General features: G+C 37.8%; 2 protein-coding genes across 2 annotated transcripts in view; one reads left to right on the top strand and one right to left on the bottom strand.

Moving 5' to 3' along the window:
• Positions 1-4,307, top strand: part of UCP1 (uncoupling protein 1) — a 16,952-nt gene extending 12,645 nt beyond the window's left edge. The window contains exon 6 of the mRNA XM_027866961.1: positions 4,181-4,307. Within this exon, the coding sequence (XP_027722762.1) occupies positions 4,181-4,307 (127 nt within the window). The remainder of the gene's footprint in view (positions 1-4,180) is intronic.
• Positions 4,308-16,657: 12,350 nt separating this feature from the next.
• ELMOD2 (ELMO domain containing 2) lies at positions 16,658-44,052 on the bottom strand. Its single transcript, XM_027867003.1, has 9 exons — positions 43,966-44,052; positions 41,733-41,877; positions 40,070-40,098; positions 35,732-35,829; positions 33,083-33,212; positions 30,066-30,199; positions 26,088-26,156; positions 25,193-25,326; positions 16,658-20,619 (listed from the first exon to the last, which is right to left on the bottom strand). The coding sequence occupies exons 2-9, from the start codon at positions 41,872-41,874 to the stop codon at positions 20,474-20,476; spliced, it is 882 nt and encodes a 293-aa protein (XP_027722804.1). The 5' UTR covers positions 41,875-41,877; positions 43,966-44,052; the 3' UTR covers positions 16,658-20,473.
• Between the last annotated feature and the right edge of the window lie 28,037 nt (positions 44,053-72,089).

Here is a 72,089-nt window from a genome sequence, read left to right as displayed (position 1 = left end):
GAGAGGTTAGACATGGATGAATAGATCTGAGAATCATCTACATGGAGATAATTTAATCCTTGGAAATTTAGGAGATCACCAAGACAAAAAGAATAGAGGGAGAAGAGAAGAGAGCCCAGGACAGAGGATTAGGGGTCACTCATAGTTAGTGGACTTGACTTAGATAAAGCAATAGTTCATAAGGTAGGAAGAGAGCCAGATAGAACAGTATCACCAAAAACTAAAGAGAAGAGTTATTGATGGTGTCAAAGGCTGCAGAGAGATCAAGGAGAGAATTGAGAAGAGATCCTTAGATTTGGCAATTAAGAGATCACTGGTAACTTTGAAGAGAGAAGTTTCAGTTGAATTGTGAGTTTGGAAACCAGATAACAGAGACTGAGAGGACAGGAAATAATGGCACCGATTTTAGATAGCTTTTTCAAAGAGTTTAGCAGCAAAAGGGAGGAGGACAATAGTTAGCATGGATGCCCTGACTAGTAAGGGAGTTTTAAGAATGAAAGAGATATGTGGTTATAGGCAGCAGGGAAGCAGCTAGTAGATAGGAAGAAAGTGAATATTAGCAAGAACGGGGATGTGTACTTGTAAAGAAACAGGTCACCTCTTCATGTGACACAGGGGTGAAGTAGATGACAGTAGTGGGTGGGGGAAACATCTGAATCATATAAGTTAAGGAGGGGAGAAGAGGGATCTCCGTGAATGGGCTCAATTTTCTTCAATGAGGGGGCAGCTAGGTGGCACAGTGGATAGAGCACCGGCCCTGGATTCAGGAGGACCTGAGTTCAAATCCAGACTCAGACACATAATACTTATTAGCTGTGTGACCTTGGGCAAGTCACTTAACCCCATTGCCTAATTCCAAAAAAAAAATTGATTTGTCAATTTTCTTCAATGAAATACGAAGCAATGTTCTCAGCTGAGAGAGTGGATGGAGGGGTGCCATGGAGAGTTAGAAAAGGGATGAAAAAGTTTGGAAAAGCCATCGCAATGAGTGGGATAGTGAATTTATTAGGGCAAGGGTGGGGAACCTTCAGTCTTGAGGCCACATGTGGCCCTCTAGGTCCTCAAGTGCAGCCCTTTGACTGAATCCAAACTTCATAGAACAAATCCCCTTAATAAAAGGATTTGTTTGTAAAACTCGGACTCAGTCAAAAGGCCACACCCAAAGACCTAGAGAGATCTAAAAGCATTGTCTTGCTACAGTGAGGGCCAAGTTGAGATTATATAACATGAATTTATAATGGACCCAAATCAGCATCATTATGAGATCTTCTCCAGTTCTGTTCAGCAGCACATGATTAGAAGTGAAGGCAGTGGATGGTAATGAAAGTGGGAGTAATCCAAGCTTGGGCATTGGCAAAGCATGATAGGAGACAGCGTAAGAAGATAAAGAACTCTAGGGCAGAGGATAGTGTAGAATTTAATTGGCTCATCAAGAGTTCTAGGAAGGAAGGGATCATCTGGGGGGAAAAATGGAAGGATGGAAGAATTGGAGGTCATTATGAAGACAAAGAACAGGTTTCAGAGTCATAAGGAAGAGATGAAATGATAAAAGATTATAAGATAAGGGAATTTCATAGTTCATGAACATGAAACACTTGTGGTTGATGGCATGATCAAAGCTACAAGTAAAGTGAGGTCATGGGAATGAGAAAATTGAGAATCTTGAAAGTTAGGGTGTTGAGGGAATGTCAATAACATTCATTTTGACACATACAAAAATACAGCCTTAATTTGGCTGTAGGAAAGGGCAAGAGCCAATTACATTCTCTGCCTTGATGAGGAAATGAAGGACTCCTTATGGACTTCAGAAAAAATTTTTAGCAGAATCTGGAAAAGCCACCTGTTTTGTTCTTAACCTCTTCCTATCTCCTTGTTTATTCTTTAGTATCAGCACTTTCTGTAGTGTGACAGAACCTAATATATAGGCTCCCAAAGGGGTTCTGGTGTTGCTGCCTACCCTTCTGCCTAACTTTCCTATGACACCATCATCTTTCCAGCCATCTAGCTAAATGGCAGAGTGGTTAGAGTGCCAGGCCTGGAGTCAAGAAGATTCATCTTCCTGAGTTCAAATCTGGCCTCAGACATTTATCAGTCGTGTAACCCTGGGTAAATCATTTAACCCTGTTTGCCTCAGTTTCCTCATCTGTAAAATGAGCTGGAAAAGAAAACCACTCCAGTATCTTTGATAAGAAAACACTGAATAGTCACAAAGAGTCACACATGACTGGAAAACAAATCAACAAAAACAATTCCACAAACTTTGGAGTCACCTTTGACTCCTCACTATCCTTCATCCCATATATCCAATCAGTTGCCAAGTACTGTCAATTCTCTTTTCACGTTTCTCTCACCCATCCCCTTCTCTTTATGTATATATTTTGCATGTACGTAATTGTTGGCATGTTTCCTCTCCCATTATAATAGTGTGAGTTCCAGAGACTTTGTTTTTGTCTCCCCCACCTTTTTTTTATTACCTCAAACTTAGCACATTTCCTGGCACATAATGAGCACTTAATAAAGGCTTGTTAATCTATAAAAGGGCCACTCAGGCCCTTATTCATTACCCCATTGCCTGAACTTTTTTTTTTAACCTAATTGCTCTCTCTGCCTCATCTCTCTCCTCTCTAGTCCATCCCTCACACTATAGTCAAATTTATATTCATGAAGTATAAATTGGACCAGGTCACTACTATGTTCAATAAACTCCACTGGCTCCTTATTTTCTCTACAAAATTTTATGTTGGAAGCCCTTTACAACTTGGCCTCAAGCTACCTTAGTCTCCTTATTCTGCATTAGTTCGTCTCTCCCTCCACATACACACACTTGAATATTAATTAAATTGGTCTATTTAAATTGGCTACCTTGTTATTTCTCACACGTGATACTCTATGCCCCATCTCCACGCCTTTGCCAAACTGTCCCTCATTCATGGAATGCACTCACTCTGCACCTCCACCTCCTTAGAATCCCTAGTCATTTTAAAAAATCAATTCATGTGGGGGCAGTTAGGTGATGCAGTGGATAGATCGCTAGCCCTGGAGTCAGTAGGAACTGAGTTCAAATCCAGCCTCAGACCAAACACTTGACACTTACTAGCTCTGTGACCCTGGGCAAGTCACTTAACCCAAATTGCCTAAAAAAAAAATCAATTCAAGTGACAATTTCTAATTAGACCTTTCTTATACCCACTACTTGTTAGTGCATACTCTCCTAAATTACTTTGTATTTATCTTGTACGTATTTTCTATATATTTATGTCCATGTTGCCTGAGAGAATGGGAGCTCCTTGAGGACAGGAACTGTTTGTGCTTCTGTCTTTATATTCCCAATACTTAACATAGTGGTTGACATATAATAGGTGCTAAATAAATGCTTGCTATGTGGGAGAATGGCTGGTGTGAGAATTTCTACAAACGCAAACCACTGATGCTTCTAGACTTACTACCTAAGTCCTAGAGAGTTGTCATAAGCATTTAGAGCTTAAGTACCTTGACCAGGGTCACATAGGCAATGTCAGGCAGGATCTGAAGTTCCAGGCTCAAAGTCTATTGCTCCACATGCCATACACATATACATATGTATGTATGTATGTATGTATGTATGTATGTATTGCTGCTTGTCCATGCAAAGGCATTTATGTGAAATGAAGTATGGGACAATCTACTGCCATTGCTGAATGGCAGTGAGCCATTGGAATACCAGTATCCCAAGGAATAAAGTGAATGTCATACAGAAGGCAATGGGGTGGGTACAGGGTAGGTGGGAGCAAGCTGAAATATATAGTCAATGAAAAACTTCAGAAATAAGAGATAGCATCAAGGAAATGAATGCTAAGAAGAGAAGGTGTGCTGAATAGCTAATGTCCCACTGGCAACCAAGAGAATGTGAGGAAGATCCTGTGGACTTAAGGGAAGAGGTGAACAAGACAAGCAGAGTGGCCAGACGTAGATAAGTTGGGATCTGAATGGTTGAAGGCAGTTCTTGAGTTGGTGAGATCACAGACCGTCCTGGGTATTTAAGAATATCTGTACAAATGTCTAGTACATAGAGTGAACCAAGGTGCTGAAATGCAAAGCAGTGATCACTGAAGGCTGCCTGTATTATCTTAACTTGCAAATTTGTAAATTTAACTTGTAAAGTTGTGAATGAAATGGCATGTGTTGATATATATTCTTCTAGGTTTGTGCCTTCCTTCTTAAGACTGGGATCCTGGAATATTGTTATGTTTGTATCCTACGAACAGCTGAAAAGGGCAATGATGAGGTCCAGGTCAACTATCAACTGTACCACAGAATCATCTTTATAAAAGATCTTGCAGGAAGATACTAGTGGGACTATTTAATAACTATATGGACAAAAGAGCTACTCATTTCTTGCCATAATAATTATCAAAGTATATTTATTTGGAAGGTAGCTAGGTGGTTCAGTGGATAGAGCACTGGGCCCGAAGTCAGGAAGACCTGGGTTCAAATGTGACCTCAGACACTAATTATGTGGCCCTGGGCAAGTCATTTAACCTCTGTTTGTCTTAATCCACTGAAGAAGGAAATGTCAAACCACTCTAGTTATCTTTGCCAAGAAAACCCCATGGACAGTATGGTCCATGAAATCACTAAGAGTTGGACACAAGTAAACGACTAAACAATAACATTTATTTGGTACTTAGTGGGTCACTAAACTACGATGCAGAGTAAGAAGGGTTCCTTACAGATTATGTCAGGAGGTAGCCCCATTCAGGGGGTAGGGGCAGCTAGGTGGTGCCATAGTGCACAGAGTCCTGGGCCTAAAGTTAGGAAGACTCATCTTCCTGAGTTCAAATCTAGCCTCAGACACTTACTAGCTGTGTGACACTGGGAAAGTCACTTAACCCTGTTTGCCCCAGTTTCTTCATCTGTAAAATGAGCTACAGAAAGCATCAGCAAACCACTCCAGTATCTGTGCCAAGAAAACCCCAAATGGGATCACAAAGAGTCAGACACAATTGAAATGACCAAACCACAAAGCCCCATCTCACCCTGGAGACTAGATCAGAGATCAAGAGTTAGAAGGGATTTTAGTGGCTATCTACTCCAACACCTTCATTTTTTTAGTTTTAAATACCCTCCCAATTATATGTAAAAACAATTCTTAATATTTATTGGGGTTTTTTTTAAGTTTTTAACTCCAAATTCTATCACTCCCTCCCTCCTCCCTACCTGGGATGGTAAATAATCTGATGTAAATTATACATGCGCAATCATGTTGAACATTTACATATTAGTCATTTTGTACAAGAACACAGAAAGAAGGAAAGGAAGGAAGGAAGGAAGGAAGGAAGGAAGGAAGGAAGGAAGGAAGGGAAAAATAGTATGCTTTGATCTGTATTCAAATGACATCAGTTCTTTCTCTGGAGGCAGATGGCATTTTTCATCACGAGTGTTTTGGGATTATCTTCGGTTATTGTATTGCTGAGATAAGCTAAATCATCCACAGTTCTTCATACAATATTGCTGTTACTGTGTACAATCCTGGTTCTGCTCACTTCAGTCAGCATCAGTTCATATAAAGTCTTTCCAGGTTTTTCTAAGGTCCGCAAGCTCATCATTTCTTATAGCGCAATAGTATTCCATTACAATCATATACCACAACTTATTCAGTCATTCCCCAATTGATGAGCATCCCCTTAATTACAAAAAGAGCTGCTAGAAATATTTTTGCATAAATAAGGTATTTTCCCTTAAAAAAAAAATCTCTTTAGGATATGTACCTAGTAGCCAATATCTTCATTTTAAAGAGAGGAAAACTGAAACATAGGGAGGCTAAGTGATTTATCAAGGCCACACAGATAGCTGTCAGAAATTTAAACCCAAGTCAGAGGACTTGAAATCCAGTGCTCTTTCCACTGTATCACAAAGTCTTTGTCCCCAATAGATGAAGAAACTGAAGTCCAGAGGAGTTCAATGACTCACCCAAAACTACCCAACTAGTTAGTGGCAAAGCCAACGATTAGGATTCTTTCTCATTTCAGGGTTGCATTAAAAAAAAAACAAAAGAACTTTTGAGTATCTATTTATTAGCTACATATTAAAAAAAAACCTTTTTAGCATGATGCTTATATTTTAGTCTTAGAATCAAGAAAGCAAAGACCATGATTCACCCTGATAAATACAACTGCTCAGGTGACAATACTTTTGTCATGTACTGACAGCGCTATTGTATATCAACTTATCTGTACTCTTATGGAATTTTATGTTTGAATATGCACTTTACAAGGCAAATTTTAATTAACAATACAAACTGTTGAAAAATATAAACTGAGAAAAATACTATTTGTAAATATAGACAGTTCTAGCTTTATGAAAATGCACATTACACAAATTCGACTTCATGTGAAGAATAATGAAAAAAAAGAATAGCTGAGGATAATATTACTTGCTATCATCAGACATATGAGGGACAAAAAAAAAGAGCCACTGTCCAACCATCTCTTGATAGCTACATAAAAAACGTTGCACAGCCAATCCCCAGTAATAAAGGCTAGGTGCAGTGGGTGGGGAAAGGACAACAGACTGCATGCCTATGTTAACTTTACTGTGCAGTATTGTGCATACTTTACCTTTCATTTCATAATTCTGTTTATTATCATGGTACAGTATTTAATACGTCTGCATTTCAGTATTTTGCAATTTGTATAGAGCTATTATTTTGTGTATGCCTTTGTCATATAGGCTAAGTGAAATGCATGGGTAGGGGCAAGTTTGCATTACATAAAAATTGCTTTATGCAGAGGTCTATGGAACAGTTCACTTACATAAAGGGAGAACTGTCTGTAATTAACAGCAACAGACAGAAATAAAAATATTTGGTAATTGTCAATTTTCTTAATTTATTAACCTCATCTGTCAAGTCGAAGCAAACAGCGTTGCTTGATGCCTTTTTTATGTGTCAAGAATGTATAACAATGCTAATGGTATCTCAGTGCTGTTCTTGATGTATTCAGATGACATCAATTCTTTCTTAATCTTAACCTGAGGATAGAGACAGTTCACTTACACAACATAATATTTTTTCAATACTAGCTAAAGTTCCTTGTGACTCGACAGGGAGTTACTTTGGGCAAGTTTTCCTCACTAAAAACTAGAATTTTTCTTGTACTTAGGGTAATTTTTTTTTCATTTTTAAAAATAGTCATTTGCGAAGGTTTTCAGAGCAATTTCTCTCACAGAGAGATCTCTCACAGGATCTCTCTAGCTTATTTTATTTGACCCTCACAACCACTGTCTGAACTACGTATTATAGCTATTAACCCAAATTAACAAATCAGGAAGCCCAGACTCAAAAAACATTGACTTGCCCATGGCTACACAACTACTGTCAGGATTTGAACCTGGTCTTATCCTGAATCTAAGTACAGAATTCTTCAGACTGTAAGCATTTTAGCGGGGGATTTTTAAGCCACTGTTTTCACGCCATATTAGACTTGGAAAGGACCTTACAGACATTATAGTTCAAGGATTCTTAACCTTTTTTATGGGTAATGGATACCTCTGGCACTCTGGAGAAACCTACAGACTCCTCATTTTTAGATACATTAAAATAAATTACACAAGATTACAAAAGAAACCAATTATATTGAAATTCACTTGCTAAATTTTTTTAACCAAGTTCATTGACTCCAAGTGAAGAATTCCTTATTTCATCCAGCTGTCTTATTTTTTAATATATATTTTCTATTAAGAACCCTTTCCTCTAGTTTTTTTCCAGTAACTTTCTATTTTAACTTAATTATTCTTGCTAAGTAGATCAACTATTTCTACCTGCTGAACGACTTGGCTTTTCACAGCAAAGCAAGAATCTAAGACAACTCCAAAAGATTCATAATGGAAATTACTATCCACACTCAGAGAAAGAAATATAGAGTCTGAATGCAGATGGAAGCATACAGTTTGCTCTCCTTTTCCTTTGTTATTTTGTTTTATTGCTTCATTCTCATGGTTTCTCACATTAGTTCTAATTACATTATGACTAATGGGAAAATATGCTTAACATGAATGTATATATAGAGCCTATATCAGATTGTACACCATCGTGGGGTGGTGGGGAAGAAGTGGAAGGGGGAGAAAATTTAAAACTCAAAATCTTATGGAAGTGAATGTTGAAAACTAAATAAATAAATTAAATATAAAAAATAAATGACTGTTATTACCTGAAATAAATAAATAAATAAATAGAAATTAGAATTGGGCAAGTGGAAGCTAATGACTCCATGAGACATCAAGAATCAATCAAACAAAATTGAAAGAATGAAAAAATAGAAGAAAATGTGAAATACCTCATTGGAAAAACAACTGACCTAGAAAATAGATCCAGGAGAGATCATTTAAGAATTATTAGACTACCTGAAAGCCATGATCAAAAAAAGAACTTAGACATCACATTTCAAGAAATTATCATGGAAAATTGCCATGATCTACTAGAATCAGAGAGCAAAATAGAAATTGAAAGAATCCATCAATCACCACCTGAAGGAGTTTCCAAAACGAAAACTCCCAGGAATATTATAGCCAAATTCCAGACCTCCCAAGTCAAGGAGAAAATACTGCAAGTAGCCAGAAAGAAAAACATTCAAATATTGTAGAGCTACAGTCAGGATTACACATGACTTAGCAGCTTTTATATTAAAGGATTGGAGGACTTGGAACATATTCTGGAAGGCAAAGGAGCTTGGATTACCCAGTGAAACTCAGCATAATCCTTCAAGGGAAAAATAGATATTCGATGAAGGCAGAGATGGTATTGTTAACAAACTTGTAGATGACAAAGATGAGTCAGCTACCAGATCAGATAACGGTCAGGCTCTAAGAACATTTTCATAGTTCAGAACTATGAATGAAACCAACAAGATGACATTTAACAGAGATAAATGTAGTCATACACTTGGGTTAAAAAAAATAAATGTCACAATTTCAGCATGGAGAAGACATGGCCAGACAGCAATGTTACATTGTATTGAATCATTATATTTAGAATGTAAAAGGCTGTGGTCCTCCTATTGTACTCTGCCTTGATCAGAATACAACTGGAATACTGTGTTCATTCCTGAGTGCTACATGTTACAAAGAATATTGACAAGAAGTCTAGAGTATCCAGAGAGGGGAGGCTAGGTGGTACAGTAGTAGAGAGACTGCTGGGCCTAGAGTCAGGAAGACTCATCTTCCTGAGCTCAAATCTGGCTTCATACACTTACTAGCTGTGTGACCCTGGGCAAGTCACTTAAATCTGTTTGCCTCAGTTTCCTCAACTGTAAAATGAGCTGAAGAAGGAAATGGCAAAATCACTCCAGTATCTCTGCCAAGAAAACTCCAAATGGGGTCACGAAGAGTCTGACATGACTAGGGAAAAAACTGAATAAAAAGCACATCCAGCTATATATAAGGCACCATGCTAGGTGCTGGAGAGATACAGATTGAATTACATCTAACAAATATATTTATTAAGCACCTACTATGTGTAAAGCACTATGTTAAGCACTGAAAATTTAAAGACAAGTGAATGAAACAGTCCTGCCCTCTAGGAGCTTACATTTTATTGGGGATAAATGAAGGCAAAAATATCTGACATTTATATGTGTACACACACACACACACACACACACACACACACACATATCCTTAAGATTTACAATTGTTTTCTATATACTATCATTTGATTTTTGTTAGAAGCTTGTGATGTAGGGGCTATTGTTATATTCTTTATCTATATTTGTCAAAACTGAAAATCAGAGTTTAAATAACTTGCCTATGGGTACATATCTAATAAGTTTTGAAACAGGATTTGAATCTAGTTCTGTCCTAACTCCAGATCCAGTGCTTTTTCTTGTTATATTACATAATACCTTCAAATGTGAGCTTAAATGGAACTTAAAATATTGAAATAAAAGTAATAGTTTACAGTCTACAGTTTAAAAAGTGCTAGATTCCCAGCAAAGTAGAAGAGATAAACTAGAGGCCCCCCCAAAAAAACCTATGATACAAAATAGAACATGTATTATGGGTGCATAAGAGAGGTATAAAGAGCACTAAACGTAAAGTTTGGGGACCTAGGTTTGAATTTCCTATCTGCTACTTGTGTGACCCTGGGCAAATTACTTAATATTTCTGGCCCTAGTTTCCTCATCTGTAAAATTGGAGGGGTGTTGGGCTAGATGATGTTTAAGGTCCCTTCCAGCTCTAAATTCATGATTCTATGAACCCAAATGTTATGAAAGATATGAAGAAAGAAAAGAAAGAAGCTTCTGATGTAGGGGGCTTGGGAAAGGCTTTGTGGAGAGGGTGGCATTTGTATTGGTCTAGAAGGATAGGGAAGTTTCAACAGGTATAGATGGAAGAGGTAGAGAGGGCTTTCCAGGCTGAGAAAATAGGAAATAGCATGAATAAAGACATGGGGGGGGGGGGGGGAGAATCACAGGATATGTAATACAGGAAGGCTGGAGCTAAGGGGGAGTGGGTGTGAGATAAGATAGGAAAAAACAAGTTGATTCCAAAATGTGGAGGGATTTGAATACCAGTCCAGAGAGTTGAGACTTTATTTTCTAGGCCACTGGTTCCCATTTAGTGATTCTCAAACCCCTTGGGGGTTCATGAAAATGGTTCAAGGGTTTGTACTAAAATTCTTCTTTCTTCTTTTTGGAGGCAATAGGGGTTAAGTGACTTGCCCCAGGTCAAATAGCTAATAAATATCTGAGGCTGGATTTTAACTCAAGTCCTCCGGGCTCCAAGGTTGGTGCTCTATCCTGCCCCTACTAAAATTCTTTAATCACATCTCAAACAATAAATAATTGTAAAGAATATTATGGGTAACATAGTAAATTATCTTGGAGGTTCACAACATTTTTTTTTGTTTGTTTCTGAATGGAGATTTCAGCACAACAAAATGTTGGGAACTATTCTTCTAGGCAATCAGGAGTCATAGAAGGTTTCTGAGGAGAGCTACTTAGAAGCAGGTAGGTGGCATCTGAGTTCAAATCCTACCCCAAATAATCACTAGTTATATGACTTAGGTCAGTAAACCTCTTCGTTCCTCAGTTTCTTCATCTGTAAAATGGAGATAATAATAGCATCTACCTCCCAGGGTTGTGGAAGTGACATGATCACAGCTGTGCATTAGGAAGATTGTTGTTGTTTGTTCTTCATTTTCAAAGAGAATCATGACATCAGGAAGATGATGCCATGACTTGCAAGTGAATTGGATTCAAGTGAGGGAGGGCTCCTCTGGAGCTATCTGGGTCCAGTGGCAAGATATAGATCATGACAACTGGAGATGGCCCCCATTAGGAAGGTTCCTTGGTCAGTGGAGTGAAGGATGAACTGGGGAGGGGAGATTTGACTAAAGCAAAGAGTCTAGCTAAGAGGGAATGAGGGCTTGGGCTGATGTGGCAGGAGGGAGATGAGAAGGAATAGATGGATGGCAGAAGTCAAAGAAACCAAACCGAGTATCACAGTTTCTTTTATTCATCTGTACATTCTTCTTTTGTATTCCCAGCTCTTAGCACCATGCCTGTTGGGTTCACACAGTGAGTGCTTAATAAATGCATGTTCATTGATCCTTACACAGGGGCTATGTTACTCTGCCCTTTCTTCTCTTCCTCATCTGCACTGCCCTATACAAAGGACTTTACCCAGGGCACATTTAAATACACTTTACAACTAGAAGAGAGACAGTGTGGTATAGTGAAAAGCTGGCCTGGGAGCCAGGAAGACCTGGGTCCAAGTCTTGCTTCTGATTTATATGGGTTGTGTGATGCCACCAAGACACTTAGTCTTGTAGTTCACTGAGGTAGCTCTATAAGACTCAGTTGCAGAAAAATTTACTGATATGCACTGGTAGAGGGAGTTCCCTCACTGGGAGTCTTCCATACCAGTAGAATGGGGAAGGGAGGGAAGAGAGAAAGGTTATAAAACAGTTTACAAACTTTATCTACTTGATCCTCACAAAGAATCTGTTAAGGAAGTCATTTTGTGGATAAAAAACTGAGGCCAAAAGTGGTTAAGTGATTTGTCCAAGGTAAGACTTGAGCTCAGACCTGTCATCAAGGCTGGTGGTGCTCTTTTCACTCCATCATTACTATCAATTAACTATCAATTGTCTTACTTTTTGATTTCCTTACCTCACTTGTAGAAGAGTAATCTAAATAGAGTAAGAACGGATATTTATATAATGCTTTTAAGGTTTACAAAGCACTTCACTTACACCTGAAGCAGCTAGTTGGAGCAATGGATAGAGAACTGGTGTGTGAATCAGGAAGACATATTTTGATGAGTTCAAATCCAGCCTCAGACACTCACTAGCTGCATGACCCTGGGCAAATCACTTAACTGTGTTTGCCTCAGTTTTCTCATTTGTAAAATGAGCTGGAGAAAGAAATGGCAAACCAGTCCAATGTCTTTGCCAAGAAAGCCCTAAATGGGGTCATGAAAAGTTGTATGTGACTGAAACAACTGAACAACAAGTTACTTACATCATTTCATTTCATCCTCACACTCCCCCTGTAAGGGTAGATGCCACAGGTATTCTTGTCATCCTCATTCTACAGATGAGGTGCAAAGAATTTAAATGGTTTTAGGATAACCCAGTTAGTAAATGTTAGTGGTAGGATTCAAACATAAGCATCTCCTGACAGCAAGGTATACATTTGTCAATATACCACCACACTGACTTGTTTTCAAGTAATGTCATGATGGTAAAAACCAATCAATATTTGAAGAAAGAACCGTAATTTCATTAGTAGAAGGAGCATGTGATAATAGAAGGAGGGTTATTTGGAGTCAGTGGAGCAAAGTTCCCTTTTTGGAACTTCTTCTGTTTGTTACCTATTAGACCTTGAGCAAGTCACTTCCCTTTTACGTCCAAGTATTTGCATCCATAAAATGAGGGGGTTAATCTAGATGAAAGGTTATTAACCTAGGATTGGTGAGATTGTTTTTCAAAAATATTTTGATAATTCCATTTCAATATATTTGATTTCCTTTATAACCCTCTGTGTATTTTATTTCATGGGTGTGAAAATATTATTATGAGGAGGAGTTCGTAGGCTTCACCAGACTAGCCAGGTCCAGGATACAAGAGTTTGAGGACCCATGATTAGGGTGGTCTCTAAGGTCCATTTTAGTCTTCTCTTCAACAGCGATTATAACCTCTTTAGTGTGACAGTTTTCTGAGTCTTCATGGTCCAAGTCATTACTGAGTTGCTATTTTTCTGGAGATAATCTTCTCTGAACTTAACTGGGCTATTTCTCTTCTAAGATATAGCTCCCTTAGGCCATCAGTGGATCTGCATTCCAGGCCTATTCAGGTTGGTTAAATACTCCACAGCCCATACTCTACAGGCGTAGCTTTTGAGAACCAAGGGTCACCTCCTAGCCACATTGAAGCTTCAGACAAGGACTTAGCAGAAAAAAGGTGGTAAGTGGTTTCTGGAAAACATCCTTGAATTCTCTCCTGGAAAAGCTCAGACACTGCTTAGATTCAGGATAAAGAGTCTTCCTTTGTTTCATAACTCCCATTACTTCTGCAGGGACAAACGGGACATTTATCTGCAAAAGAAGCCATTTTCATTGGTGCCCTCTGGTTGCCTCACAAATAACCTGCAGTTTTTTTTCCCTGTCTGCAGACAAAACTCCGTGGAGTTTTACCCCATCTACCTGGTCACCTTCTGGATGGCTGGATGGTTCTTCAACCAAGGTAAATTAAAACTATGGTGATATTTCTGCCTAAATGATGGCTGTGGTATTTTATAACCTTTTGGAATCATCATACAGTTATTCATTTTCACCTCCTGGAAATCATTAAAATGACTTCCAACAAAACGAGGAACAATTTTTTCCCTGCTTCCATGTGCCATGAGATACTGAGAATTTGCTCTAGTTTGTCCGAACTGCAAGGACAGATTTCACTGGTGACAGATTGTTCTCTTGCACATTAAGGTTAGATAATGAACATCTGGAATTGTATCTAGAAAACTGAGGTCTCTAAAATAGAGTATAGGCTGCAGGTACCTTGTGTGTGACTTCTTTTCATAAATGTTCTTAATTTAATTGAACTCAATTAACATTTATTAAGCACCTATTGATATGTTTCAGATTCTCTTCTATTTTTCTAGATTTATTATTTCTTGATGTCTTATAATGTCATTCCATTCCTCTTGCCCAATTCTAGTTTTCAAGAAAATATTTTCTTCTGCAAGATTTTGTATCTCTTTTTCCAATTGGTTAATTTTTTTTCCCCATAATTTTCTTGGATTGATTTTATTTTTTTTCCCTAATTAAAAAAAGAGCACCCACTGTGTACCAGACAATGCGCTAGGCAGAATGAGACAGTCCCTGCCTTCAAGAGTTTACATTTTTCTTGGAAGACATGTACACAGATTAGATTAACTAAAGCGTTTATTAAGCACTCACTATGTACCAGGCAGAACAGCTGGGTGGCACAGTGGATAGAGTACTACACTGGGAATCAGGAAGACTTATCTTTATGAGTTCAAATTCAGCCTCAGACACTTATTAGCTGTGTGATGCTGAGCAAGTCACAATCTTGTTTGCCTCAGTTTTCTCATCTGGAAAATGAGCTGGAGAAGGAAATGGCAAAACACACAAAATAACACAAAGTAGTTTTAACTGGGAGAGAATGTTAACAATCGATGCAGGGTTAGAAAAGGCTTAGCATAGGAGGTAGCACCTACAGCGTGACTGGAAATAAGCTAGGGATGGCAAGTGACAAAAGACATAGAGTAATTGATTACATGTCCATATCAGCTTTACAGTGGTGGCCTTGCTAGGGGCATCTCAGAGAACCAAAGCTTCTACCAGGAAGCTCTGTCTGCCACTGTGATGGCAAGGCAAACCCAGAGTCATTAGTGAGCAGCAAGGGTGGGCCAGATGTACTGCTTTACCTGGGAACACCTCACTTACCTCTAGGCAGACTTACTGCCTGGTCTAGTTAATGGTGACACAGGCTGACCATCAGTTGGGGCAAATCCTTCATCCTAAAGGACTTCATTCACCTTTATTTTGGATAGTTTTGGATGCTGCATTCAGGACTGACCTACGGTTAATCTTTTTCTGTCCTTGTTCACTCATTTCAATCGTGTCCAACTCTTTGTGACCCCATTTGGGTTTTTTGGGGCATAGATCCTGGAGTGTTTTGCCATTTCCTTCTCCAGCTCATTTTATAGATGAGGAACTAAGGCAAACAGGGTTAAGTTATTTGACCAGGGTCCCATAGTTAGGAAGTGTCAGAGGCTGGATTTGAACTCGTCTTCCTCACTCCAGGCCCAGTGCTCCATCCATTGGGCCACCTAGCATGTGCCTCATGTGCACATCAGTTGGGAAAGTATTTAAACACTTTGCAAATCTCAGTGCACTCCATAAGTGTCATTTATTATCATCACTTGCTTATGATTTTCCTCACAACTAATGAGTTTTACATGCAATTCATTTCATAGAAATACTTTCCTTTAACCTTCACTCACCCTGTCGTCTCTGGAGACTCAAATGAAAAGGGCTATTTCATCTGACAAAATAGCATTTCTGAATAACAACAGAATAAATAGGAATAAATATTTGTTGACAAAGCAAATTGGGCCGTTTCTTCTTTGAGCTCATTTTTTTTTAAAGGTAATTGGGGTTAAGTGACTTGCCCAGGGTCACACAGCTAGTTAAGTGTCAAGTGCTTGGTCTGAGGCCAGATTTGAACTCAGGTCCTCCTGACTTCAGGACTGGTGCTCTATCCACTGCGCCACCTAGCTGCCCCCCTTTACTTATCTCTTAATAGCCTCTCCCTTATCCTAGGCCCTCTCCCTTTGATACCCTCATGAAGCCTAGTCTTATCCAGACCCCATTCAACCTCTTCTTTCCCTGTCTTCCAGTCCTGTTATCCTAATGTAGCCTAGCCCTCCACTGTCCAGTCCCCATTCAACCTCCCAAACACTCGTCGAGATTCTCCCTAAACTCCTCCCCCAGTCACTCTAGTTTCAAGATCCTCCTCCCAGCCCCTCCTCCAGTCACCCCAAATTATTTGGTTGTCTGTTAAGATCCATCCTGGCTCCCATTTAAGCCCTGCAATTTCCTCATGCCTGCTTGTCCTTATGAGCGTCACTAATGTTCAGATTCCTTCAGAGTCTGGCCTGTATGGTTTATCTATAATAAATCTTGTCTTTGCCTGAAAGAAGACTTGGGTCGAATTCAATCAGGCAGGATCCGCATGTCGTGATTTTGGGATCTAAGCATCCCTAGCATCTACACCTCAACAAAAAGACTTACCCAGGACAACAAAGATTGTCACGTCTGAGGCAGGATTCTAACCCAGATCTTTCCATTCCCAAGTCCTATCTGCTGCCTGCTTACTGACACTATGTAACAGCATTATGAGAAAAACATTTTATCAACTATCAAGTGCTTAATAAATGTGAACTATTATTCTTTTTGAATGAAAGGCAGGTTTTCATGCTAAAAAAAAATTGTTCCTTCCTTTCCTAATGGCTTCTGAAGCAAACTTCAAAGCTAATGAATAAAAATATTCAGACCATTATGGTTTTTGTGACTTGAATAAAGAATTTACTTTTTGTATTCCAGTTGAACCAACTGCACTGAAAGACAACAAAACACATCTGGTAAATAAATAAATTCATTTAACACTTTATATTAGGTGCAAATAATTGAATGGAAGGATGCCAGAAGGGGAAAAAGGTACAGAAAAGGAGGCATGAACATATCCATGCAAAGAACATCAAAGGTGCCTAGCTCTACCTTGACACTTGAGTGTGTTCACATTCAAAGGAGGAAGGGGAATGGGAGAAGTAATGCAACCAACAGAATGGCTATCAGCAAGAGCTATTCAATTATTAACCAAGTACTCTTAAACAGTGTGGTCTTTATTTGCTCCATTAACATATTCCAAACAAAAAAAAACGACACAGCACAATTTACACTATTGCTTTTACATGATGTTAAGAGGGGTAACTGTCCCATCTTCCATCCAAAACTCCCACTTCTAATTTTCTACAGGTTGCTATAGTGTGGACTGTTTCTAGGGAAAGCAGGGACATTATTATTCTTGGGAGTTCACTGTTTGGAAGGAAAAAAAAAACAGATTCATCCTAGCATTATGTAGCAACATTGCAGCTACATAATTAAGAATCCCAACCTAGACAACATTCTTTTTTTTTCTCAGTAGAAATTCAAGTTGTAATTTGTCTCATGTTTCAAGAATACCATTAATGAAATCTTCCTAATAAAAAATTTGCATGAAGAGGTTTGTAGTGTTGATGAAACTTTAACCTCCATAAACTTACTTGGAGACAAGTAAAAAATGAGAATGGCACAAACATAACTCTAGAATTACAACACTTGGATTAGACCTGGAACAATATTTAAATTAGTGCCTACTCAGTATTCCTCAAAGGTAATCTTCTATTCTTCAATTCTCTATGATTTAAAAAAGAAACTTCCTATATCACATTCTGAGAGTTGTACCCTATTACCATGATGTTACTATTCATGCAAATGCCCTTTCTTTCAAACATATCTCATAGTTATGCCTATTTAATATTGCTTAGAGCTTTTTGGAAGGTAAAAATAATAACTCTTATGAGCAGTTAGAATAAAATATTTTTAAAGAGTTCATATATTTTAATTAGAAATAAGTTAAAATTCAAAGTGTTTTAAATTGAAAAAAAAATCAGAGCAGGAATATTTCCAAGAAATTATTCAATTTTCCATATCATTTTAATAAAATGATAGCAATGAATAATTTTTTTTATCAAGCAAAGTCACATACTGATATGCAAAGAGACTAGTACTGAGATTAACAACGTAACTCCAGATTTTGCCCATTTGTTGAAAGATTGTCTTTCAGAATACATACACACTACAACCCCAAAAGCTACATCTGCAGAATATTCTTGCCACTGGCAAATACCCTTCACCCTGGCACAAATTTTTTAAAGCAATGATTCATTTGTTTGATATTCTAAACCAGTACACATAATTAATTACCCTGCTACTACAATCATATATCTAGACTACTTTGGCATTACAGTCATTCTTATAGAAACAGATAAACTATCCCAAATATTGGTACAAAAACAACAGCATAAAATTGTACTTTACATATATTGAAAATCAAGAGAAGGCAGGAAGAAAGGTTTCATCATAAATTAGAAAATCTATATAAGTATACTCCATTTTTATCTGATGTATGCCATCATCATGCATGTACAATTAGAATGTTCAGTTTGCATTTTAATTTATAGTTTTTGAAGCCTGACTTGGAGTGGCTTCTGGTCTAGTGAATTTTACAACACTTGATTTAGACCAATAATACTCGATTAAATGGCAACCTGACTATTTTATGATGGAAAAAAAAAATCCATGCTGTGCTGTACGTAATACAGCATTGAGGTGAACTGAAGAAATCAGTTACAAAGAGAAAAATTCTGTTTACACAAAATGTACCCTTCCCTACTTCAACAAACCTTTTCTTTTCAGTAAGCATACTGGCAGAGCATGAAGCCAGTTAAAAGCTCTGTCCAAATAAACGATTAAAATGGGAATATGCAAATTTTCATGAGAACTGAAGAAATGACAGTTGTTTTCCCACAAAGTATATAGTTCACATGTCCTTTGAGTTATACTTAAATTATTCCTCGCGTCTATGCTCCTTGTTAGAACCCTGTTGTGTTTGTATTTTGGATTTCTAGCTTAGCAGTTTTTGTTATCACTCCTATTCTTTGAAAATGGAGAACTTCCTTTCCAACAAGATATTTTATTTCTCCTTACAGAAAATCAACGCTAAGTATTCAGAATAGTGTGAATTCTGCATCCCTAGTGCATCAGAATAAAATTTTATCAAATTAAAAAAATAATTCTATTTATCTAAGTAAGAAAATAGTTACTTTGTTGAATGCACAGTGAAATGTGTGTGATATTTATGTTGTATCTGCTACTTTCCAATCCAGTTACTTCCTATTAATTCTCTCTATGACAAGCATAAAGAGAGATTTGTAAACAGATATGAAAGAACAAATATTTGAAAGTTTCGTTCCTTGATATGTCAGAGAAAGAAAAGGATATTTAAACACTTCTCGTGTACCATATGACAAAAAAAAAGTGCTAATACTGTACTTCAACATAAACCAAGCTCATAATAGGCTGGCTTTCATACTATTATAAAGGAGCACTAAGTAAGATAAACTTCCTATCTTTCAAGCCTTTTTGGCTTAGATGCCTTAAGCGCTAAAGTCTGAAATATTTGGAAAGGACTGACAGAAAAATTCTCCCTGTCAAGTAAAGGGCATCTCCACCATGAAGAGCTTGCCACGGCAGCTGCTATTTCATGAAATCAACAAGAAGCAAGGTGGAACCACCTGCACAATCTTCTTTGCAGTCCTCACACTGCAGTAAGCTACCACACAGACTTATTACTTAAGAGATTATTTGTAACGTCTAGGTCTCATATACTTTGCCAAAAAGAGCCTAAAAATGAAACTAAACCATAGAGCAAGAGTTTTCACATTAACCTACATGAATTGACTAATGCTTTAAAAAGGGCTCCAAAGATATGAAGCTGTTATCCCTCACTTAAGTCTCAAGAACAGTTTGGGGTTATTTCACATATAATGACAAAGATTTTCTTGGCAATAAGTTACTTCATATACATATGTAGATAAAAAGGAGGGTTTATGAAAAAAATAATCTACAAAGACCACATACTCACGATTTAGGGATTAATCAGATTCTGAAGATCAGAAAATCCTTTTGAGCTCCAAGCAAAGTAACATACTTTTCACGTGTGTGTGGAGGGAAAAATCTTACAAATACCAATTACTTTTATTCTGAAGGATATTTTATGAACTGTCAGTAAGCCAAGCAAGAAATGATTTTTAATCCTCCTTTTTGCTTCCAATAATGACACCTTCTGAAGTATAATGGGAAACTAATGGCAAAGAACAACCTATTACACTACTTTGGTTGTTTATCACCAAAAAAATAAAATGAGGAAAAGGAATAGGAATACAAATTTCTAAAAAATATCCTAAAACGACTTTCTTGTTGCTACCTACCTGACAGTCTTCAGCATAAGAGAAAAGGTCGTGATTTTACAATGTAATCAGCCTGCTGTAGTACAAATACCTGATTTATGTTTCTTGGCCAAAAGGGCTCAGTCCCAAGTCCCCAGCTATAGATCACATGACCCTATAGAGGAGATCTTTGGAAGGGCAACTTACCTTTGGAGTGTAGTGTATAAATAACTGTAAACACACACTGATTGTCCACTAGCTTACTTAAAGAGGATTTCTGGAATTTTTGTAAGAAATTATGTATAAAAAGTTACATCATTTAAGTTTCAAGTGAAATTGGTCAGAGAAATTCCATTACAACATAGAAAATCAATTTTGTGTGCAAAACATGGTAGGAATCAGAAGATACGCAGGACTGTTCATATTTTTAAAGTAAGTACTACTCTGTAATCCAACAGAAGTCTCTTAATTTTTTCGTGAAATTTTTCTCTATACTGGTTGAAATACATAATGCTTTCTGGTTCTTCTTCAAACCAAAATTTGTCAAACTCACTGAAGAGATAGCCTGTGGTAAAGAAAGCAGAACATCACAAAATCAAACAACCAATAAGCATGTATTTTATGCCTTTAAACTCTAGGCTCTGTGTTAGTAACTGGCAATACAAATACAAAAGTCAGACAGTTCCTGCCTTCGAGAAGCTAACATTCTACTGTCCTTGGAAGCATACTTTTATTTTACTTTATTTACTTGATGGTATTTTTTTCCAATTACATGTAAAGACAATTTTCAACATTCATTTTTGTAAGATTTTGAATTCTAAATTTTTCTCCTTCCCTTCCTCCCTCTGCCCACCCAAGACAGCAAGCATTCTGATACAGGTTATACATATAAAATCATGTTAAACATATTTCCACATTAGTCATGTTGTGAAAGAAGAATCAGAACAAATGGGAAAAACTATGAGAAAGAAAAAAAAAACAAAAACAAAAAGTGAAAATAGTATCTGCATTCAGACTCCATAGTTCTTTCTCTGGATATGGATAGCATTTTCTGTCATGAGTTTTTTGGAATTGTCTTGGATCACTGTATTGCTGAGAAGAGCTAAGTCTATCATAGCCAATCATCACACAATGGTGGGAATTATACTTTTAAAAACTTAGCAGTGACAACTCACAACTCATCTTAATTTTTAATTTTCAATTACTTACTATATTTTCTGCAACATATAACCAAGCCATAAATTCAACATTAGGTTAAAAGTATCTCAGGACATTATGAAAGGCAATTTCTATAAGAGCTTTAATGCACATTTTTTCCTGGTTTTGAAGGGAAAAGGAAAAAACCTGAGAAAGATTAGGGCACTACTTTGAGAAGTCAACATCAGAATGAAACATAAATCTATTTACGTCAAGAAAAAAAGAAGTTTTCTCAATAAGAATTGTGTGGAACTTATATTAAAATTAGCTAATTCATAATAAATTCATAAAAACTGTATTCATAAAAAATTCATAAAAGCTGTATTCATAAAAAAAACAACAATAACAGCTAACATTTACATAGTTCCTACTATGTGCCAGGTATGTGCTAAGTGTTTTATAGTTATCTCATTTGATCCTCACAACAACCTGGGAGGGAGGTGCTAATATTATCCTCCTTTTACAGTTGAGGAAACTGAGGCAAAGAGAGGTTAAGTAACTTGTCCAGAGTTACACAGCTAGTATCTGAGGTGGAATCTGAACTCTGGCCTGACTGTAAGTCCAGCACTCTACCTACTGTACCTTTGTGGTATGTCATGATGACAGATTTACTTCCCATGACAATATATTTCCTTGCATATTGGCTCATAAAGACCAAAAACTATCCTTAGGTTACCACGAAAAAAGAATCTAATTCTATTGAAAATAATTCTTGCTACAACAGCTTAATAGTCTCCTTCTTGGTGTTCTGTCACCTAAATTAAGTCAATAAAACTAACCATTACCTTAAAGTACAAGTAATTGGCATATAATGAGATAAGGATGGAATGAAGGCTTAATTGTGTTATAACTGCTAGCACTAAATACCTTCTAAGAGTAGAATGTAAGCTCCTTGAGGCCCAGGTGGTCTCACTTGTTTTTGTAAATCCAGTTACTATTACCTTCCTCTTCTTTGTCCTAGCCAAACCAGGAAATTCTTCCTTCTCTAAAAGCATTAACTTCTTAACATCATTCAAAAAGAAAGCATTTATCTGAATTTAGTAACTTCACACTAAACATTTTTCAATCACATCAATTAATTCACGTGTTTTGTACTATATTTCATATTTAAAATACTTAACACAAAAATTTTAATGCTTAACTTGAAATGCAAGAAGAGAGCAAATTTTCAGCACATTTAATCTAACAGTCTAATAAAAAAGAGGATTGTGTAGGAAATGATGAATCTTCACTACATGTACTTTCTTTTTAAAGTATATTTTAAATTTAATGTGATAGTTTCAACACTGTCCTGCTTAATTTTTTCCGTGTTAGCTTTTCTTTTTTTTTTTTTCTTTAAAGTATCACTATCATCACTCCCACATTACTCCACCTTAACTCTCTTATGTCCTACCCTCCCACCTCCCCCACCCCCAGGAAAAAAAATATAAACCCTCCTTGCTGTAGGACTTTGCAAGGAGGGATGAAAGGAAATAACTTGAAATGGTATTTTAAAAAAGCCAATAACTTCATAAAATCATGACTTCAGTTAAAGTACTACTACCCGAGTTTTCTCTAAAACTAAGAATAAGCCCACTTCAAAGTGAGTCTTTCCAAAATTTTATTTTATAAGATTATATCCTTTCATTAATCCACTGCAGTATGCATATAAACAATTTTAAATTATATATGAAAAAAATGCATATGAAAAAAATCCTACTCTATCCAAAGATAGGTGAAGATTCAAGAAAGAGAGGTGCAGAATTATTGAGGGTGAAATCTGCTGGTGAAGGCTGGAGAGGATGAGACAAAGGGCACACATAGGAGTTGTTAGTCATCCCAAAACCTATCAGTGGGCTTTGCACTACAGGAGCTGTCTCTCCCATTCCTTCCACCTATTAGCCATCAGTGAGACCTGGATTCCCCAGTGACAATACTTCATCTCTACCTTTCCTCTCTAGACCCAGCTGCATCTTCTCTCACCCACTGACATTGGTCCTGGAGGGCAGTCAGAGTGTTCTTTGCTCTCCACTGTCACTTCTGGACTCTCCATGATGGTCTTCACTCACCTTTCCTCTTCCAAAGGCTACTCAATCAAACTTCCGTTCAGTATGAGTTATGATGTATAGAAGTACACTGAACTCCCAAATTCTGTTCCCTCTTTTCTCAAGGAGCTCAGCACCTGGCTCACTCTCCTCCCCAATCATATACTTTTTACCAAGGAACTTTAATATCCATTTAGATGTTCTGGCAAACTCTCTAACCTCCCAATTCCTTGGCCTCCTTAAATCTCATGACCTATTCCTTTACTCCTATTCAGCCACAGAGAGGAATGGAGACATATTAGATTTAGCCATTACCCATAAACGTTCTTCTGCCCTATGAAGAAACTCTGATCTTTCCTATTCCCTTCTCTCCATGCTCACCCCTCCTAAACCCGCTGATGGCCACCAAAACTCTGTCTTCCCTTCATCCCTGAGGACTCCTGTCTGCTTTCATTTTCCTTCCTCTCCAATGCCAACTCACAAGGTTAGCAATTTTGACTCCATGCTGTCCTCTTCTCTTAAATCCTGGTCACACTGTCCTGCCAATGAGCTTGTCTTGCAGAACCTCAGCCCAGATTCCTTCCACTATCTGGCCCCTCTGCTCACACTGATGAGCTGCTGAGGTCTCACAACTGTGCTGACCACGTATATGATAAATTCATAGAAGATATTCCAAACCCTTCCCAAGCCTCTCATACCAACCATTCCCCCAAACTCTCAGCTGAGAGCACTCACTCTCACATTATTAAAAAAATTATGGCCATTCAACACAAGCTCCATTTTCCCATTCTCTTCATTTTAAAACTCCTTGCCATCACCTTCAGCTGTCTTCCCCTTTCCCCTAGTTTCTGACAAAGTATCCTTTAATTCAGTAAATCCAATCTCTCTACATGTTCCTCTCTCCTCCTCCAGCAGCCTGCATCCTCCAATATTCATCATCTTTCTAACAACTCCAACCTTTCCCTACATGTTGGGTCCTTACTTACTGTTTTCCAGCATACTCCAGTCTCCTCCATCCTTAAAAAACTTCACTACACTCAAACATATCTTCAAGCTATTATTCTATATCTCTCATCCATGTTCCAGCCAAACTCCTTGAAATAAAAGTGTCTATGCATACCATTTTTCACTTTATTTTTGTGGGTTTTTTTTCCTTTGGGTCTGTGTCTTCTTTCATAATATGACTAATATGAAAATGTTTTGCATGATTGCATATGTATAACCTATGTCAAACTGCTTATTGTGTGTGGGGGGCTGGGTAAGAGAAGGAAGCAGAAAATTTGGAACTCAAAATTTTTTTAAAACAATGTTAAAAATTGTCTTTACATGTAATTGGGGGGGAAATAAAATATTTTTTTAAAAAAGGAAGAAAAAATTATCTACCCTAACCATCTACACTCCCTCTTCACCCTTAACTCCATGCAATCTGGATTCCAACCTCAACATTCAACTGAAACTGTTCTCACCACAGTTAACAATGATTTCTTAATTGCCAAATTTGCTAGTCTTTTTCAGTCCTAATCCTTTTTATTCTATGTGCTACATTTGACACTTCAAATCACCCTCTCCTCCTGAATACACTTGCCTTTCTGAGCTTTCCTGACCCATCTTTCCCTAGTCTGCCTCCTACCTGTCTGACCACTCTTTCTCCGTGTCCTTCGTTGGCTTATCAGCCACATCATACTTTCTAACTGTAAGAGTTCCCCAAGGTTTCATTGAAGGCCTTCTTCCCTTCTTTCTCTACACTGTCTCTTGTTTCTTGATAACATCATTAGCTCCCATTGGTTTAACCATCATCTTTATGCAAATGACTACCAGATCTATATCCAGCCCCAGTTTCCCTCTTAGCTTCAGGCCTGAATCACAACCCAAATCTATAATAAGTATCACATAATTTTAACTTATTTCAATACTTACAATAAAATTGATGAAAGTGTTCCATTGTTGGACTACTAGGAACAGAGTTATAGAAATGAACCTTCAAAGCATCACTCTTCAATAAACTATAAGCCATTTCTGTTAGATTGATCCCAACTATTGCATAGGAATATCTGTAATATCATAAATACTGCCGATTACATGCATGACTAGTCAAAGATTTTAATGAAATAAAAACTACTTAAGAGATTATTAAAAATTCCATTCCTAATACAGTACTGATCTTGTACAAAGCCTACTTTCCCCATCATTCCTCCTTTACTCATTTAACTACTCAATGAAGCTCAAAAATGGATTATCTCTTATTGGCATGGAGTTCATTTTTTTCTGGAAATCTTCAAGCACAATTCTTTAATGCTAAATTAATTATGAGAGATTTAGGAACACTACTGTTGGTAAAGGGAGGATTTTCACCTCTGCAGCACCATGATATGTGTATACATACCAATAAGTGAAAAATTTACTAATACTAGAATTGTATCAGAATAAGATTCCATGCATTCTGAGTCTTTAAATATAAAGTTACAATGGAGTAACTTTTTTTTCTGAATGTAACCTGAGTCAAAAATAAAATTCTGACTTTGTAAAACAAAACTGAATTTCAAAATACAATACTAGTTATTAAAGCCTCTACCAAGGTAGCACTATAAGTTAGTATATAAATTCCAAACATAATGAGATATGGATAATATTATCTGGTAGCATTTACTGCCCAAAAAACTACCATGTAATCTCCTTTACTGATTTCTTACTGAAATATTCATTAAAACAAACACATTTTGAACAATACCAGAATGTATCCTTTCTATTTCTAAATGAATTAATTACTAAAACTCAAAATTAATTATGGTTTCTTTAATATATCTGGGCTTACCCCAAAGTTGGATGATTTGAATGACTTAGAATCCGATGAGCTTCATTGGTATAATTTTCACTAAAATACCTAAAAATGTTTAAGAAAAAAACCAATGAAATTAAAAATACCACATTTAGCATACAGTTTCAAAAGCACCTAAAAGTACTACTGTCAAAATAATCTTTATATATTACCACAAACACATCAAACCCTTCTTTGAAATATCTCCAATGACTTGCCTTTCTTTCTGAAATCTAAATTCAAAATTACAGGGCTGAAGTCATATTGAAGAATCTCCACCAGAATATCTCCTATTGGAAGAACTGTAGCTAAATTACCTAAAAGAACAGCATCTAGTCAAGTCACCTTATTCTTGAAGCTTTCAGAGTCTCTGCTGGAATAGCTGACTTAGCTTTTCTATGTGAGGAAACCTGTCCATAATCTCTTCCCTACATCTAACCTTATTTTTCTCTGCTTTAGCAAGCCTATTTTCCTTTAATGGTGTGCTCAGGAAGTCAGAAGACAAATGAATACCACAATGTCTGCAATAGGCTATCTTACTCTTAATTTCTTACCATGTTCTCAGCCAAAGGTAGAACTACACAAGAATTAGCTTAACAGTAAACAGAAACCATAAGCTGTCCCCCTGCCTAGAATGTGCTTCTTCCTTCAGTCTCTGAGAATTTTTACCTTCCTTTCTTAAAGGCTTAGCTACAGGCCTTCCTCCTACATGAAGCCTTCCTCACAGCCCCTAGTTGTTAGTATTATCCCTCTCTTGAAATTACTTTACATTTACTTTTCTATGTATGTGTTGTATCCTTCCAGGATCATGCAAGGTCAGGGAGAAGAGGGACAATTTTTTTTGTGTGTTTGTGTCCCCTGGTGGGATCCAGCCTAATTCCTTGCACATAATAGACACTTGACATGTATTGAATTGCATTATAAATGGTCCACAGAGCTTGATGTTAATGAGGTCATACTCCTCTGAACTCTTCAGTCCAGTCATATTTCTTTTGCAAAGTTAGTAGAGAACCGAATTTGGAGTTCTTGACTTTTCAGAGTAGGTATTTAATAAATTAAAGTTAAATTTTCATCAGCTAATCCTGGAAGCATGGGAATGAGAATTTTTTCATATCATTTTGTTCTCTAAATTTGAGGGGATGTACCCCTCAAAACTTACATAGGGCATAAAAATTTCTAGATAAGCTCTCTCTTCTAATTCCAACCATGTTCATCTTCTCATTGGTTCCATCTTCTTATCAGCGTGGTTTGCAAACAAAGTGCTAACTCAGGAGACAAACAACCTGGGTTCATATGCTGACAATAATGCCTCTAAGACTCCATTTCCTCATCTATAAAGTACCCACAATACCACTTGTACTATGTAACTCAAAGGGTTATTGTGAGGAAAGTGCTATAAAAATATATCAGTATTCTACTGCTATCCTTTGGTTCTCTAATTTTTCCATATCATATCCCAAACATAAAATTAAAGTTTTATTAGACTGAAATATCTATAGTAGATGGGCTTTTTGCATATTATGCTTCTAATGTAATTCAACATCAGTCTGAAATGTCCAATAACCAAACTATGATATTTACTTAAAAAGGTACAATGACTCTCAAACAGTTCCCCCATCCCTTTTCTGCATTATTTATTTACTCATTCCTTATCTCTGCTGTAGCTAATGAGTGATAATTTGCATATCTCTCTATTTATATCAAGTCATAAAATTGGTAAAAAAAAATGTGATTAGAAAAAAAACAAGCACACCATCTTTTACTTTTAACTTACTGAAATTCACACTGTTTATTTCTTGCCATCTTTCTCTAAACTCCTTGGCCTCAATTTCAATGCCTTCCACTTCTGATGCTTTTCCTTATGTTTTCTGGATTCATTTATTCTTCAGAATTTATTATTCTCACCTTATTCTCCTTTATTAATTCTATCACTTGTCCAAAGCTTGTTATCTATACACTACCTGATTTCCTTTAAATTATCCTCCTGTCTATGCATATATATAATGCTTTATGTACACTATCTTATTTCATCCTCACAAGCAACATGGGAGGTTTTACTGAACAGAAAACAAACTCCAAGAAGTTAAGTGATGGGCCCAGGGCCACACACAGCAAATAAAGGTCTGAGGCAGGATTCAAACCCAGTCCTTCTTGACCACAAGTCCGCTCTATTCACTACATTATGCTGCCTTTTACGGCCCAAGGATGACTATGGACAAAGTTCAGCAATGAACAAATTGCTCACTATCTTAAATGGGTCACATCTAACTACTATACAAGACTGCAAATGCTAATTCTGTGTTTTTTACAGTACAGCTACTAAATTTAGGAAGACTTAATAACAAAGACATTCAAATAAATCTTTACTGAAAAGATAAAACAGAAATACTAGCAAAAAGCAAATTAGAAACTCAGTAGCAAAATTAACCTGTTAGGTTTCATCAGGCATTACAACACAACCACAACACAGAACAAATAGCTCCTCATCCTGAAATAGTATTATTTTTTAAATGACTACGGAGTGGCTCTTTTAGATTTTTCCCCAACTCAAAATCATTTAAATTATCTGTCAGAATTTCCAACAAGAGTCTAGAATAAAATTTTATAGATCTTGCATACCTAAATCTAAAGAAAACTGTATTCCATCACAGTTTCAGAGCAAAATTATCTAGAGGCAAGGTTGCTTACAAAGTTGGAGGGGAGGGGAGGGGGGAAGAGTCACCAGCACAAATATATATCTGAGAAAGGTTATATACCTACTTGAATATATGACTGTTGATAACTTTTTAATGGGGAGTTACCAGCATAAATATCTATCTATGAAAGGACAGATACCTGCTTGAATATTTATATGACTGTTAATAACTTTTTAATCAGATGAAAATAAATTACTCAAATTCCATGTTAATTTTCCTACACTGCATAATAGAAAGATGACAGGACTCTTTATGATACAGTAAGGTTTTTTTAGTGTTATTTTTCAATAGTCATTTTCCAATGGGTTTAATCTAATCTAAAGCAAAACTCATTTAGTTCCTCATAAAAGAGGCTACTAACAGCTTATACCAACGATGCTGCTGGCACTGCTTTTTGCTACAAGGTAATTTGGGGAACAGCTTTTCCCTTCTAGGCCTACGATACCTGCAACTCAAAATCTGCTCTATTCAATTGGATTTCCTTATTTAATTGGATAAAATGAGATTCTCAAAGTTTATGGCCACATATCTAGCAACTGTCTAACAGAGCCTCTAGGGGTCTAATACTCCATCACAGTCCAAGAACCCATAGAATCAGTACCAGCAACTGTGACCCACAAGCAGAAAGAAACCAGAGTAAGAGGAGACACAGTTCCAAGCAGGGGAGGGGTCTAGAATTTAATCAGGTGAGGCAGAGCTAGGGGAACCAAAGAACTGGAGCTGGAAGAAACCTCAGACATCACTCAATTCAACCTTCCCATTTTATAGATGAAGGAAACTGAGGACCAGAAAGGTTAAATCCATACAGCCAGCTGGTCAACAGAGGGGAGACTGGAACCACAGATCTCTCCATTACCAGTTCTCTGATAAAAGGTGTTCTTTTCACCAAATCACATAACACCTAACAGCAATGAGGACACCAACTTCCATTGCCTTAAAGTGGCTTCATTTTTCAAATGGTAATCATGAAGCCCAAAGGCAATGTATGTAAGCCAGGAACTAGGACACAGACTTAACACAAAAATATATCCATTTCCTAGGAAGATTCTAGAAGAGAGTTATGAAAAAGTAGGGAAGGGAATAGGATTGGCCAATAAATATACACAAAATACATTTCAACTGTTCTCAGGTCTTGCCTAGCACACAAACAAATGCTGTTGGCTGTGCAGACACTTATCAAGTACAGAGATAACTTGGAACATAAACTTAAAATTTAATAAGATTGTTGAGATACACAATTTCATTTCTAAAATAAAGAAAAGTATATATTTTCACTTACACAAGATTGACTAATCCCAGCAAGCCCATGCCTCTGAAGTCTGTTTTGGGATCATCACCTTGGAAACCAATGTCAGACCACTGCTTGGTGATTCTAGCCTTCAGTTTTTCATGAGGCATCAGCAGACTCCAAAGCTGAACAAATATGCTTCCATATTATAAATAATATAAAAGTCTTTAATTTACCAACCCCTAGCCCTCAATTAAAACCTAATTTAATAATTTCAAGTTAAATATTCTCTGCCAAAAGGTCACAAGTAAATATTTTCTCAGTAGCATTTAAGATGGATTTAAACTTTCAAGTTACCCTTCTGAGAAGTAGTAGAGTACTGACTTTAAATCTGGTTAATTACATTTTTCCTCTTACTGATTATTCCAAGTGAAATAAGCCAAATAAGTGTATAGAAGATCTTGAAAAAATAATAAATAACACAGAGAAATCTAATACACTGAGGTATCAACTGTAGCACATACACTAGAGTAGAGGTTCTTAAGCTGGCATCTAAGAAATTTTTTAATATTCTGATAACTATATTTAAATATAATTAGTTAATTTGTAATCTTGTTGTATTTTATGCATTTAAAAACATGATTCTGATAATAGGTCCTTAGGCTTCAGCAGACTTCCCAAGGACCCATGTCACAAAGAAGATTAAGAGCCCCTGCCCTAAAGGAATTAGTCCAAGCAGTCCATGTCAAAGCTCAGTTATTAGCCACTTTTTCCTTGCACAATATTTGATGCCTTACAAGAAATCTGATTAAGCATACAGGCAGGTTGTAGGGAGGATTAAAGTCATTCTAATACTTAATCAAGAGGAGGAAAGAGGTTGGGATCAGTAATAGTATCATGAAAAAAGCATCAGCACAATGGGAGCTATTAAATTAAACTTAAAAAGAGAACTGAATACCAACAGCAGACGGACATCATACAGAACAGTCAGGCTTTTTCTACTGTATTTTAGCGAGCCTCATACAAAGATCAGACAGGCAAAAATAAGCAAGAAAGGTAACAAAGTCCAATTAAAACACAAAAGTTATTATTGAATTTTCATTTTACTAACAAAATCAAGAAATCTTAATTTTTTTTTAAAAAGCCACTCCTGATGTGTACAATACTTTACCACTTCAGTGAAAATTGAAATTTTGACTCTGATTTAAAACATTGGTAAAAAAAAAAAATCTCTGGATCTGTGGAGCACATCTGGCCCTGAACTTCTTTTTATCTGGTACACAAGTTTCTAAGACTGCCCACTGGCCACCCTGTCCCTTCTCTTTCCTGTGAAGTAATACAACTACACTCCCACCATAAGTAGAGATTTTGTAGTAAGCTCCCAGCGGATAACTCTGGTTGGCAGGAGTGGAAAAGTCATTGGCTAGTCTGAATCCTATCCTGGGGTGGGGAGAGAAAGGGAGAAAGTTGCTAAACTCTCTATAATCTGGGTACTGGCTTAATTAGCAGCGAATGAGCTTCAGCCATCCCTGCTCCTCCATCCCTAGAAGCACTATCTCAGAGCCAAAGGCACATTAGTGTGGGTTAGAATGAACTGTATTTCTTTACTTAAAAGAATGAAAACCAATTCACCTGGGTCAGCCAGTGAGTAGAATTGTTCTGAGGCAGGATGGAAAGAGCAGAAAATGAGGGATAGATGGGCAGATGGAGGGTCCTGTCCTCCCCTCCCCTGCCACTATGCTATTCCCACATAAAAGTCAATCCTATTCTTAAGTCTATGTACTAAATAAATGAAGCATTCCACTTCAACTGTCAACTTTATACAGAGTGAAAGATTTTAGATTTCTTTCTTTCTTAATTTAACTGTGAGCAACTTTTTACTTATACATGGTTCTTCATGATTCTCTGTGGATGAATGACCCTAAACAGGAAAAAAACAAACAGGAGTCAAGTCCCTTCACAACACGGAAGAAGAGGTAGCAGTCACCCTAATGATGAAGTGTAAAGAACACTAGATGTGGAGTTAAGAGATCTGAGTTCTAGTTCCAAGTGCCCAGATATAAAACTTCTGGCAAGTCAAAGTCTCTCCAAACTCAACTTCCTCACCTGCAAAATGAATTGCTTAGATCAATGGTGTGTACTCCTGAGTAAAGACATTCCTGAGTACAGGAACCAGATTAAAATGTAACTGGGAAATATTTAACAAAATAAATAAAAATACAAGAGAATACAGCTAATGTTAATATGTGGGGTTTTTCTTGGGGTTTTTTTTGGTTTGTTTGTTTTTTGGTCTGGGCAACAGGGTTGTGTGACTTGCCCAGGGTCACACAACTAGTAAGTGTAATGTGTCTGAGGCCAAATTTAAACTCCGATCCTCCTGAATCCAGGGCCGGTACTCTATCCACTGCATCACCTACCTGCCCTAATATGTGATTTTCTAAGTCAATATGTAGTCCACAAAGATCCTTTTGTAGCATTAGTTTGAGTTTGATACCACTGAACTACATTATCTCTGAGCACCTCATTTCCATGAGGCCTGTGATTTTAACATTGCAAGACAGTCCCTCATCAGAAACCACAAATGGAAGTTTTTCAGTGATGTGAAATAAGAAAATATTGCTACCCAACTGTCCTAATCTTTAAATATATTTTACCAGATTTGTGATATTATTTGGTACTGAATAACACCACACAAAATGCTAGAAGGGCTGCTATATCAACAGTACTCTGAAAGAAAACATTCATACTTGGGAGTGGAATGAAAAGAATGTCTAGTTTACCTGTATATTTTGTACATAAATGAGAAAAGATCTGAAGTTAGCAAAAAATTCCACTTGAATCTTTCTAAACATTTAAAAATATTTCCACATAATTCATCTTTTACAAGCAACAGGCACTAAAATATAGGTTAAAAATTCAAATGTCACTGAACTAAAGAAAAATTTATCTTTAATAGGAGAACTGTACAAAACTCCAGAATTTGAAGGTACATTTTTAAGCATTTTGATTCTTTAATGGAGTCTCTTTTCTAGACTTCAATAATTCCAAATAAGATAATAAAATTTCACCTTCATTAGTAGCTCCTCGTGGTGCTGGTTATTAGAATCATAAGGACTTTTTCTCACATTTTCAACATCCAGATAGAGCTGCTTATAGCCAGATATCTGCAATAAACATGCTTTCATGCGGATTTTAAACCTGAAATGTATAAACAGGAAAAAAAAAGTTAGGTAAGATGTCCTTGCCATGCACGAGAGAGAGAAAGTAGTCACTATTCAAAGATTACCAGCCAAACTCATTATAAATTGGATACTGGCTGGATTACTTGCTAGTGTTCCATGACTTTCAATTCAAGTAAGTATTTCATTGCCTGTTTTGTATTTAGCACTAAATAGTAAGCAGAATAAAGGAAAAGGGGAAATAAAAGCAAAGAAGTAAAGGAGAGCAAGAAAAGAGAGGGTTGACAACAGGGCTAACTGTGAGAAAATAACACCTCCTCAAATGTGGGCTAAGTATTTTCACACGCTTAATGTAAGTCAATATTGTTTCCTTTAACATGCAAATGTGTTATGCATGAAACACTAGATGGAACTATTTTAAGGCAAATGATAGATAAGTTGGGGAAAGCAAATAATAGGGGGAGAGTTGTAAAAAGCTAACATGTAATACATGCAAGAAGACAGGAAAAGCAAAATTAAAAAGAATAAACTTAAAGAGATTATGAGAACAGCAGATCAATTAAAAAGACAGAGGTGAGATGATCACTGACAGACCGAGTATGCTAGAGCAGGGCTTCTTAAAATTTTTCCACTTCTGACCCCTTCAGTGCTTCTTAAACTGTGGGTCACAATTCACAGTGAGTTGTATGGGTCCTGAGGCACAGTTTAAGAAGCACTGTAGAGTCCAAAAAAGCCTCTAGAAAGCTAAAGCTGAAAGGCTCTAGACAAAAGAGAAATGGCAAGACTTTCTAAGACATGCCAAGGGAACATCAGTCAACCTGGGAGAGGAAACAGTCCTAAATCAACATAGTTTCAAACAAATGAACTCAGAATCAAAACAAAAACTCAGTTCTTCAGAGAACAAAAAGGGACTAGCCAAAAGAACTTAACTCCCAGAAAGAGCCTGAAGACTAAGGGAAAGTGATAATAAGGAGCATTTGGAAAGAACTATTTAGTGCTTTTTAAACCCATGCAAAACACAGTATCACGAATTGTATTTGTGATATTGCTCACACTTTATAGTTTGAAGCCAAGATTTTCTCACTCTAAATTGAATTTTATTATACACTTGAACCACCTGTGCATGCAAACTAGCAATGGATGGGATATCAACGGAAAAAGCCAAAGAGGATGGGGGTAGGAGGCAAGATTCAAAAGCAGTCTTTGACAAAAGAAACTTAATCACTTCTTACCCAACCTGAGCTAAATTTTGAAGAATACTTGGGAATTCTATAATGTGGAAGTGAAAGGGGAGGGAATTTGAGGAATGAGGGACAGCCTGTGCAAAGGAACAGAGATGGGAGGAGAAAAGCTGAAAAACACAGCAAGCAGAGCAGTTTGGCTAAGGCTGTAGTTATTTAAGTCAAAACACTGAGGCTGCTTTAAACTTTCTTACTCCTGCTAAGCAGAAAATTCTTTTATAGAAAAAGGAAAGCTGATTATATGCTTATCTTGTTATAATACTTGATATGACATGAAATTCAGTATAAGGTAAATCCACCTTGAACTCCATCAAAAGAAATACTACCAGAAATATCATTGGAACCTCATTATAAGTGTTTTACCTTCAACATGATCCCACAACAAAAGCTCTCTGGTGCCTAAGAAAAAGTCAAAACTTATTCCTTAGACTGATATTTAAGGCATTCAACATTTTTAGTTTTATCTGCCACTCTATGAGACTATGGGCCATCCAAATTGGTCTTCCATGTTCCCCAAATATGCCTTTAAACTTCCCACCCTCTCCTTTCAAAGGATTTAGAGATGGAATGGATTTTAGGGATGACACAGAGTTTACATTTCCTTTTACTGTGGTTATGTACTTGATTCATCTACCACTACACTAGAAGAAACTCGAAAGCAGAAAGAATATTATTTGACTTTCCTGGTTATGCTGTCACATGGGTCAAAAAGCCTGTGGTTACCTATTTTGCCATTAAATGGAAGGCCTATACAGCCAGCAAAGTAATACTTTGAGTAAAGGAGACTGTTTTCCAAGATTTGCCCAAAAAATGTCAGGGTTCATAATCAGAGGTACTGGAACTTTTTTTAAAATGCATTTTGAGGGGCAGCTAGGTGGTGCAGTGGATAGAGCACTGGCCCTGAAGTCAGGAGGACCTGAGTTCAAATCCAGCCTCAGACCAAACACTTGACATGTACTAGCTGTGTGACCTTGGGCAAGTCACTTAATCCTGACTGCCTCACCGAAAAAAAAAAATGCATTTTGAGGGGCAGCTAGGTGGCACAGTGGATAGAGCACTGGCCCTGGATTCAGCAGGAACTGAATTCAAATCCAGACTCAGATACATAATGTTTACTAGCTTGTGTGACCCTGGGCAAGTCACTTAACCTTATTGCCTAGCTCTCCCCTCCCAAAAAAAAATTTTGATCTCTAGTTCTAGCTCTACAATTTTATAACATCTATAATTGACAGGAAACTAACTACCCAGGCACAATTAAATAGAAACACAAAAGATATTAACCAAGCAGCTTCCATACCGTCTGTCCTTTTTTGGTTTAATATTCTTTTCTTTCATTATATCTTCTACACATTCTTCAACTTCATTGTGATTGACAGATGTGGCATTTTGTAAAACCTATTAATATTTTAAAGAGAAGATAAGAAGGCAAAACTCAGTTAACAAATATAAGCTAAAATATAAGAACAAGAGGGTTTGAGACATTAAGTTAATTCAGTTCAATTCAACACTCATTAAACATTAAAGAGCTATTATGTTCAAGACACTGTGCCAGGCTCTGGGAATACAAAGACAAAAAACAAAATAATTCCTGACCTCATGCTTATATAGGAAGCACACAAATGTGTAAATGTAAGATAACTTACAGAGAGAATGGAAATAGGGAACTGGGTGGCTGTTACAACAGTCCAGGTGAAAAGTGATAAAGGCCTGATAATTGTAGCCATGTGAGTGGAGAAAAGGGGACAAATATGGATAGCTACAGTGATAGATAACATATACAAAATAATAATATACAATAACAATAGAAAACATAATATTTTATCTATTTATCTATAGACATCTGAGACAGGGAGACCTCAGAGGCATGAGGTACTTAAGAGATGACAATTCTGGATGACTAGAGAATTAAAATGGCCTTAAAGAAAAAGCAAAGTCAGAGGAAGAACAGGTTTAGGGAGAAAGTTGATAGTTTTTAAACTTGAAATTGTCACCAATTCCATTTTAAATTCAATTCTGAAGCTAGTATCATTTAAGACAATTACTCAGTAACTGATAGGTGTAATAGCTGTAGAGATAAAACCTGAGTCAGAAAACTTTAATCCCTGTGAATCACACTGCAACATTAAAGTCTCTATGCCTGTTTTCTCCACAAACCCTCTACAGGTTTGTCCAAGCTGCCGCCAAATACTAGAATATTTTGCCTTCTCCATTCCAAATCTCACAGTCCTTATATTTCTTCAAAAAGTGTGAGTTGTCCTAAGCCTTGCCTGATTTCCCAGTTATTACTCAGTTATTATTTCCAGTTATTATCTCCCTCCACAAAATTATCCACCATTTACTAGCATAAGTTGCTTAAAGAGAAAGCGATGTACAGTATTTGAAAGAAAAATAATAGCCTTAAAAAAAAGTTTGTTCTTTAGGGGCAGCTAGGTGGTACAGTGGATAGAGCACCGGCCCTGAAGTCAGGAGGACCTGAGTTCAAATCCAGCCTCATACCAAACACTTGACACTAACTAGTTGTATGACCCTGGGCAAGTCACTTAACCCCAATAGCCTTAAAAAAAAAAAAGAAAGAAAAAAAGAAAAATAAGAGTCTGACTAGTAGACAATATGTAAAAAATAATTTCTTTCACAAAATATGAAGACTGAAAGAATCCATGATCAAAAGCCATAAAATCATAAAGGCTAGACACATAAAAAAGGACTGAGGATTTATCCATAAAATCCTAGAATTGCAGAACTAAGGGACAGTCACTGAAGCTTCCATTAGTACCCAAGAACAAATAAATATACTGTTTTACCCAACAGGTTGCAAATTTATAATATATATTACTCCCCACCTGGGAGGTAGATGAAGATAAAAGTAAAACAGGTTTAAGAAAGGCTTAAACTAAATAAGAGATTAATAAATCACTCACTAAAGACAATTATGGATCATAGCTGACATTTATAGAGCACATTAAGGTTTACAAAGTGTCTCATATACATTGTCTACCATTGGAAATGAAGATAGCTGTTATCGGGACATAGAGTCTGGCCCCATTATTGTTCTCATATACCTGTTTTCAAGTGCACATGGTCCTAGGTCAAATTTTCATATCAAAGTTCTTTAGGGATACAATCCGTACACAAAAAATCTGTAACCACCCTCAATTCACCAAATATTGCCATTTACATATAACTTTCCTAATTATATATGAGTAATTTCAAATGAATTGAAAACTGTTCTTAAATATTTTAAATGTTATTTCACTGTCCACTTATAGAGCAAACCCATTTTTCATAGAACAAAGATGTGTAGCAGAAGCCATTAGCATTTTCACAAATTTTCAATTATAAAATTTGAATAAATTTCACTGTCCATGGTATATAAGAATGAAATATAGTATATGTCACAAATTTTTAAAATTTATAAACAAAAGATTTTCCATGCACTGGCAAGTTTAGCATAGGCTTAGCACAGTGCCTGGTACCTATTAAGGGCTTAACAACTGTTAGATCTATTAATTTCCTCATATAATCCAGGCCTTCACAATTCTTTTCAAGTCAACACAGACAGAAGTTGGCAGGCTAAGGTGGTACGAGCACTTGAGCACTGGGTTTGAATGCTGCGACACCCACTGGTTGAAGGACCATGGGCTAGGATCTTAACCTGCCTGGGCCTCAGTTTCCTCAGTGATAAAATGGGTACAATCTCACCTCTAGCACCTTCCTACCAGGGCTGTTGTGAAGAAACTCTTTTACAACACTTAAGGCATTAAAGAAATACAAGCAATTGTTATTCCCCTAACTCAAAGTCAAGATATTATTAAAACTGTATGTGCTCTTAAGTACTTTTCTTTAACCTCCTGCAACAACTCTGGCCCACAATCTGCTTTCTTTGAACTCCTGGTGTACATAGCAAGTAACACTATCTAGCATTTAACTGTCTTCCTAGATCAAAAGCTTCTGGAGGGTAAGAACCACAGATGTGGTTATTGATCTGGAAGGATAATGCTTTGTTTGTTTTCTTAAGTCACATACTGTTTAACACAAGTTAAGCACGATTTTTATCTAGGAGGGGGCAGGTTTTGGTCTAGACCTGATAGGATGATGTCATCCTATCAATGTGGGAAGTTCCTGGTGTAGAAACTCCATGTACTTATGCCTCTCAGGAACTCTTCTGTATCTTACAGCCTTAGAGAGTTGCCTGGGACACTCAGATATCAAGTGAAGTGCCCATGGTCCGAGAGGCTGTCTCAGAGGTAGAACGTGAACCCAGATCTTCCTGGCTTCAAGGTCAGACCCTTAATCTTCATTTCATGTTAATGTTAATAAACCCTTGAGACCTCAAATATTTTGCTGTAGTCAAACTGAGTTATAAAGAGTCCATCAATACATATGGCATTCAGTTTATAGAATGCCAAAATCAAACAGGTGATTCCAGAACTTTTTGTTTTGGTGAATTATCAAATAAAAAATAAAATCAGTGCTTTTCAACTTAGTAAAAGAAATGTTTCATGTGCATGCCATTCCTTTCCTGCTCCAACTACCAGCTCCCAGATAATCTGAGGTGATTTTGTTTGCTGAGTGTATCTAGAGACTTTAGGTGAGCTTCTTGGCAAAGTGGTGGGGTACTAGCACTGCAAATGGCCCAAGGGAAGTCAACAGGTGCTCATTCCCGGCCCAGGAAACAACAGCTCCCAAAGTGTGGTCCTCTGGGACCACAGGCCATTCAGCTTACTGGATTCAAGTCATTCAACTGAGTTAGCTTCCTCTATAACATGGCAATGTTTGCATTTGTTTTGACGTAGATACCTTTCTTCTACTCTATCTCTCTGACAGCTCACCAAAAGTAATGCTTTTCTTCATTAATTCTGCTAAGGTTTTCGGTAGCAATAAGAGTAGTAAAGCTAGTATACAACTTTTTATTCCACCAAAGCAATCTGTATTTTTTTTAAAAAATTTGAGAATTAGAGTCCTACAGGAAATTAATGTAGAGAGCAGGTATGCCATCCTTCGAATTAAAAGACCAGGACCCTCTGTAACTAGCTGAGTATGTCTTCTCCTATTTCAGACCAAGCTAGCCATCCACCCTGATGTGCACAATCTTGAGGAGATGCACTATCAAAGAATGAAATCTGGATTTGGAGTCAGCACATGTGGGTCTGAGTTCCAGTGTCGTCCCTGACTAGATGTGTAAACTCGAGCCAGTTTCTTCATCTCATCTCTGTAGGATTCAGTGTTCTCATTCATCAAAAAAAAAAAAAAATGGATGGAGGGTCCTAAATGATCTCTATGATTCCTTTCAGCTCTAGTGTTCTGTGAGGCAATGAGAATCTGTGGGAAGTCTTCCTCTCAGACTTCTGTACTTTCAAAAACTAGTTTTTACCACTGTCAAGACAAAAAAAAAACTTTAGAATAGCACAATTAATTCTATTTTTAATGTCTTACTTATTCATGAAGACATTTTAAAAAGATATATAACAAATGAAAAAAGAAAAGACTTTGACTTGACAGTAATTGTGTTGATGTATATAGCCTAATGACAATGAATATCAAATTCTAAAATAAAGGAATGTCGTTAGAATTTTAAAGGCAATATATATCCAAGCTGATGCACAATGTCAGAAGTCTAATTTTGATATGATCCTACCTGATTCTTTGAGAGGGCCAAAGCATTTTCTGAAATGAAAAAAAAAAAATTACATGACCTAAATGCTCATCTAATTAGCAAATTTATATAGCAAAATTAGTCAAAATGTCAAATCCAGTACCAAAGTATGTTCACAGTTATATAATAAATTCAATATGGATAAAAAAAAAACAAATTTTTTGATAGAATAACTTCTAAAAGTACCATTATGAGCACTAAGTAATATAACTGAAAACAAGGGGAAAAAAGTCTCTCTGATGTGAGGCTTCACTGGATAAGAACATAGCAAGATTATCATGCTGTAGCTTCAAAACAAATCCAGGACTGGCCCAGGACAGAGGTCTGGGTGACTACTGATTCTAAAAACTCAGGGAAAAAAAGTGGTTTGTTTCAAGTTATTTCTATAGCAGACCACAGATGATGCCAGGGTCCTGATTAAAACAAGTCTGTACCAACAAATGGGTCTATGGATCATATACACTCTTTGAAATTATCAGTAACTGTCCACATCACCAACGGCCTCCAGATCAAAGCAAATCCATCTAGGCCTACTCTAGCCTAGACTAAAGCCCAGAAACCAGGCCAATCTTAGAAATGTACATGATATATTCCTTTGGGTAGATGCTGGATTTGGGGGAATAAGTGAATCAAAATACATAAAATAACAGGTTGCATAAGTAAAGCATCTTCATATTACCTGACCAAGCCTTCTGACTAAACAATTACAACATCAATAGATTTGAAAAAACCTGTGTCATTTTTAAAATTCTTAGCATACCGCCCCCCAAGAAGGACAAGCAAAGTTAAATGAAAAGAACACTGTCACCAATAATATTTACTTGATTAATTCCATTTCTGGAGTCTTTTCTTTCCCTATATTCTAAGAAGAAAATAAAGAGAAATGTTTTCTTCTATAGATTTCTCCTAACAGACACTCTCTTTCTCCCCTTTAGCAGTGCTATTACAGGCATCTTAAGAAGAAGACATTTAGCTCTTTGCCCAAATAAAAATGAGTAGCCAGCTGATTACTACTAGCTCAAGAGAAAAGCCGTCAGTATAGTTCTCTACCTCTGAGTCCTACTCTGTCCTTATCTTTTCTGGGTCCCCTGGTGGTGGCAGTGAGCTGAGTTCAGAATCTAAACAAGTTCACCAAAGTGGGATAAGAAGTGTAATAAACTGGGGCTGCAGCTGGCCATTCTTACCTTGGACTAAAGATATTTTCTTACCTTTCACACCTGAAACTTAAGGGAAAGAAAACTAAACATAAAAACAACCTTTCAATCACATGCAAATTATCTCCCAGTTTCTGTCACACATCTGAAATCTTATTTAAAGCAGTCTTCAAGCACTGTGGAACTGATTAAGGATGAAAAGTTGTTTAAGCAGATCTAAATTATAATTAACTATACTACTGATTACAGTGTAACAATCTCAAAGACTAAAGGCTGCTTAATGTAGAAGTAGCATTGGATCTAGGCATTCTTCCAGCCAGAGAAGGGGAGCAAGAGAAAATTATGAAAATAAATAGAATTTTGTTTTTTGCTGAAGCGTGCCTTTAACCGAGGAAACAAATGAGAAATTCAAGACTCTTAAACAACTGCCAAGTGAATCTACTACGAATATTAAACAGATTTGCTATAGGTTTTTACTTTTAAAATGTTACCTATCTTGTGTGTTCTTTCTCCACCAACAAAACCTTCACAGATTCGCTGCAGTTCACATTTTCTGGTGACCATTCGAAAAATCCACTTCATCCAAAATCGAAAAAAATGCCGATACAGGTACTGCCACATGGAAATTAACATTTTCTGGTGAAAGGAAAATTATAACACATACAATAAGTAATCTGAAATAAAGTTTTATGAATATAAAAATTATAGTTTAACTGGGTAACCAAATTCCAAATTCTATTCAAAATTATTTGCTTCTGCAAATATAGGTTTACTTGGTGACTGGTTTTAGTTAACCATTCAGGAAAATAAACTAAAAGATTCAATATAAAAAAGTAGATCTCATTAGTGAAATAAATTACAAATAAACATTTTTCTCAAAATGAACTTTTAAAAAATCAGACCAGCTTTTATGAGCTGTATTCTTCACTAGTGAGTTATAATTTCCACAATTCAATCCTGGGTACTAAACTCTTGTTCTAGCAATGGGTGGTACCAATTCAGCAACAGGATGCAGTCCTTCCCATGTAGCAAACCATTGTTTTTAAAAACATATTTACTAGTACTAAAACTCAGTTGAAGAGGTATGAATCTGCAATAGAAGACGAGTTTCCTCACTGGAGAGGTTTCCTATACCAGAGAAATCATAGGTCTAATATCTATCACTATCATTTTCACTAGTACAGTAGTTTTGATAGAGCAAGATAATTTATAATCCCAAGTTTCCCTAAAACTCAACATCCACCTACAGTGAATGGATTTGGCTAAGCAAAAACCAAAACCAAAAAATACTAGGGGCTGTGAATGGATTGTTTAGCTGAAGCACACATGTTCAACACACATGTGGTCCTTTTTGTTGAGTCCAGATTTTCTGTCTAAAAGTGAACTAAAAGTAGATGCTAATAATAGTTTACCAGGGCTTTAAATTTTACACATTTTACAAAACCTCATTCAATCTTTGCAATCCTGTGAGGTAAGTACAAATATCCCATTTTACAGGTAAAGAAACAAATATTATCCCATGTTATAGGTAAGGAAAGAAAATAGGTGAGGTAGGGCTTGTTAGGGGCAGAACCTGAATTTGATCCCAAGTGACTTCTGACTCAGTCTAAGGCTCTTTCCTACAAGAAACAGCCTGACTCAAAAACAAAAACAAAAGAAAAAAAAAGAAATAGCCTGACTCTGAAAAACTAATACAGTACTATAGCATCTTGAGTGAGACCAACAGCATTGAAGGTAAAATAAAACCACTAAATGTCTCATTTCTGCCCTCAAACGTTCCATACTGACCGAGCTCCCTGCTGCATTAGCAAAACCATTAAATTCAATCCTGAAAGTCAATGCACGATCACTATACACTTGACTTCTACTATAGGGGCACCAAAAGCAGGCTGAAAGGGGACTTCTGGTGGAATCAATAAAAGAAACATACTGCAACTGAAGTCTGGTTTGAAACCTGGTTTTGATTACTCCTTGCCATATCCACTTCACAGCGTTTTGGAAAAACATTTTGTATACACCAAAGTATAATATAAATTTGAATTTATTATAATCTGGGAAATCACTTCACCACTTGGGCCCTCAGTTTCCTCATCAGCAAAACGAAGAGGAATGGAGCAGATGACCACTACTGAAGTTGGAGCTGCTACCAAGGCACGGACGACAAAAGCTTTTATAAGGCAAACCCCCAACCATCATAGGATCACAGATGTTGTATGCGTCCACCTTTTGATCTTACAGAAAACTGAGGCTGAGACTGAGGAAGTGATTTATCCAGGATTCCACAGTAGCAAAGACAGGATTTGAACCCATGTCCTGACTCTGAATCCTCTTTCTAGCTGTTTTCACCACTACGGGTTTCCCCTGGTGACCTGTCACAGCCCGTTAGGCTGACAGAAGCAAAGATTTAAGCTGGAAAGGACCTTCACTGTCATTTGTCCAAAAACTCTCATTTAAAGAAGGGGAAACTGAGGGTAGGGGTGATTGGCGGGTGAGATAGAACGCAGGCGGGGGCTTTTGTGGGGGTGGGGCCCCACGCGCCTCCAGAGCTGGCGCATGCGTACTCCGGTCGCGTAGCCCCCCACGCCCCTTTTCCCTCCCGAGAGAGACGAGAAATCCGGGTCTCTCGCGCCCCTTCTCCCGAAACCCCCGCGAGACCCAAGCGGGTCAGGCCGCCTGAGGACAAAGGGGCTGAGGGCGCGGGAGAGACAAGTGCAGCCTCCTCACATTCTAGGAAGAACGCGCGGGAGCTTGACTGACTCGTGACCCCCGCTCCCGTATCCGCCGCTGCTGCCGCTCCTGCTGCCGCTGCCGTCAGCCTGCCACGGACGGAAACGACGCCGCTCTCAGCCTTCTCACCCCCACGCCCTGTGACCCGGAAGTCGGCCCCGGAGCCCGCCCGCCGCCGCCCTGCCCCGCCTTGCTCCTCCCTTATTGGTCGAGGGCCTGCCCTATCGCCTTGGTGGAAGGAGGCGGAGTCTGGTTCCGCACTGGATGCCTGTCCTGGAGACGCTCAGGCGGTCTCCTTGGCAACAGCACCCAGTGCCGCCTGCCGGAAGCCTCGGCCAATTCGAGCTTGCAGGCTGGCCAACCCAGGGAGATGTGAGGCAAGTGTGGGCGCGTGCGGCGGGGCCGCCCCCTGCCCGCACCCTTAGGAGTGGGGTGCAGGAATGCAAGAAATCTTGGGCGTGGGAAGCATTTCGTGGGCAGAGTTTAAGTCTTCTCTGTTTTTCGCTTCCACTCCCACTAAATTCAGGTGCACCTTTAGCGGGTCTTTACTATCTGTACCCTACTCATTGGTGTCCCCATTCCCAGCCATCCTGCAAGCTGTTGCCAAGAGCTGTGGACTTCAATCTTGCGACATCTCTCAAATACGACCCCTTCTCTCCTCTGATGCAGGGCATCATCACTCCATGCCGGGACCACACACACACACACACACACACACACACACACACACACACACACCCTGCTTCTTTCCAGTCTTCTTATATCTTACTCCTCTCCCGGGTACTTTTCTATCCAGGAACACTGGCCTCCTGATTGTTCCGAAAACAAGACACTCCATCTCTCAGCTCCTCTAACTCCCAGGCCTGGAATGTTCTCCCTCCTCTGACTTCCTCCAAGTGCAACTAAAATTCTACGTTCTCCAAGAAACAGCTCCCAAGCCCTCTTAATTCTAACTTCCCTCTGATGATTATTTCCTATTTAACCTAGATATAGCTGGTTTTAACATATCTGTTTGCTTGTTGTCTCCTTCATTAAACTGTGAGCTCCTTGAGAGCAGAGACTATCTTTTGCTTCTTTTTGTGTTTCCACCTCTTAGCACACTGTCTGGCATGTAGTAAGCTTTTAATAAATGCTTATGAACTGACTACTGCCAGACAAATCTTTTCTTAGAAGAGATTTGTTTTAGGAAAGTAATTCATAACATCATAGATATAAAGTAGAAGGGGATCTCAGAGCCCGTTGAATTGAACTCCCTCATTTTCCAGATCAGTCAGCAAGTATTTATCAAGTGCCTACTGTATGCTTTGTGCTGGAGATACAAATAGACTGAAGGAAACAATCCCTACTGGCAAAGAGCCTATGTACAGAGGAAGCAATAAAGATATATGTGTGTGTATACATATATAAAAAATGTGTGTATATGTGTGTGTGTATATATATGTATATATATACACACACACATATATGGGATAGGGAAACAAGGATATACATACATGTGTCTATATAGACATGTGTATATACATAGATGTATATGCATAGATACATCTATATAGTCACACATACTACTGAATATATACATATATTCATATACTTACACATACACATATGCATATATGAGAGGGTAGGGCCTGGACTTGGGATTGGATTGCTGAGCAAACTCCTAGCAAAGCAGTCTGGCATTTCTCTGCAGTTTAAAATCTAGTTTGCCTAGAGCAATGAAAAGTTAAGTGACTTGCCCACAGGGACATTAGGTGTCAGATGACTATAAGTGTTTACAGAACAGATGAATATAAGGGAATTACATACTGCAGGGTAATTTGAAAGTGGATCAGGAAGACTCCTTTAAACACAGCTGGCTTGCTTCCAGCAAAACTTCTAAGTACAGCCCAAATCAAGTTAAAATGTAATTGGGATGGGGCAGCTAGGTGGCACAGTGGATAGAGCACAGGCCCTGGAGTCCAGAGACTGAGTTAAATCCAGCCTCAGACTCATAACACTCATTAACTGTGTGACTGGACAAGTCACTTAACCTCAATTGCCTTACCAAAAAAAAAAAGTCAAAACCAATAAAATGTAATTGAGAAATATTTAACAAAATAAATAAAAATGCAATATAACATGATGTTAATTTGTGTTTTTCTAAGGCGATATGTGGTCCATAGGGATTCATTTCTATTTGAGTTCGACACCAATGTTGTAGAAGATGGTGTTTGAGCTGTTCCTTGAAGGAAGAGCTTCTTTGGGGCCTAAGTGAGGAGGTAGCGCCCTTCCAGGCATGGGAGAGAGCACCAAGGCCCTGAGAGATGGGGTGTCCTGTAAGAGGACACACAGCTACTAAGCATCAGAGGGGAGATTTGAACCCAGGTCTTTTGACTCTAAAGTTAAGGTCTTTCCTCCATTATCTTTGACAGCAGAGGAAAGCTAACCATTTGCTGAGGACATGACAAAGGAGATTCTTGTTCAGGTAAAGATTGAACTAAATAACTGAATAAAGGTTGCTTTAAACTCTGGGGGTTTACTACTCTGCAGTCATTCATAACCATTCATAACTTCTATGAGGGTAGACAGGGAAGAAACCAACTCCATCACGGCTAGTTTATCCTAAAAGAGGTCAGAAATACCTGTAATCATCCACCAGTGCCACTTCATTCCACATAGGGTTTTGGTTAATGGCCTGAAAGGAAGTAGGCTTCTTCCACACTTAGATCTCTACCTCCCAGCATTGCATCCTCATTCAGATCCTCTAGAAGAGGGATTTCCTCCTCTCCCCTCCCCCCAGTAATAAATAGTGGTACCCACTACTTGGTTCTGTTGGATAGAGAATAAATTGGGAATCCCATCTTCATATAATTGATGGGCTCTGGGCAGCAAGACACTAGTACAGGTTGGCATTTGTTAACTCTTTAACCATCCCTAAACATTTAAGAGGAGTAAGAAACTGAAAATAAAAGGGGTAACCATCAGTTAAGAAATGGCTGAACAAACTGTGATATATGAATGTATTGGACTATCACTTTACTATAGTATACAACAAATAAGAAGAATTCAAAGTGAAATGGGTGAAAAGAACAACGTACAAAATGACCACAATAATATGCAAGAAAACTAAACCTAAAAACATCAGAATTCAGATCAATGCAATTAACTCCAGGGGACTAATGATAAAACACGTCTTTCTCTTCTTAGTAGAGAAGTGGTAGATTATTGTTGTTCAATTGTGTTTGACTCTTGGTAACCCCATTTGAGGTTTTCTTGGGAAATAAAAAAAGTGGTTTCTCATTTCCTTCTCCAGCTCATTTTGCAGATGAAGAAAGAGAGACAAACGGTGTTAAATGACTTGCCCAGGATCACACAGCTGGTAAATGTCTGAGGCTGGATTTGAACTTGGGTCTTTCTGACTCCAAGCCCAGTGGTCCGGCCAACTGTGCCACCTAATTGCCCATATTCTAGCCTGTAGTTTTGCTTTATTCATCGTAATACTAAGAGGAAACACCCTCACTATCTGTAGAAGGGCTCTAGGAAAAGGAGAAAGAAGGCAAGAAAACTAGTTCTACCCAGGCTGGCTATCACTTCAGGCTAAATAAATGGGTGAGACATCTTAACTCAAGTCCTAGTGCCCCTAAGAAATGTGCCCACAGGATGATAGGGAACTTGTCCAAGGCAAGATTAAAATTTAGTCTTTATGTGGGAGAGAAGAATCCCTGACTCCAAACCAAATGTTATGGGAATGTAAATCCATTAGTAATTTTTGAGCAGTAGAGTGATGATAATGGGTGTTTGTTTTTGTCTTTGGAAAATAAATCAGGCAATGGTATTGGATATGTAGATTGGAAAGGGAAGACACTAGAGTCAGACAGAAAGCTTGGGAAATTTCGCTATTGCTTTTCCTGCATTCAATTCGTTGGTTATTAATAACGTGCATATATATGTATTATATATGTCTCTACTTGTAGATGGATAGGTAGATAGATATAATTGGGAAATATGAAGTCACTGCGACAAGCTAAGGACCATTCAGGCTTCATTGTGGAGGTACAAGGAAATGCTAGCTCCACTCAGACTCATAGAACCCATACTGTTAGATTACCAATGAAAATATATGAGATGATGAGGATCTAGGATCAAGTAATGATGCAAATGAAAAGCAAGAAAAATGTTTTAGATCCCTGGCAAAGAAAGAATTGGTAAGTGTCGGCAAATGAGTGAGGAAAAGAAGGAAGAAGAAGAAAAGGAAATGATAAACCATTGGTTTGAGGGTAAGATAATGAGGACAGTTTGCATTATATAAATTAATTTGAGGCGACAGTCAGTCATTCAAAAGGGAATATCCATCAAGCAGTTAGACATGAATCTGGTATGCAGGAGAGAAGTCTAGGATGGAAATGATTTCTACATGTTCCATGATATACAAGTCTACCTTCACTGGACTAGATACATGTAGGAGTTTGATCAGTAGATGGCAGCAGAAACCTATGGTATCGGTGAGACTTTAGCATGGCCACCATCATTATTCTGTTTTGTCTCCGTAGTCCTAACACCTCGTGCAGTGCCTGAAGCAGAGTAGCTTGATAAATGCTGGCTGAGTAATAATTACATGATGGAATCATTAGAGTCAAAGCTGGAAGGGACCTTAGAGGGTCCCTAGTCTAACTCCCCCATTGCCTCTGCCATTTTTCAGTCCAGTGAGAAAAGGTGTCTTACTCAACATCACACAGATGGGTCTAGAACCTAAGGCTTCTGATACTCAGGCCAGTACTCTTTCAACTATACCATATTACTTCCTAGGCTTAAAAGAATATATAGTAGCATTCCCATGAAATCGTTTATCGATACAATTAAATGTTTAATGTGACAATATTGCAGACAGAAATATATTCATCTTTGGAGTTAACTCATCCTTATTAACCCAGCCCAAGTGATGTCTCTGCCTGAGCTCATGACTCCACTCTTTGGTATGATCTCATTAACTCGAGTTTTAAGTGGCAGAATCATAATTACTTCCTGACATCCACCTTATCTCTTTCTTTTCTTATGTTCCCCATGCCTCATAGGTTTCCTTCCTTCCCTCTTCATTTGCCATCACTAAATAAATCTTTTTCCTTACTTTGATTTGATATCTTTGCAGTCCTTTCCTGCTCTAAATCAGCCAAGTGGCACAGTGGATAGAGAGTTGGATCTAAAGTCAGGAAGATTTGCACTCAAATCCTCCTGCCTCTGATGCTTAATAGCTGTATGATTCTGGGCAAGTTGTTTACCCTCTTTTTCTTTAATTTATTTTATTTTTTGTTTTTGTCATTGTTGATTTTGTTGGTTTTGTTTTTGTTTTTGTTTTTGGGTTTGTTTTTTTTTGGCTAGGCAATGAGGTTAAGTGACCTGCCCAGGGTCACACAGCTAGTAAGTATCAAGTGTCTGAGACCACATTTGAACTCGGGTCCTTCTGACTCCAGGGCTGGTGTGCTATCCACTCTGCCACCTAGCTGCCCCCATCACTTACCCTCTTACAAGTGAGTCAGGGATATGAGAGAAAGAGTAGCCAGTACTGGAAAGGGTGTCCAAAGAAACAGTGTCAGAGAGATACCAGTTTTAGGGAATTCCAGAAAATGGAAGAAGTGAGAGAGGAAGAGGTTTTACATGAAAGGAAGTTTGCTGACCATTGGGAAATGAGTCCAGTCAGAGGGAAACCAGGTCCTAAGCCCAACTCACCACAGGCACAAACATAAGTTATGGCCAGGGAAGTCTGGAAGGACAATCAGGAGGCAGAAGATGAGAAGGGGGTCTCCAGAAGATACATAATCAGCATTCAAATATAATATAGATAGCTGTCTATCATAGAATGGCTGGCCTTATGTGTGGTACCGATTTTTATTTCTATAGCTATGATCCACAATATGGACTGCCTCATCTTCAAGGGATACTTTGATTTTCACCTTTGTAAAGAGCAGGAGAATGGGCTATAGCTGAATTAGCAGTAGTCTAGTGGGCTGACCCCTTCCCCCACACCCTGATTCGGTCCAGCACAGCTGGAGCTAGGCAATCCCTTGTTCACTCTCCTATCTCTAAGAGGGTTATTGGGCCAGAATGATATCTATTACATTTCATATATTTGTAGCCTAGGGTTCTGATGGAATCTTTATTTATATTTTATTTATTTATTTATGTATATTTAGAAATTCAGAATAAAAGCCATTCTCCCAGGTTGTTACCAAGAAGAGGATAATAGCTCACTTTTGTAGCTTAGCTTCCTCCCACCAAAATGCTGATTACACAAAAGACAGTCTAGGGTAACAAGCAAACATATTTATCGAAGTAAATGGTAAGTAGAAATCTAGGAAGTTTTATAGATTAATGTAACTGATAGATACCTCTTTGGCTTGGGAGCAAGATCAAATTTCATCTGACCAAGAAGAAAACAATTTCACTAGGGAGGACCATTATTTTTATATATTTCCCAATTACATGTAAAAACATTTTTAACCATCATTTGTTAAAGTTTTGAGTTCCAAAGCCCTTCTCTCATCCTCTTCCATCCTTGAGAAGTCAAGCAATTCAATATTGATTATACATGTGAAGTGGGGGGGGGGGTCCATTCTTAGCAATGTCTAAGGGTACAGGAACTGGAAATCATAGGGTATGTCAGAGTCTGATTTTCCCCACCTGTCTGTGGCTCTAGAGGTTTCCATTTTCCATTCAAAAATACAGGTCTTAGCTCCCCTGGCCTTTCCAGAAGTCCATTTCTCTTTCTTTCTCCTTCTCCAAAGTCTCTCTATACTTAGGTAGTGTCAAGGATGCCTCAGATAAACTGAGACCTAGGAAAGACCTTAACTTAAAAAGGCCCAAAGTGTCCCACTGCATCTGGGGCCATTGCCAGTTGTTCTGACCTATGTCTTGTCACTGGACCCTGATGACTCTGGAGGAGAGAGTGAGGCTGATGTCTTTGCACAGCCCAAGTCAAGACATTACCTTCATGATGTCCTCAGTCCTCTTCAAGAATGTCACTTCCTAACAAGAATTCATGACCAAACAGGAGATAGAGAACATTATGAAAAGCAAAATAGATAATTTTGATTACATTAAATTGAAAAGTTTTTGCACAAACAAAGCCAATGCAATCAAGATTAGAAGGAAGGTAGAAAATTGGGAAAGAATTTTTACAACCAGTCTCTCTGATAAGGGCCTCATTTCTAAAATATATAGAGATTAAGTCAAATTTATAAGAATACAAGCCATTCCCCAATTGATAAGTGGTCAAAGAATATGAACAGACAGTTATCAGATGAAGAAATTAAAGCCATCTATAGTCATATGAAAAAATGCTCTAAATCACTATTGATTAGAGAAATGCAAATCAAAACAACTCTGAGGTACCACATCACACCTATCAGAATGGCCGACATGACAAAACAGGAAAATGATAAATGTTGGAGAAGATGTGGGAAAATTGGAACACTAATGCATTGTTGGTGGAGTTGTGAAATGATCCAACCATTTTGGAGAGCAATTTGGGACTATGCCCAAAGGGCTATCAAAATGTGCATACCCTTTGACCTAGCAATAGCACTTCTAGGGCTATATCCCAAAGAGATCACACAAATGGGAATATATTCATAGCAGCTCTTTTTGTGGTGGCAAAGAATTGGAAATTGAGAGGATGCCCATCAATTGGGGAATGGCTGAGCAAGTTGTGGTATATGAATGTGATGGAATGCTATTGTGCTATAAGAAATGGTGAACAGGCTGACTTCAGAAAAACCTGGAAAGACTTGTATGGTCTGATGCTGAGTGAAGTGATAAGAACCAGGAGAACATTGTACACAATAACAGCCACATTGTGTGATGACTGATATTGATAAACTTGGCCCTTCCTGGCAATGCAAGGATCTAAGACATCTCCAGAGGCCTTGTGATGGAGAATGCTATCCACACCCAAAGAACGAACTATGGAAGCTGAATTGTTATTTTTTTTCTCTTCTGTTGAGTTTTGTTTCCTCTTTCTGGTGGTTCCTCCTATTGGTTTTAATTTCTACTTAAAACATCACTAATGTGAAAATATGTTTAATATGAATGTAAATGTATAGCCTATATCAGATTGTGTGCCGTCTTAGGGAGGGTGGTGGGGAGGAAGGGGGAGAAAAATTTTAAACTCAAAAGCATATGGAAGTGATTATTGATAAATCAAAATAAATTAATAAAAAAAAGATAAAAAAAGTCACTTCCTGCAGAAAACTGGGAAAGAATTTTTACAGCCTTTCTGCTAAAGGCCTCATTTCTCAAATATGTAGAGAACTGAGTCAAATTTATAAAAATACAAGTCATTCCCCAATTGATAAATGGTCAAAGGATATGAACAGGAAGTTTTCAGATGAAGAAATTAAAGCTATCTATAGTCATATGAAAAAATACTCTAAATCACTATTGATTAGAAAAATGCAAATCAAATCAACTCTGAAGTACCACATCACACCTATCATATTGGCCAACATGACAAAACAGGAAAATGTTAGATGTTGGAGAAGATGTGGGAAAATTTGAACATTAATGCTTTGTTAGTGGAGTTGTGAACTGATCCAACCATTTTGGAGAGCAATTTGGTAGCACTTATGCCCAAAGGGCTATAAAAATGTGCATACTCTTTGACCCAGCAATAGCAGAGATCATAAAAATGGGAGAAGGACCCACATATACAAAAATATTTATAGCAGCTCTTTTTGTGGTGGCAAAGAATTGGAAATTGAGGGGATGCCTTTCAGTTGGGGAATGGCTAAACAAGTGGTATGTGAATATAATGGAATACTATTATGCTATAAGAAATGATGAGCAAATGGCCTTCAGAAAAACCTGGAAAGACTTGTATGAACTAAAGCTGAGTGAAGTGAGCAGAACCAGGAGAAAAGTACACAGTAACTGCCATGTTGTGAGATGACTGACTTTGATAGACTTGGCTCTTCTCAGCAATGCAAGGATCTAAGACAACTCCAAAAGACTCATGATGGAAAATGCTATCCACACCCGGAGAAAGCACTGTAGAGTCTGAATGCAGATCAAAGCATACTATTTGCTCTTTTTTTTTCTCTTTTTTTTTTTGGTTTTTTTTGTTTGTTTGGTTCTTCTTTCTTATGGTTCCTCCTATTGGTTCTAATTCTTCTTTACAATATAACTAATGTGAAAATATGTTTAATAGGAATGTATATGTAGAGCCTGTATCAGATTGTGCGCCATCTTGGGGAGGGAGGTGGAGAGAGAAGGGGAGAAAATTTTAAACTCAAAAGCTTATGGAAGTGAATGTTGAAAATTAAAAATAAATTAATTTAAAAAATCACTTCCCAGGGTTATTGCAACTATTATTAATCCAATGAGATAATAGAAGTAAAGCATTTTATAAACTATCAGGTACTATACAGGTATTCGATAAAGCCCAATGACTCACCTCCAAGCCTGTTTTCCCTAGCTCTGGATCCAATCCATAACTAGAATGGATTAAAATGGCATCTCCCCATTGGTGCCAATATTATGGTTATATAACCACCACTCCCAGGTGCCTGATGTTGTTGCATGATTCTCTAGGGCTTGCCTCCCTTCCCCCCACAAACTCCAAGCATGATCAATGAAAATTTCTACTCGTGGGTCTATTGGGCTATTTTTACCACCTTCTCTTGATTCCACCATGCCCCTTCCTTCTTTAAAATCCCTCCTCGGGATTCATCCACTTTGACCATGTGGGCATCTTGACACCTGTGACTTTTTTTTTCTTAAGTGTATATTTTAAGGGGGAAAAGTATTTGTTATTACTCTTGTGTGCTTGGGCTTCAGAATCGCATGTGGATTCCACAAATGTTTCTCTAGTGCTTTGGTGGTGTTGCTGTTGATAATCCTTCATTCTCAAAGAGGACCAATGATATCACAAGGGTGATGTCTTGACTTGTGCAGAAATTGGATTTAAGTGAGGCAGAAATGATTGTGCTACAGGCCCTGATTCACAAGACCAACCCCTGAAATCTGAAATAATTTAATAAAGAAATAGATTAGATTGTTTGGTAGAGAGGAGCAAGCCAGAAAAGAGATGTGGCTCCCTTCCATCCAGGATCTGGAAATTTTACATTATATAGCATTTAGATTAGGGTGCTCTAAGAGGAAGCACAGGTGCACAGTTAAGCAATTTTGCCAAGAGGGCAACTTGAAAGCAAGGTAGATTGAGATAGACACAAGTCACTTTAACGTTCAATAGCATTTGACGGAAGCCAGAATTCAAGGGAACCCAAAATACAAGCTTGGGTGGACTCATCCCAAGTCCTGGATGTGGTAACTCAGAAAACAAGAATACTTTAAGTGGATTCGAAACCTGGGGAAACCTGAAGTACCTTATAGCCATCTCCTACATTATTGCTAGAGATTTACTAGGGTCAGGAATATTCTGAATGTGAATAACCTTCACTCACCTAAGGTTGGATTTGAACAGTATAATAATTTTTCCAAGCAAAATGATAAATCATTTTTCCTATAGCCCACCTTGCCCTTAAAGAAGCTTTGATGTAGTAAGAGAGAAACGAGGCATGAATTATATCAATAATTATTACATGAATACGTGTTATACTATTATTATACAATAAACGTTATACAATAGGTTATTACATTAATAAATGCTATACAAAGCAAAATGTTAGAGTATATATCATGCTGAAATGCGATTTATTCAAAACTTTTTACTTTCAGTAAGCACCTGTGATTTTATCAGAGAACTATATGGGAACTCCCTGTGCCAATGCAGAGGTATATAAATGTGCAGCTAGTCTATGACTTAGAGCCTAGAGAGAGTTGCCTTGGAGGAGTAAGAGCTGTAAGCACCTTTTTTACGATCACACACTAGTATGTGTCAAAGATGGGACTTGAACACCAGTCCTCCTAAACCCTTGGGTGATTCTCTGTCCATTTTGCTATAGTGCTTCTCATTAAAATCTTACATGAACATATTTATTAATTTTCTAGCAAGATTTCAGCTTTATCGTAAATAGCTCTTTATGGCATAGTAGAAATTCTTGGATTTAGAATCAGAGACCCTGGGTGCACATATTGGCCATGATACTCACTTAACTGTATAATCTTAGATGAATCACTTCACTTCCTTCAATTCCTTCACTTCCTTCCTTATCTTTACAAGAAAGCCATTGGACTAAACATTTCAAGTATGTTCCTTAATTCTGTGTGTAATGGATGGAGCAGTGGACTTGGAGTTAGGAAGATGTGTGTTTCAATTCTCCTCTGACCCTAGTTTTGTGACCCTTAGTGGGTCATTTAATCTCTCTCAGCCTCAGTTTCCTCATCTGTAAAATAGAGATACAAATAACATCTGCTTCACTGGGTTGTTGTAAGAATCAAATGAGATAATGTATGGAAAACATTTTACACACCTTAAATCACTATATAAATATCATCAACATTATGATTATTATATCTATGATTCTGAGTTTGTTCTTCTTTACTTCCTTTTCTTTTACCTCAACCCTTGAACCTAATTGTTTTCCACACCTCTTTCATCCTGGTAAAGAAGTAAAAGACTACCAATTTCAGATTATATCTGTCAAATATAATCACTTTGTTCATCAATTGGCTTAATGATTTTCCTGTGTTAAAATTGAGAGTTCATTGTGATAGGGGTTTACGTCAGGAAATGACTAATATAAGAGACAAAAAACATCAATAAAACATGTTTTTTAAGCTTAGAGTTTTTGGTAGGATTTTGGTTGGTTTTTTTTTTGTTTGCTTTGTTTTCATTTAAAGCACACTATCTATGATTTAGCCAAGTCCTAGGGAAAAAAAAATCGTGCATCTTCTTGTATAAGACCAGGAGACACTAGTTTCATTGGAATTGGGAAAAAATCAACTATTTGCTTGGATAGCATAGGAAAGACTTATCGATGTAAGATACTACAGAAGTCAATAGCCCAAGATCTCACTTTACAGAAAAGGAAACTGAGACTCTGAGAGATTGTGACTTGCCCAAAGTTGTATCTTCTCAGTAAATATCACTTTGTAAAGTTGATTGATTGTGAGGGATTGTCTGATGTTGGCTACTGCCATGTAGGGGTTGTGGCAAGATGGGGCAGGGACAGGATATTAGGAAGTAACCGGAGCTCACGCTCCCGAAGCAGGGGGCTGTGCTATGTGGAGTTGTGGTGTACTGGGATGGGAACTGGATACGGGGAAGTAACCAGAGCTCACGCTCCTGAGGCAGGGGGCGGTGCCATGTGGAGTTGTGATGAACTGGGGAAGGAACAGGATACAAGGAAGTAGCCAGAGCACTTGCTCCTGAGGCAGAGGGCTGTGCCACATGGGAGTGGGACGGCAGAGAACGAGTTCCCTTTGTCTAGTCCTCTCCCTAGGTGCAGCGCTAACCCCAGATGTCTCCTTCCTGTATCCAGGCCTAGCTTCCTGTGTCACATACTCTCCCTTTGTGCAGCACTAACCCCAGACACCTCCTTCCGGTATCTGGGCCTAGCTTCCTTTGTCACATCCTCTCCCTTGGTGCAGTGCTAACCCCAGACATCCCCTTCCAGTATCTGATCCTACAATCATTGACTAGTAGGCGGACTGAGGAGGAGGGGCTAGGAAGGTATATAAGGGGTGGTAGGGGTTGGAGCTCGCTCTCTTGCTCCTGCTCTCTTGCTCCTGCTCTTGCTTTTCCTGCTTGGCCTTGCTGTGATGGTCTCTGAATAAAGTTCGAGTGCTTGCACCTCCCGATCGGCTTGTCTCTATGTTTATCCGGGTGGGCTCCGAAGACTGGTAAGTATGACCCTGGCAGCCTGCTCCTGTTAGGAGGAGAGTGCACGGCACAACCGGCACAATTGATGTTAATTAAGGAAGTGTTGATCAGTAAATCAGTCAGTGATATTGAGATTTTAACTAGTGATTGATAATGGGAGAGACGATGCCATGATGGAGATTCAAATTGATAACATTAGAAGAATACCCTGCCCTTCAAAGGGGGAGGGGGTTGGTGGTAGAAGGGAATGAAGATGTAGCTAGCCAGCCTTCTGGAAACCCAACTCAATGTAAACTAGAGTTGAGATAAGGACCCCAAGGTCTTATACATCTACAATAACAGTGAGCATAAATGGTATCAAGGGAAAAAAAACAGAGGAGAAAGGGAGAGGGCAACAGTCCATGAATGTATGTATGTATGTATGTATGTATGTATGTATGTATGTATGTATTTTTTGGTGAGGCAATTGGGGTTAAGTGATTTGCCCAGCATCACACAGCTAGTAAGTGTCAAGTGTCTGGTCTGAGAGTGGATTTGAACTCAGGTCCTCCTGACTCCATGGTCAGTGCTCTATCCATAAATGTATGTATTTAGTACTGGGCGTTGCCAGCTGCAGCAGAAAACTAAATTCTAAACTCCTTCCTCTCATGGAGAGAACTCAGAGCAGTTGCTTCCTTCTCTGACTTGGAATCACAGGAAAGGGATACTGTCTCTAAGAGGCAATTGAAGTCATCTCACCAAACTTGATACAATCATTCCAAAACCCACTCATCCCCAGGTCAATTGCACCATTAAAGGAAGCAGTAGTTGCAGTCACCTCTCTCCAAGTTTTGGCAGGTAGGAGCCCAAATCTGGAGGCTGGCCAAGTGCTCATCTATGAAAAAAAATCCACATGATGGCAAGATAGCAAATGAATTCCAAATTTTCAGCCTGGCTTGCTTTTCTTCCAGAAGTCCTGCGAAATAGTCTCAGAATGTCACAACTGGTGGATTTCAAGAAAGGGATTCTGGTTTTCAAAGCAATAGCAACATGGTTGCTTGTTGTTCTTCATTCTCGAAGAGGACCAAAATGACATCACTCTGCTAGAGTCCAGTTTCAGTGTGTCCAATTGTGGCTGATCAGACCAATACAAGCTAAATAGTCCATGTGAACATTTAGGGTGGATTCTCTGAATTTGAGCATCTTGCATTTCTTTTGAACTATTTCAATTCTGCTTTGCTTATAGAGCACAGCACCTTCTCTGATGTGGGCAGGCCATGCAGAGAGGTCCTGTGCCAGTGTCTCCCACGTCACACAAGTTCTTAAGAGAGACCTTAAGAGAGTCCTTGTATCACTTCGTCTGACCACCTGTGAACACTTGCCCTGTGTGAGTTCCCCATAAAATAATCTTTTTGGCAAGGGAATGTTTTGCATTCAAACAACGTGGCCAGCACATCAGAGTTGTGCTGTCTGAAATACGGTTTGAACGCTTGGTAATTTAGTTCGAGAAAGAACCTCAGTGTCTGGTATCTTATCCTGCCAGGTTATCTTCAGAATCTTCCTAAGACAATTCAAATGGAATTGATTGAGTTTCCTGGCATGGCGCTGGCATACTGTCCAGGTTTCACAGGCATACAACAATGAGGTCAGCACAATGGCTTTGTAGACCTTCAGTTTGATATTCAGTCTAATGCTGTGGATGAGTTCACTAACTTTGGTAGTGTACTTTCCAGGGATATACACATTGATAATGAAGTTGACACACACATTGCCAGAGCTAGCTCAGTGTTTGGGAGGCTCCAAAGGAAAGTTTGGGTATAGTGACATAGGCTTGTGTATATGGAATATGATTTTCCAAAACATAAGTCTCCATTCTAGCAATATCACAAGAATAGAATATGGAATGATTATGTAGCAAGAGTCAGGGATGACAGATAGATATTCAGAATGTCCCACTGTCCCCCCATGAAGTAGGGAGATAGCAATGAAAACCTCCGGTCCATTGGGAGACTCCCTATCATGAACTGCTCAGGGAACATAGATAAGAGTCACCAATGATAAGGTGGCATGGATGGACTGCAAGCTGCATCACTGAAGGAAAATCCTGAATCTAGGAGATGGAAAATACACTTGAATAATAATTCACATTTAGCATATAGTATTTTAAGGTGTATAAAGTTCTTTCCTCAAAATATCCTCATGGGGTAGGTAGTGCACAAATCAGTATTCCTATCTTACAGATGGGGAAGCTGAGGATAATAGAGGTTAAATGACTTATCCAGCACCATACAGTAGTAAATGTCAGCACTGATCCTAGGATCCCAGGCCTCCTGACTCCAAATTCAGCCTTCTCTCCATTATACCATGACTACATCTCTCATTGTAGTTACTAAAAGGTCAGACCTTGTTCTCCAAAGCACTCATTCAACATACAGTTGAACAACATACATTAAGCACCTACGGAATCCTGTGCTAGGCTCTGAGGAAGATATAATACATGCTATTCAATCCAATAAGCATTTAGAAAATGAATCAGGAAGACCTGGGTTCAAATCCTGCCTCTGAAACATACTAGTCATGTGATTCTAGGTAAGTTATTTCACCTCTCAATGAGTGCCCCAAGTAACCCTGTATGACTGCAAGTTACATGACTAATATGGAAATATGTTTTACAGGATTACACATGTATAACCTATATCAAATTGCTTGCTGTCTTAGAGAGAGAAGAGGGAAGGGAGGGAGAAAATTTGGAACTCAAAACTTTATAAAAAAATGGATTTTAAAATTGTCTTTGCATGTAATTGGAAAAAAATAAAATACTATTTAAAAAAAAGACTAAGTTACAATCAAGTTGCTCATCTTCATTGGTGGATGGAATTTCCATGACAGGAATTCTCTGCACCAAAGAAATCATGGATCTGGACCAATTTTTCCCTTCTTCCCTGCCCTAAACCCCGTTCCCATCCTTCCAAAAAAATGAAACATACAATGTACTGGGGATACGGAGACAAAAAATTAACAGTCCTCGATTGCTATAAGTAGTTATGTGGAATAAAAGTCTTATGTAGCATAGCCTGTGTTTAGGCATTGGTTCAATCCTACGCACCAGGTTCATAATTTAACTACGCTGCATACAAAGAATCATTTAGCTCAAAGAGACCTTAGATATTACCAGTGGTTTCATTTTTTTTCTAGTTAAAGAAAATATATAGGCTTGATGAATGAAGGTCTTTTTTGAATAAGTAAAAGAAGCCTTTTTTTTTTTTGCCTCATTTCTTACCCAGCCTTAATCACTGAATAGTTGTGGCCTCAGACAAACTGAGACCCGGGAAAGATGCTAGCTTAAAAAGGCCGAGGTCTCCCACTGCATCCGGTGCCATCTTCAATCTTACTGATCTATATCTTGCAGACCCAGATGGTTCTGGAGGAAAGAGTGAGACTGGTGACTTTACAAAGTCCTGCCTCACTGAAATCCAATACACTTGCTAGTCAAGACATCACATTCCTGATGTGTTTGGTCCTCTTCCAGAACGAAGGACAAACAATAACAACAACTTTTGACAGTCAAGCAGTAATAATAATAGTTTACATTTATAATGTGCTTCTAGGTTTGCAAAGAGCTTTATAAATATTATCTCATTGGATCTTCACAGCAACCCTATGCAGTAGATGCTATTATTTATCATCCCATTTTCTACATGAGAAAATTAAATGAAGAAGTCATGACTTGCCAGGTTCACATAGCCAGTGAGGCTGAGGTGAAATGAGATCACAAGTTTTCCTGACTCCAAGGTGAATATTCCATCCACTCCTCCCTGTAGACACAGCTGTGCAAATTTTAAATGCATAGCAAACATCCTTGTCCATCACAATTATAGCTTCTAAAGAACATTTGGACACATGCCCAGTAATACATTCACATTCATCTCTCTCTGGAGCGTCCAAAGTTTTTCAGCATATGATCAAAATCCATACTTGTAGAGGCTGCATAGATTTTTAAAAATTGATAACAATAGTGAAGTGTGCCCTGCTAGCTATTGAAAATATGGATTTTTAAATACAAAATCAGACCCCAAACAATTTAATCAACCTTATTTGTACAGAAGTACATGGTTAGAGGTCTAGTGTTAGCCATTGATCATTTTCTTTTTTATCAAGTCAAGAAGACTCCAGTATTTAACCAACCAAACTATTTTCAAAAAGTGTTCTTGAGACATTTTTAGTTAGGGCATATCCCTATTCTAGCTCCAGGCTGACATTACAGTTGGCAACTCTCAGTTTGGAATTCAGCAGTTCCATGAAAGAAACTGTACTAATATTGAGCGAGCTGGCCCCCAATATTGTCCAAAGTCTGGCTATAAAATCAGAAATTTCAGGAGGTTGAACACCATTGTTCATGGATTAAGATTCTAATTATAGTTCAGTACTTTAAAGAATCTGTGGCCTCATCATTGTGGGTATTTCCTCCATTTCAAGCCTTCCATGCTTTTGTATGTAGACTAAAGTAACGCCATTTTGTATATCTCTATTTGTATTGTAGCCCCTACCCTGTTTGTAACTCCCCTCTTTCTGCTGAAACAGCAAGTAAAACAGAACAGTCCCACCTATTAGCATGGGGTTACAAGAAATAACTAACCCAAAGAAAAACCTTTCCTGTTATACCTCCCCAATCTCATCCCTAAAACTCTAGCAACAAGCTCTGTCCAATCAAGAGGTGCCCAGTCCCCAATCTACCTCCTGATTAATTGAACCTATATAAGCCTTGTCCTTTTGTTCCTTTGGGGAGTCTCTGCCCACATTAATAAACCCTTGTTGATTCTAAAGCTTTCTGGTTCTGGTATCAGTTTCTTCTGGCACCAACAATTTTATCCATGCCTTCTCATCCTGCACAATTCTTGTCTGTGTTCTTCCATACATACTCCATGGAGGATCTATGCAATGTAATGGAGGTCTTCCTTAGGTCTTTTTACATGGTGTGTTACCAATTTAGCAATAAGACTTACCTCCTGCCCTTACAACACGACTCACCCACTACCTTCTCCAATCATACTTTTCCTTGATGAAATTCCTCACTCTACTTCTTGAGCTTAGGTTATTGTTGGAAGTATGGTGCAGCTTACTTGCATCTACCATGTATCTCTCCATTGGCATTTGGGTTTAATTTATATCAACAAGCACTGATTAAGTGCCTACCGTGTGATTCTTGGGGGATTGTGGTGTTCCAAAATTCACAACTGGGCAACATACAGTGTAAACAGGATAATAGTTGTGCTTAGAAGATAGATTTTTGTTCTGTGAAGCAGAGGGAGAGCATTAAAAACACTACACAATTTCCCAAATGCAATCTAGTTCACTCTTTCTTCCTGTTCAATTTTTGGGCCCAGATCATTGCCCATGGATAGTGACCATCCCATATGTATGTACCGATATACAGACTCAATGAAATGGCCTTCCAACTTGATCTGATAATCTGGACAATACTTTTCATTCCTGTAGTTTGTTTGGGTTTTTCCCCCTCAATTATGTGGATTGTTAAGCTGACTTCTGGAATAATCTTAGAACACATTGTCACCTTCTGGTTCTTGATGTGATTAGTCCAACAAAAAAGAACATTTTAAGAATTTCATCATCTCTGGGAACTTCCTTTTCCATTTGGCCTTTCCACAGGATAACTTCCATGGCAGTGGTGAATATCTTCACCAAGTATATATCTTCCTATGCCTTACTCAGTTCTAATAATCATTGACAGGATTCTCTTTGTGGTTAAATTTATTAGGAACTTTTAAAGATTTTAACACATGCATGAGAGATTCCTTCTTGAAAGAAAGTTTTTAAGGAAGAAGTTGACTGGAGTGAAATGCTATATATATATATATATATATATATATACACATATATACATACAGGTGTGTGTGTGTGTGTGTGTGTGTATGTAAAACCAGGATAGCATGCCAGGTTAGAGTCAGGAAGATTCCTCTTCATGAGTTCAAATCTGGCCTCAGATATTTACTACTCTGTGACCCTGGGCAAGTCACTTAATCCTGTTTGCCTCAGTTTCCTCATCTATAACAAGATCTGGAAAAAGAAATGGCAAACCATTCCAGTGTCTTTGCCAAGAAAATTCCAAAAGGGGTCATGAAGTGTCAGACATGACCAAAAAACAACTAAACAACAATAAATAACCAACTATATATAATAGTAACTAGCATTTAAAAGTCCCTTAAAGTTTGCTAAGTGCTTTATAAATATTATCTAGTTTTATCCTCCCAAAAACTTTGAAAGGTAAATGCTACTATTGTCCCTACTTTATAGGTGAAAAAAACTGAAGCGGGTAGAAGTTAAGTGTCTGAGGCAGGATTTGAACACTTGTCTTTCTGATTCTAGATCCAGCACTTTATCCACTGCATCACTTAACTAGCTGTTTCTTCTAGAAGCTTTTCTCCTATCATTCTATGGCCTACCTCCTAAAATTTTAAGAGAAAAACTTTTCAAATCTTAAAGTTCTGCACAAATATGAGTTACTATTATAAGAAAACTGAGATGTCTGACATAACGTTAAATATTATTTTCTGAACCAAAAGATCTTTTCAGTCTAGTTACTGGGGGAATTTCTCTATAAAAAGATTGTGGTCATCTCCTTTGTAAGTTTTAAAACTTTATTGTCAAGGTTTATACAACTCTAGACCCAGAGCGGGAAAAGGGCTTTGAGGCAAAAACAAACATAAAGCTATGAGCAATGAAGGGTAAATAGTTCTCTTGGCAGAAAAATTAACCCATCTCCTACCAGAGAGGTGATGGGCTAAGAATGCAGAATGAGACAGATTTTTTTTTGGATGTGGCCAAAAAGTAATTTGCTTATCATGACTATTGATATTGATGTTGGTTTCCATTAGGGTTGGGGTGGGGTTGGGGGGGTAGAGAAAAAATATTTTTATTATTTGAAAAAATTAATAGCACCTACCTCCTGGGGTTGTTGTAAGGATGAAACAAGATAATATTTTACTTTGTAAACCTTAAAATGTTATATAAGTTATTATTATTATTATCATCAAAGGAGAAAATGGATATGCACAAAAATATTTGTAGAGCACTTTTTGTTATATCAGAGAACTAGAAATAAGGTAGGTAAGCCATTAACTGGGGAATGGTCAAATTAATTATGCTATTATTATTACACCATAAAAGTTAATAAAAACGGATATAAGGCGCAGCTAGGTGGCACAGTGGATAGAGCACCAGGACTAGAGTCAGGAGATCCTGAGTTCAAATCTGGCCTTTAAGCAGACACTTGACATTTACTAGCTGTGTGACCCTGGGCAAGTCACTTAACCTCAATTGCCTCACACAAAAAAAAAAGAAAGAAAGAAAGAAAAAATTTTAAAAATGGATGTAGAGAAACCTAGAGTATATGGGAAAGGATGCAGGTTAAATGAACAGAATCAAGAAACAATTTTTTTTTTTACTTTCTCCTATCTTTATTTTTTTAATTAACAAGCATTTATTTTCCCTCTACCCTATTGAATAATTGAAAAAAGAAAAAAAAGAAAACCATCATAACAATATGCATGGTCAAATGAAACCATTTCCCACACTCGCCATTTCCCCAAATGTCTCAGTGCCTGTTTCAAACCCATCACTTCTTTGGCAAGAAGTAGATAGCATATTTCGTCTTTGGCCCTTTGGAATCATGGCTTATCATTTCACTGATCAGAATTTTAGCTTTTCAGAGTTGTTTTTTCCTTGTAATATTGTTTTCATGGTATAAAATGAAGAGAACAGTTTGTGCAATAACTACAGCCTTGCAAAGGAAAACCATGTTAAACTTTTAGTATTACAATGACCAGTCATGAATGCAAAAGATTAATGATGACGCAGGTTTCCCCATTTTTTGTCTAAAAGATGGTAGACTAGAGGAATAGAATGAGATCAATTTTGCAGACAGAGATAATGTGTAGATTTGTTTTGCTTAACTATACTTATTTGTTGCAAGAGCTCCTATGTATCACCTCCTACGCAAAGGCTTCCCTGACTCCCCTATTACATTAGGAACTCCTCAAGAGCAGGGACTGTCTTTCGATTTTCTTTATATCCTGTATTTAGCACAGTGCCTGGCACATCATAGGCACTTAATAAATCCTTGTTAAAATAAATTGACTCAAGAAACAATATAACAAATGTGCAGAGGAATTATGATGCCATCTTGAACTTTTGCTAATCTTCCCATTGGCCATTTGTCTACGCGCGTGTGTGTATGTGTTTGATGAGATTTGATGCTCTGTGAAAATAGGGATTTTAAAAGTACAGTCCACAGAATCACAGACTGTCAGGTTGAAAGAAACCTTAGAGCTTGTCCAGTTGAATCTCGTTATTTCCCATATTACGAACCAGACATCCAGAGACAACTTGCTGAAGATCACACAGCAATTAAGAGGCAGAACCTTGAACCCACGTCTTTGGCTCCCATGTTCTGTACTCTTTTTACTACACCCTGTTTCATCCCCATATGTACATAATTTTTTCTACAAAAATGAAATTCTGAAATGCATGATCACAGCAATAACTGGGAATATTTTTATCCAAAAGTGCAATGAAGGGATATGTGATACATTGGCACTGCTTAAAGAATAAAAAGGTGAGATCCTTCCTGGTGACTAGATGATCTGTGAGGTTCCTCCTGGTGCTAAACATTGAGTGACTTCTTTGTGATATATTTAAGATAATTTTATAATTCCTGGGGAAAGATTCAGGCATTCACAATCATGTTAACTGCACTTTGGGCCAATAGAACAAAAACTAGATTTGGAGATAAAGGATCTGGGTTCAAGTCCTCGCACTGTTATCTATTTATTACCTGTGTGATTACTAATTAGGAATTTTACATTTTCATCTCAACTCTGTACTGTCCAAACAACTCCCAGGACTTGGCTACTGGTGAAATGTCCAAGAGTGGGGAATAAACATTTATATAGTGAGAGAGACAGAAATAACTAGGCACAGAAACTCTAAAAGGTAGGTGCTATTATTATCTCTATTTGACAGTTGAAGGAACTGAGGCAAACAGAGGTTAAGTGACTTTCCCAGGATTACATAGCTGAAAAGTATCTAAAACCAGATTTGAACTCTGATCTTCCTGACTCCGGGCCAGCACTCTTATTCATTGCACTGACAAGAGGAGAGCTAGTATGGGTGGATTAGCCCAAGTTTGGATCCAGGCAACTAGATGGTTGGGACTTATCCCCTTGATACAGTTTAGGGGTTCAGGGGTGCTGGGACCCCAGAATCACAACACGTGGGTCCTGCCCAAAAGAATTCGACCCAAGCCTTCTTTCAGCCAAAGACAAGGTTTATTAGAACATTGTCATATTGGGCAGACTCTTAAGGAGTCTGAACATGAGTAAGCAGTGGCTAGATTTTAAGAATCTCAGCCATGGCTAGATTATAAGAATCTGAGCATCTTAATAGAGCCAAGATGGACCTTATATACAGAAAGACTGTGGGAGGGATCTAGGAGTGGCCAAATAGTTTGGGGTGATGGGAGTAAGGGCCTAAGGAGATCTGGATGGGAGTGGCCAGTAAACTGGGGTGAACAAAACTCCTGGGAAATGGAGCCTAGCTAGGATTAAGTGTGGGAAATGGCCAGGGGCCATAAGGAGGTAAGACAATGGAGGGGAGATTGGGTATAGCCACAATGAAAAGCCAGTTGATGGGATCATAGCCTGCAGCAAATGCCAGAGATTTGGCCATGTGGGAAAGTCCAGGGTTTTTCCTTTCTGGGGCCCAGATCCCAACCCCATCACATGGCCAAATCTGGCGCTCCCCTAAGGCTATAATCCCATCAACTGGCCTTTCCTTGTGGACCTCTCTATGGCCCCAGGTCACTTCTCCATTGTCTGTTGGCCATGTGGTCCAGGTCCCTGGACTCATAGACTGCTTGGCCACTTCTAGATCCCTCCCACAGTCTTTCTGTATATAAGGTCCATCTTGTCTCCATTAAGGTGCTCAGATTCCTTAAGAAACTAGTCAATAGCTCACAAAAGTTCAAATTCCTCAAGAGTCTGGTCAATATGGCACATCTTTAATAAACCTTATCTCTGGTTGAAAGAAGGCTTGGGTCGAATTCAGGCAGGACCTGTGTGTAGTGATTTTGAGGCCCCAGCACCCCTAAACCTCTAGACCTCAACAGTGAGAGTAGGAGATGCTGCTGTACTTAAAACCATAGTTGAGGACCCTAAAGATAAAGGGAACACTAGCTTTGCCTTGATGTGGATGATGACAAATACATTCTTTCCAGTTGAAGGTCAGACACAACTAACTTGCAAGGACGTTTTGATAAGGTTCAGATTCTTAATTTTGAAACTAAAAGGTTTGTTTCTGCTGACCAAGGTTAAATAACAAATTCTCTGCCAGCCACAGATTACAATTTGAGGACTTTACTCTCACCAGAGAGACAAAGACTCTAAAATTAGATGTCTATACTACTATTCCAGGTCAACTGGTTCTCCTTTTATTGTGTCAGGTTGGTCACCATAAGAACCATTATTAAATCCTTTTTCATTTCTAAATCTGGTAAATTGCTCTGTCTTAAATTTTTAAAAGTTTTATTGATTTATTTGTTTTTTTCTTTTTATCACAATAATTTCAAGATATCTTCTTTTATATCCCACTCCCTGAATTGAATTCACTATAAGAAAAGCAGCCAAGTAAAAAATAACTCACAATGACTATCCTTGACAAAGTCTGCAATTTTTTTTTGTATTTACAGTCTCCTGTAAATTTCTGATTAGAAAAAAATGGTAGAATAAAATCAGATATGGGTCACATAAATCTTTGTTTCTCTCAATCCCTTATATTTGTCATCTCCTGTTATGCTAATATTCTTTTATATTTATTGTTCAGCCATAAAAACCTTGTTTAGCCATTCTCCAATTGGTAGGTACCTACTGTTTCCAGTTCTTTGATACCACAAAAGTGCCACTCTATTTTGATGTATATGGGTCCTCTCTGAAATCTATTCCTTACATAAAATTACAGCCTAAAAAGATCCTTAGATCTCTTCCGCTTATCTGGTTTACACCACCATTTCCATACATTTATTGAGGTAATCAGGACTTTGTTAGGAACTGGGTAGACAGAAGCATGAAACATAGTCCATACCCTTGAGGGGCCTCCAATCTAGTAAGGAAAGCTGCATAGGTACATTAACAACAAGCAACTGAATGAAGTAAGACTTTCTAATAATAAATGCTAAATAATCACTTTAAGATTTGCGAAGCACCATGTGTATGTTATTTCATTTGATAGTCACAACAAACTTCTAGTTGGGGGTCTATTATTATCCCCATTTTACATCTGAAGAAACTGAGGTTAAGAAAGTTAAGTGACTCCCAGGGTCATACAACTAGTAAAAGTCTGAATTAAGGTTTGAATTTTGTTCTTCCTGACTCCAAGTCCATCTCTATTAACTGAGACCCCTAGCTGTCTTCTAAGTGTTCTATGAGTGGCCCACATGATAAGTAAGATAACCATGAATTGGGAAATCAAGAAAGGCTTTGACATGGGAGAGTTGAACTGAGCCTTGAAAGATGGGTGAAATATAAGGAAGTAGAGATGAGGGTCAAAGGCATTCCTGGCAGCAGGAACAGCATGAGCAAAGACCCATGCATAAGAACTTAAACAGCATGATCAGGAATTATACCACAAAACTATATATTCATGCTTTTAATGCTATGATACCACTACCATGCATACAGCTCAGGGAGGTGAAATGATAGGCCAATTTGGTTAGAGTATCCATGTGAGAAAACAGTTAATGAGCTCTTTACCTTTACTGAGTAAAGAATAAGAGAAAATTTTTCCAGTAATGAAATGCTTATTTACCTTTTTTTTTTCATTTTAGAGAGAGAAACTTAGGTGTTTCCATCAACTAAGAAACTTGATAGCTTGTGCGAAAGAGATAGATGTCAGTTCTCTTGTTTATTTTTTTGTAGCCATTGAGATCATGGAGAAACTGACTGAGGTTCCTCAAATTTAGAGTCTTTTTTGAATATGGGAATTAGTTGGTTAAAAAGTGCCTTTTATGCTCTAAATCACTATTGATTAGAGAAATGCAAATCAAAACAACTTTGAGGTACCACATCACACCTGGGTAACATGACAAAACAGGAAAATGATAAATGTTGGAGAAGATGTGGGAAAATTGGAACATTAATACATTGTTGGTGGAGTTGTGAATTAATCCAATCATTTTGGAGAGCAATTTGGAACTATGCCCAAAGGGCTATAAAAATGGGCATACCCTTTGATCCAGCAATAGCACTTCTAGGGCTATATCCCAAAGAGATCATAAAAATTGGAAAAGGACCAAAAATATGTACATGTACATACGTACAAAAATATTTATAGCAGTTCTATATGTGGCAGCAAAGAATTGGAAATTGAGGGGATGCCCATCAATTGGGGAATGGCTGAACAAGTTGTAGTATATGAATGTAATGGAATACTATTGTGCTATTGTGCTATAAGAAATGATGAACAAGCAGACTTCAGAAAAACCTGGAAAGACTTGTATGGACTGATGCTGAGTGAAGTGAGCAGAACCAGGAGAACATTGTATACAATAACAGCCACACTGAGCAATAACTGACTTTGGTAGACTTAGTTCTTCTCAGCAATGCAAGGATCTAAGACAATTCCAAAAGACTCATGATGGAAAATGCTATCCAAATCCAGAGAAAGAACTATGGAGTTTGAATGCAGATCAAAGCATATTATTTGCTCTTTTTTTTTTCTTCTGTTTTGTTTTGTTTCTTCTATCCTGTTCCTCCTATTGGTTCTAAATCTTCTTTACAACATGACTAATGTGAAAATATGTTTAATAGGAATGTACATGTAGAGCATATATCAGATTGCACACTGTCTTGGGGAGGGAGGGGGAGAAAATTTAAAACTCAAAAGCTTATGGAGGTGAATGTGGAAAACTAAAAATAAATTAATAAAAAAAATTGCAGTAGCCAAAAGTGGGGAGGGGCAGTGGCTTTTGTTGTTCTTGGGAATTAGATTTTCAGTACAATTTTGAAGCCTGCTAAAATATCACCCAAATATTTTTAGAAATAATATATGACTCTCTTATTCCACTAGCTCATGCCCTTCTTGAAAGCTACAATAGAACCTACTGGAATATTCTTTTCCATGGAGCAGAATTTAGAATAAGGTGCTCCATCTTGGATCCTATCCAAAGGATTCCAGTTACTCAGGAACTGTTTCCTTTCTTCTCCCCACTTCCCCCAACCCCCCAAATACCTAGTTTTATCTATTCAATTCAATTTTTTTTTCATACTGTAGCCTTATAAAAAGGATGAAATTGCTGTGGAATTGTAGAATTTTTTTTAATAGTTGGAGATGCCCTTAGAACTCATCTAGTCTAACCCTGTCATTTTTACAGATGAAGAAGCTGAGGTGTGGTGAAATTAATACCCTAATATCCTTTCCTCAAACTCTCCCCCATCCCAGGTTAGGCTAGTTTTTCTTTAAAGGGATTGAAACTCTCTTTGAGATTTAATTGGCTCAGGGGATAAGACTCAGGTTTTTGAAATGACTTTCTGCTTGCCTGAACACAAAAAGCCAGGAGCTTGGATAAGCCCTGATATTTAACCAATGGACCAAGGTGAGCATTGCAGAGACAAGGAAGCCATAATGTGCTGTGGGGTGTTTTCACCCAATATCCTTGGTGAATGTCTTTCCCCTACTATGGCTAAGTAAATTTCCCTTCATGAACTATCAGGTCTCCTACGAGTGATTTATTCCATTCCAATATCAAACCTGAGATCTATCCTGATCTACTATAACCTGCAAATGAAACCTAGATAGGCTATTGTCTTTGTCCTGCTTTGTACTTGCTTACAGCCAGGCTGACCTAGAAGCTCCTTGTGTACGCATATTTGCGTGTTCTCCATATATAGGAATACACATTTGTCTTTTCTCCTGGATATACTGCTACATACTGATGATAATCAAAAAGGTTCAAATTAACATACACTTTCCTTGCTGGGCTTTGTTACCATTTTAAAAAGAGGAACAAGACTAATGGTGTCAAACTCAAATAGAAATGGTAGCCACTAAACTGTACATAAGGATCCCTGTGGGCTGCGTATTGACGTAGTTTTAAAACATAATATTATCTATGTTTTATTCTATTTTTATTCATTTTATTAAAATAAATTCACTTATTTTATTCATTTTTTTAAATTACAATTTAATCTGGTTCTGGCTACAGAAGCATCGTGAGCCTCATGCTTAATTAGAAATTCCACTTACTTCCCATGTAATCTTAGGTAACTCATTTCTTTCTTCTCTGCCTCAGTTTCTCTTTTCCAAAATGAAAGTGTTGGACTAGAGCCTCTCTTAGGTCTCTTCTTGCTCCAGATCTACAACTCCATGACCCATTCAATTACCTTTGACCAAAATTTTGATACTTAGCATCTGTTCTACTTGGCAAAGGATGCTTTAAAACTTTCAAGTTGCCCTGTTAGTCATCCATTATTACAGAACTAAAAATGATGGATTTGAATGCCTGCTGTTGGCAATGCTGTTCCACAAACAAACTTTGACCTTTCTTTGTGTATATAACCACAATTTAAATATTTCTTTAAGATTACGCCCATGATACACTAATGCACATTGTTGCCCATGATACACTAACACACTAAGGCACATTGTCAGAGCTATAGAAAGATCCAATTGTTATGGAAAACAATTTGTAATTACACTAGAAAACTATACAAATCCTTGGACCAATGATACCATTAGTGGGCACATACCCCAAGGAAGTTATAGACAGAGGGAAAATTCTCCTCAATACAAAAATATGCAGAGCAGTCATATTAATTTCCACATTAGTCATGTTGTGAAAGAAGAATCAGAACAAAAGGGGAAAACCATGAGAAAAAAAGAGAGAGAGGGAGAGAAATAGTATGCTTCAATCTGCATTCAGACTCCAAAGTTCTTTCTCTGGATGTGGATAGCATTTTCCATCATGAGTCTTTCGGAATTGTCTTAGATCCTTGTATTACTGAGAAAAGCTAAATCTATCAAAGTCAGTTACTGCACAGTGTAGCTGTTATTGTGTACAATGTTCTCCTGGTTCTGCTCACTTCACTCAGCATCAGTCCATACAAGTCTTTCCAGGTTTTTCTGAAGTCTGCCTGCTCATCATTTCTTATAGCACAATAGCACAATAGTATTACATTACATTCATATACCACAACTTGTTCAGCCATTCCCCAATTGATGGGCATCCCCTCAATTTCCAATTCTTTGTCACCACAAAAAGAACTGCTTTAAGTATTTTTGTACATGTGGGTCCTTTTCCCTATTTCTTTGATCTCTTTGG

This window comes from Vombatus ursinus, unplaced genomic scaffold (genome assembly GCF_900497805.2).
Source record: "Vombatus ursinus unplaced genomic scaffold, bare-nosed wombat genome assembly UNPS02014784.1, whole genome shotgun sequence".
Taxonomy (NCBI): Eukaryota; Metazoa; Chordata; class Mammalia; order Diprotodontia; family Vombatidae; genus Vombatus; species Vombatus ursinus.
The sequence above is the reverse complement of the archived record's forward strand: the minus strand, read 5'-3'. Positions and strand labels throughout refer to the sequence as shown.

Bases quoted from the DNA above. Each gene is read 5' to 3' on its own strand.
- ELMOD2 (XM_027867003.1), bottom strand. From the start codon at position 41,874: ATGTTAATTTCCATGTGGCAGTACCTGTATCGGCATTTTTTTCGATTT. The intron at 25,327-26,087 runs GTAAGCCCAGAT...ATGATATTACAG, and splicing joins TCAAATCATCCAACTTTGGG to ATATTCCTATGCAATAGTTG. The intron at 20,620-25,192 runs GTAAGTATTGAA...TCTTTACCACAG, and splicing joins ACACTTTCATCAATTTTATT to GCTATCTCTTCAGTGAGTTT.